We start from the raw sequence: 60948 nt of genomic DNA on the forward strand, positions 1-60948 counted from the left end.
GATGATGTCTATAGTAATTGTTCAAGAATAAAAGTATGTAGACATGAATTGAATTAGATTATAGTATATATGATGGATCATGACTCGTAAGGCATGAAGTTGAACCTTTATGATGATTTATGACTAGAATCACTGAATAATTAAGCATGTGATTAGAATGCCTTGAAGTCTAGATATTTATGATGATTGTAAGAAGTAAAAGCTTGAGAGTAGGGATTGTAATCATGAATGTTGACTTCTAGGGTTTTGAAGGTACAAATAATAAGGTGAATTATGTATGTTAAGACTTTGAGAGTAAAGTCTATATGAGAATAGAAGATTAATGGATAGAATTATGGTGGAAAGCCTTTACCTACCTAACCTACCTTATGAATGATAGATTATATGAAGTGATAGAATCACTTGAGCTATGATAGTATCCATGTATAGTGTATTAATACTATATGTGTTGATTTGATATGATCCTTGACCCTTGAAAGGGCAAGACATGATTTTATGCATGTTTTATGAAAGCTATGTACATGTCTTATGAACACTTTGAGAGTGAAGTGTGTATGATTATGATATGTCGTTGTGATTTGAAAGGCCATTCACACACACACACTTATGTATGAATATGATATGATATGAAAGTTTATCTTACATAGAATGATTCTAGGTTGAAAGGTTTGCTCACCTAAAATGAATCTAAGTCCACTATGAAATGTGATGAGGCTTGTGGTGATTCTCCCAAAGACCTTTGTATGAGAGAGATGTGAGGTGACTTCCCTCATCCCTAAGTAGATAATCATGAGAATATTACCCATAATATGATAAGTGTGTGGTGACTACCCTTAAAATATAACTTCTATAGTAATGCAAGAGATGAATACCCATTAGCCTTTATGTTGATCACGGAGGCGAATACCTATGATCCTCATGTAATGATGTGGAGGTGAATACCTATGATCCTCATGTAATGATGTGGAGGCGAATACCTATATCATATAATGGTGGGGCATGGAGGATAATACCTATGTTTCCCTCAAATCGTTATGGAGGCGAATACCTATGACTATACATGTAAAGTAAGAGGTGAATACCCATTTGGCCTATATGATAGATATAGAGAGGTGAATACCCATTGGCCCTTATGATAAGACATAGAGAGGTAAGTTCCCATGTCTTAAGAATAAGTAAAGAGTAATATGCACAATGACATGTATGGATTGTAGCTCTATAGGCCTTCCATGATATGTATGACTTGAGGTGATTCCCCCTGTCCTTTATGATTCCATGATATGTATGACTTGAGGTGATTCCCCTTGTCCTTTATGATGTGCTAAATATGAGATCAAAGAGATGATCAATATGCATGAAAGTCTAAAGTGGTACTTAGTATGGGTAGGATTATGGGGTCTTCTCCATGCATTGCACAAGTATGACTTGAAGTTAATTATGAAGTGTTTTCTTATATGATGTATGCTTAGTTTGGATTGTTGCTATAGTTGCCTTTCTTGATATGTTGACTAAAGGTGAAGATTACCTTGTCTATGAAGAACTAAGCTAAGGATGAGACCATAGGATGGTAAGTATGATTATGATCACCAAAGGGGATACTTAGCATGTATGGGATTATGGGATCCTATCCATGCATTGCACAAGTATACTTGGAGGTTACTTATGAAGTGGTTTTCTTATGATATGAAGGTCTAAGTATTGACTATGTATATTGACTATGCTTTGTGATGACTAACACTTACATTATGTCTATGTTGGAAATTATGCTTATGAGTATGTTATTATCTCTTATACTTGTGGCTTGTGCCTTATGTTGACTAACCCATATTGTGACATCTCGCAATTTGAAATAACTAGGAAGAAGCTAATAATTGGAAATAGTCATTTTTGGAAAGAATGAAAATTTGGAAATTTGTTTGAGTTAGGAAAAGTTGAGTTTTGGTCAACTTCAGGATGATTTAGGTGTACTTCCAAATACGGTTGGAAATCTCTTGGAATTATCTTTCCAACACCGCCAAGTTTGCGCGAATCCGAATTCGTATGAGTATGTTATATCCTTTGGAAGTTGGGCTGTTGGATTAAGGAAAGTCTAATCCGGATTTTGGAAGGGTAAATTAGTTTTTTCCTTACCTAATTATTCTAATTCGTTTTAAGGAGTTTAATTGGGATAAATTCAGATTTGATTCAGTTTTAGAAAAGTGAATTTCACTCTAGGGCTTGGAGAAGAGGAGAAAAGAGGAGAAAGGAGAAGAACGTTCAAGATTCGTCAACTTCGTCAAGGATAGCTTGTGGATTTCGTCTGGGGTGATCCCTAAAAGGTATGTGAGATCACATAGCGTTGGGTTAGTTCACCCACATGCCAACCATGATTTAATTCAGTGAATTTTAGTCTTTGAATGTTTAGAAATTGAGTTCTTGATGAACATTGTTGAAGGTTTCGTTTGAATTCTTGTGTTGTGTTGTTGAAGTTTTCTTGCCATTTGATTCATGTTTCCGGGTGTAATTTCGGTTTGAATCTATCATATATTGAGGGTATAAATGATTCTAAGCATTAGGGGAAAGAACCATTGAAGTTTAGAGGGTTTAGAGTTGAAAATCGAAGAAGAAAAGTTATCAAACACCTGGGGAATGGGGTGGGGCGTCGCACCAGCCAACGAGCCCCAAAGAAGCCTCTGAATGTGGGGCTCTAGGGCGACATGCCAGCCAGAGTGCCCCAACTTGCCCTTTGAATTTTGAGGGCTGGCGCCCCGCGCCCCTCAAAGCGCCAAGTATGCCAGATCTCCCCATTCCTCCCCTATCTTTTCGTACTAGTTCCTTTGTGATATACCTATGTTTTCTAGTTGATTCCAACACTCTAAGGTGCATCTAAACATCATGAAATCATCCATAAACATTTGATCATGAACCTTGAATCCATAATTCAATTCAAGGAAATTTAGGATCAAAGTCAAGAGAAGTTAAGAGTCAAGTCAAGAGTCAAGTTAAGAGAAGTTCATAAAGTTTTACAAAAGTCTTTTACAAATGTTTTAACTTTGTTTTAAGACTTGAGTTTTGAGTTGAGTAAAGAGTAAAGTCTGAAGTGCATTTCTTCAAAAGAGTATATCGGGACTATGTAGTCCCAAAGAGTAAATGTTTTCACATTTATACAAGAAAGGAAACTGAGATTTCCAAATGAGCCTTTGAGCTAGTATTCAATAAAAGAGTAAGAGTAAAGTTCATTCTTCAAAGATTATACGGGAACTAAGTATTCCCAAGAGTTAAAATGTTTTTCACATTTGAGCAAGAAAGGAAACTGAGATTTCCAAGAGAGCTTTTAAGCTATGTTTTTGAGTAATTATGTCAAACTAAAGAAAGAGTTTTGTTTTTACGAACATATGAGCTAAAGTATATTTTTGGAGTATTATTGAGCACCGATATGGGAACGAGCTTGAGTTCAGATAACTCACGTCTCCATAAACGATGTAGCCATCATGGGTAGTAAAGGATCATACTTTTTAGATGACTCCTTAAGATTCTTTTAGCATAAGCTAGTGGATCCACTAAGTTAAGCATTTTATATGACGACAAAGTATAGGACAGTTCTGGCAGCGTGGGCAAGAGGTTGTATCACCACTTAGGCTCATAGTGGTGGTTGTCAGTTAGAGAAATCCCCACAGAAACTGTATTACTTTATTATATGAGTAAAGTTGAGTTTGTTATTGCATTTTCTTTAACGAACTAAGTTGCTTTTACTGTTTTACCAAGCTTTTTATATATTGCATTGTTTCATTGCTTTATTTTGAGTTACGTATTCATGAGTTGAGAAGAGCCAAGGTAAGTGTTTCTTTCAGATTCCTTTCAAGCTTAAGTTGTGTTTAGCATTCCAACTCGCATACTCGTACATTCAATGTCATTATGCCAGTTGGCCTGCATCATCTTATGATGTAGACATAGGTAACCAAGATCAGCATCCAGTGCCTCGTTGATCAGGTTCAGCACTCAGAGTCAGTTGGTGAGCTTCATTGCTTTCGAGGGGCTCCTTTTTACAATGTTTTTCTAGTTATCAGTTGTTAGGATGATCGGGGGTCCTATCCCGACATCACTCCTTGTTTTAGAGGCTTCATAGACATTTAGTAGTTTAGTTGTCTTTACTTTATCATTCAGATGTTGTTTAAAGACTTCAGTTGCCGTTTTGGCTAAGTGTTATATCTCTTTAAAGTTATGTTTTGAGATTATTTTGTTAAGTAAGTCTTCCGCTGAGTTAAATGAACTAGGACAAGGGTTTGCTTGGGGCCAGCAATGGTTCTTGAGTGCCAGCCACATCCAGGGTGTAGGCTCGGCACGTGACACATATGTTATGGTCTTATGATCTTATGCTAGCTATCATATTTAGTACATTTTGTAATAACGCATACTCTTACCTACATTCATATCAAATGTAGGGTTCAGTGATATTGAGTTCCATCTTTGAGGCTAGGTTCTTAGTAGGAGAAAGGAGTTGAAGATTGATGAGTCCTCATAACATTGAGGATAAAGTCAAGGGGGAGATATTGTAACACCCCGTAGTCTGGTAGGCCACCTAGGGCTAAGTGAGGGTGCACCAAGTCTAGACTAGAGGGAAAGAGCCAAGGAATAGGGGCAAGGCCCAAGCCAAGGGCCAAGACTACCCCAACCTTGGCAAGAACTGCCTCATCTTCACGACCACCACCACAACCAGTGGTGAGGACCACGGCTTGTAAAGTGGTCCGTGGAGCTTGGCCAGTAGCTGTCTAAAGGCTGCCTAAAGTTGGCACATCACGACGAGCCATGGGAAGGCTCGTGGTCATGCCTTAGACTTGTGGAGGCCAAGTCCTTGTGTCCTAGTTACTGGACCATGAACCACGAGCAGGACCACGGCCAATGGTGTAGACCACGGCTCGTGATCCCTGTTGTGGTGCCTGGCACCATGCTGCCTAAGTAAGGCCAAATTAGGAAATTCCTTTTTTAGTTAGTGTTAAGTGGGGTCGTTTTGTATAGACTTTATACACCTATATAAACTATTTTAAGCCTTTAACCACCCCAATTAAGTCATTATTTCCAAAACCCCAAAAGATCCCAAAGTTCATCTTCTAGAAAATTCTCTCTAGAAAACTCAAGAAAGAAGAAGAGAATCAAGCTAGGTCAAATTCCTCCAATCTTACAAGCTTTGTGAGGGCTTTGTATCCAATGTATGATAGCTTATTCATCCATGTATTCTTCCATCGATGGAGTCCCCTAGAATTCCCCCAATTGTCAAGATGAATCCCCAATTCAAGTTAGGATTCCTTCCAATATTGTGGGTTAAGTTGAGTATATTCCAATTGAGTGGATAGTACTTTTTTATGATTGATTTAGTATTGAACCATGCTATTAAGATGATATTATATGTTTTCCATGGCTGACCCTAGTTTAATTGATAAAGTTGCCTCCTCTAGTTCATCATGATATCCTCCATAATGATGTTGCCAGTAGAGCAAATTTAATTGCCTACTAAACTGATAATTCTCACATGTCATTCCCAAATGCAAGCATTTACAATTGACACAGAAAAGTCTCCAACATTCAGGACATGCCCTAATCGAATATTCCCTTAGATCATTAACCAGTGTACCCATACAATCTATAAAACGACAATCAATAACTATTGGTGAAGCTAGAACTTTCATTAGTCGAATAACAAATCTTACTCGCATAAGGAAATAAACCGACATTATTGAATTGATATCTAAAATTCCATTGCATCAGAAGCAGGGCACTTCATAGAAATCACCTCATGGATATCCTTTTTATTTGTTTTCCCTATATAATTTTGTATGCATTCTTCACAATAAAGATGATTGCAATTGGTGCCCCGCATCATTTTGTTTGGCAGAGAAAACACATTTTTACAAATTTCACAAAAAGTACATGAAGATTCCCCCATTTTAGAAGTACTTTTGTTTAGGTTAAGTGAATTTGGAATAATAGAATACTCAATTTCTACAGGTTTTTTTACCAACACCGTGATTAGAGCTTGACTCCAAGTTCATACCTAAATGAACTAAGCTGAGTAGAAGAGAATTTGTTGCAACTCGATATCATTATCTCCGCTCTCGTAACCATTTTTATTTTCGGTGATAGCGATGACAATAGAATTCAACAAGGTGGGATCAATTTCGATTTCGCTGGAGTGCAAGATTTGCAAATTTGTTAATTCCATTTCAACTTGATTCTATTTTCAATGGACCCTATAGTTCTTTCCCAATATATGCATATATGTTGTATATAAATACTATTTTTTTCCAGGTTCTTGTATTTATTTTACTTTTTAGGGTTTAGAATTAATTTGGATTATACCAAATTTGAAATAAATTAATGCAATATGCGCAATTTGGTATGACGTGTCGAAAGATGTGTCAGCCAAGTGAAACAGTCAATAAGACCATGCCACGCATTGAAAGTGATACAATGTGTCTAATCAAATCAAACACGTATGAAAACACGCTTCGGGTACACTATTGTGTTTGAACCATTAAAAGATATAAACTAAAATTTGATTGGTCAAAACAAATCACCCTATTCATAGTACTTCCCACTCAATAGAACTAACATGTTCAGACCAATAAAATATCATCATCCCAACTTCAGCCTAATTGATCAAAAAAATGGTCCTAGGGCAACGGGAGTGTGGATCGGGATCACAACCCAACCAAACCTTCTGCGATGAAACTAATTTCCAAATATAACAAACATTAGAAGCAATAATGAGCTAAAATGTTATTAGACAAATCATCGACGATGAATTCTTTTAATTATGCTACATTGAAGAGTTGTAGTAAATGGTTCAAGGTGAAATGTGTATCCCCTGGTTGTGCATGGATTTTGCGATTGAGGAAGTATGAATGCTCGATAAATTTTGCATTTATAAAGATGTTGGCGATCACACTTGCAACGCTGAACATGCCACGCACAACCATAAGGAAATGTCAACCAAAGTCATTGCATTTCTTTGTGTGAATAGCAATGACAAGGGTCCAGACACTAAAGACATTCAGAGGATTGCTTTCAAAAAAATTCATTATAGTCCAAAGCTCCACAAAAAGAACACATTCCTTTAACATATAAATAATCTCTTTTATATAGTGAATATAGTTGAAGACTTAGAATATTTTCTTTGTCTCAACTCTCTCTTTCACTACTACACACTACAATATTATTTCACACTCATTTTTTTTTTCTGGGATACTTCACAAAGGAAGAAACAACATTATTTATAGATGAAGAAGTCTTCCATATAATCAATGGGTAAAATGAGGGGTAATAATGTGGGTAGATGAATGTTATAGATGTTACATAAGTTACAAGAAACTAATGGTCATATGAGTTACAAGAAAGTAATGACCATGAGTTACAAGAACAATTGGTCATATAAGTTACAAAAACCAATAGTCATCTTCTACCACAATTTATACCCACTAACATATACCTTTAATATTTTATTTTACTAATAAAATGTATATATACACAAAAAAATTAGTACACTTTATGTATTTATATCATTGTAATCTTTGAGCAATACACATGTTCAGAATTATTCTCTTCTAAAGCTCTCTATAGTATAAGCTATCTAGGTATTGATACAGATGATCGTAATTCCCAATTCCCGAAGTACTAATACATTATAATCTTTAACTCTGGCTTCACTGTTCCGAGAATTTCTGGAAATTTCTGTAAGCTAGAACAAAAAGATAGTTCCAGAGATTCAAGAGATTCTCCGCTAAAACATGGAAACCTTCCTAGGTTCTTAGAACCGTGCAAACATAGCTCAATTATTTTTTTGGAACATCCTAGAAAATGGTGAATCAAATTAGTTCTACTCTGCATAATATAAGAAAATCTCCCGTTGTTAAACTTTTTTGAGTGAAATGAGGCGAAAATACTCTACCAATTACATGAGCCTCATCCCCTTGGTTGCTATCCATGTATGTAAATGTACCTTTTCTGTAAGCGAGCCTCATTACTTAGATCTAATAGCCTCTAATAAACACTAATAGCATTAGCGGCATTGATATGGGATACTGAGTTGTCAAAGATCGCTTTGTTTATCAGCATAACGCCAATGTATTATATCACACAACTCCAGTTCTGATATATGAAATAGGCAATACACTACTACCTCTACTACGTCTTTGATTTGATTAGACACGTTGTATCACTTTCAATGCATAGCTTCGTCTTATTGATCGTTTCACATGGCCGACATGTCTTTCGACACATCATACCAAATTGCGCATATTGCATTAATTTATTGCAAATTTGGTATAATCCAAATTAGTTCTAAACCCTAAAAAGTAAAATAAGTACAAATACAACATGTATGCATATATTGGGAAAGAAATATAGGGTCCCATTGACGGCCGAATCAAGTTGAAATGGAATCAACAGATTTACAAATCTTGGGCTCCAGCGAAATCGAAGTTGATCCCACCTTGCTGAATTCTGATGTCATCGCTATCACCGAAAATAAAAATGGTTACGAGAGTGGAGATAATGATGTCGAGCTGCAACAAAACTCTCTTCTACTCAGCTTAGTTTCATTCAGGTAAGAACTTGTAATCAAGCTCTAATCATGGTGTTGGTAAAAAACTGTAGAAATCAAGTATTCTATTATTCCATGTTCACTCAACCTAAAGAAAGTACTTCAAAATGGGGAAATCTTCATGTACTTTTTGTCAAATTTGTAAAAAAATGTGTCTCCGCTGCCAAACATAATGATGCGGGGCACTAATTGCATTCATCGTTATTGTGAAGAATGTATACAAAATTATATAGAAAAAAAATTAATAAGGATATCTATGAGATGATTTCTATGAAGTGCCCTGCTTCTGATTGCAATGGAATTTTAGATATCGATTCAATAATGTCGGTTGATTTCCTTATGCGAGTAAGAGGTGCCATTCGACTAACGGCAGGTCTGGCTTCGCCAATAGTTAATGATTGCCCTTTTATGGATTGTATGGGTACACTGGATGATGATCTAAGGGAATATCCTATTAGAGCATGTCCTGAGTGTTGGAGACTTTTCTGTATCAATTGTAAATTCTTGCATTTGGGAATGACATGTGAGAATTATCAGTTTAGTAGGCAATTAAATTTGCTCTATTGGCAGCATCATTATGGATGATATCATGATGAACTAGAGGAGGAAGAGGAGAAAGAAGAAGATGATGATGATGGTGAAGGAGAAGAAGAAGATGAATTAAGAAGATGAAGAAAGAGGAGGAAAAGGGGAGGAAACTCCATGATCAGAAACTTCAATGAATGTGAAAAAGTTCAAGTTTTGTTTCCTTGCAAACAAAATAGCAATTTGAGTTCTTATTTACTTTATATGTTGTCTATTGTTGGTTAAAAAACAGTATGCAGAGTCTTTTATTTGATTTCAATTGTAGTTTTTTAGTTGGTGAAAAAACAATATGTAGGGTCTTTATGTTTGAATTAGTTATTGAGTTTGATTTGGATGTGCTATAGCGGTGGAGGCCTATTGTCCAACGTAAGTCTATACCAAAATGCACAAATCTTCTATTTTGCAGATAAGTTGTTCTATTTTATATAGAGTCCAGGTTTGTAGGAGCAACTATCAGGCCCATATTTGTTTTATTTTGAGTCACTTGTTCAATTTATTTTTTACTGCATCACTTATTAGATCAAAGTATGAAAGAATTCATCTCACACTTGGTTTTTAAAGTAAAAAATGATATAATTTGCTTTGAAAAATTAGGAGAGAGGTTGTATGTGGTACACCCTAACTTAGGATAAGAAGTAACATGCAAGCAAAACACATGAGAGAGTCTTTCCCCGTGTACTTTAATGATGCCTTTAAAAGTTGTGCAGGTCTATGCCCAGATAGAACAATATCACTAGTGGGTTAGGCAATTATAGATGGTATTAGAGTAACTTTGTGTTAACTATGTCGATGCAAGCTAAAGTTAACCTAAGTTTAGCCAAATTCCGATAAGGTGAGGCAAACATCTTTGCTAGGTCTTAACAAATCTCAAGTGGTAGGGTAAATCACAATGGTGGGGCAAACCTTAGCAAGGACGTTGAGTCCATAAGAGAGGGTGTTTGTGACATATCTCCTTAGGATAAGAACTCCACATCGACAAAAACACATGATAAGTAAGCAAATCTTACACTTTAGTTGCGCGTTTTAAAGTTGGGTGGGTCTAGGGCAAACGAAAAATATCACTAGCGGGACGAACCGTTGTTTGGTTTGAAAAGGCAACATAGAATTTATATATATATATTACAAGAGGTGGTTTATATCACATCCCAGCTTAGTATAAGAACTCCACGTCGACAAAACACATGAGTGTTATTAGGTATAAAAGTTAGCAGACCACATGACACTAATCTAGTGATGTTTTTAAAGCCTTGCGGGTCTAGAGCAAAAACAAATGATATCACTAACAAGTTGTATAGTGGAATAAAGGTGGTGCAAATAATAATTGAAGGGATAGAAGAATTATATTGTTGGATTTAATTGAATCAATTTCGGGCATGATTTAGTTGTTGGCTTTTCTGGTTTTCATTTCATTTTCTCCTATGTTGGTGAAAATTCAACTTGAAAGGAAAAAGTACATTATCACAGGTGAAGATGGCAGGTGCTTGTTTCTTAATTAATTTGATTTTCTATTCCATATCTTGTGTTTTGATTCTATTTTCATCTATGATTAAACTAAACAATTGAACCTAATTGATAACAATCCAACCGATAACTAATCCATAAATACTCTATGACTATGAGCTCTTTTTGTACACTTGAGTTGTTCTATTCTAACTTTTATCTCAATTTGTATTTGTGCTATATCAGTACATGAATCTCCTAGAATTCATTTGTGGTATATTTGTGATTCATAGATTGTTGTTGCCAACTCCTTTATAAACAACCTTTAGTGTCTGCTTGCAAGTCAGTAGAGTGTCTATGAAATTCCCATCTGAAGCTTATGGTTGTTAGTACCGAAATAAGCAGGTGTCATGCAAAAGCTAGTAAAGCAAACCTTGAAAGACCATGAGTAAGAAGACAAATGATAAATATGAGACAAATGACAATTTTTGTGACTAAAATATGAGATTAATTGTTCAACCATTCAGTTTCAAATGAGTTTATTAATATTTTCAAACAAATTTAGACTGGCAAATCAGTTATATAAGTATTAAAACTCTCCCTGCAACATAAAAGAAGCCCAATCAAATTAACAAGTAAACAAAAAATGAAATATATGATTAGAAGTATGTTAAATACAACTAGCAAGAATAACAAAATTAATATGAGATCAACTGTTTTTTTTTGTACATATGAGATAATTGTTTAATCATTCAGTTTCACACAAAATTTTCTACTTGACTAAAGTCAATTTGGTGGTTATCAAATGAGTCAGTTCATGTTCTCAAACACTTTAGCCATAAAATCAATTTAGCCATAAAATTTCACTTTCTCCGGGAGTTCAAATCCAGTCTAAACACTTTTGGCCATAAATTCCCCAAAATCTACCAGCAATTCCAAAAAATAACTGGTTTTAAACTTTTTTTCACTACAAATTTCTCTCAAAGATTCAAAAACCCACATGCAAGATAATAGAAGATGTAAACTAGAATCTAAAGAGCAAAATCAAACAAATTAGGAAGATAAATACCTTAAATGAGTAGATCCACGTTCCAAAACTTGATGAAATCAAAATTACCAGAAAGATACGAGATGAAGAGTTGTGTTTCTCTCAAAAAATTGTATGCCAAAACCTAAATCTCAATGAATGGGTCAAGAGTGAGAGACTGAGAAGAGAGAGCTACGAGAGTGAGATAGAAGAACTTTTACCAAGAGGGAAAATTTGAGCTTAGAGGGTGAGAGAGAAATGTTGATGTCACACCCCGAGCCTACACCCTGGGAGGGACTGGCACTCGAAGACCATTGCTGGCCCAAGAGAATCCTTGGCCTGGCTTACTTACTCAACGGAAGACTTAAAACACCAGAATAGTCTAAATAAAGAACTTGTGAAATAAACTTAGAATGTCTCAGAAGGAACATTCAACTTGCCAAAATGGCTACTCAAGTCTCATAGCAAAACATTTTAAATATAAAGCTAAAAGACTTATAACTAACTGTCTGACTATCTATGAAGCCTCTAAAACAACTGAGATGGATGTTGGGACAAACCCCACAACATCCTAATGATCTAAAACTAAAACTAAAACTAAAAGCAATAAAAGGAGTCCTCCGGAATGCAATAAGGCTCACCAACAGACTCTGAACTGCTCATTAGATTAATGGTGCCCTGGGTGCCGATCCTAGTTACCTGCGTTTGCATCATAAGATGATGCAGGCCAACTGGCATCAATACATTAAATGTACGAGTATGCGAGTTGGAATGCTAAACACAACAAAGGCTTGAAAAAGAATCTGAAGAACTTACCTGGCTCAACTGAACTCAATATAACTTGACTCATTTCAATATAAAGCAATTTAAAAGTAAGAGCAATATAAGGAAAAGTTGTTCAAAAACATGATGTCAACTCTGTGTATTTAGAAATACAATAACAACTATGTATGTATGCAAAGATACAATATGAACTCTGCTTGTATATGAAAAATACAAATATATTTGATGTATATAAAGATACAAAATAATGTTGTGGGAGTTTCTCTAACCGACAACCATCACAAAAGAGCTATTGTGATGACACAATGATTTCCCTCACGCTGCCAGCGCATCCTATACCTTGCCCAAGGTATAGGACCCGAATTACTAAGTGGATCCACTAGTCTATGCGGAAAGGATTCATCTAAAAAGTATGACCTTTTCTACCCATGATGGCTACATGGTTTATAGGGGCTGATAGTTGTATGAACTCTTCCCCATATCGATGTTCAATACTACACCCAAAATATACTAGCTCTTTATGTTTAAAACATACTTCTTTCTGTGATTTGAGATAATTGCTCAAAACTTAGCTCAAAGGCTATCTTGGAAATCAAAGTTTCCCCTCTTGCTTAATTATGAAAGCTTTTACTCTTTTCTGAAAACTAGCTCAAATGCTCTTTGGAAATCAAGGTTTTCCTTTCTTGTTTAAATGTGACAACATTTTAAAGCCTTTGGATATACATAGACCCAATATACTTTTGAAGAAATGAACTTCAAGTTTTACTCTTTACTCTTTACTCAACTTGAACTTTAAGTCTTAAAACAAAGTTAAACATTTGGAAAAAAAGAGACTTTTCAAAACCTTTTAAGAACTTATCTTAACTTGACTCTTGACTTCTCTTGACTTTGATCTTAACTTTCCTTGAATTGGATTATGGATTAAAGGTTCATTATCTCATGTTTATGGATGATTTCATGATGTTTAGATGTACCTTAGAGTGTTGGAATCAACTAGAAAACATAGGTACATTGCTAAGGAACAAGTACGAAAGGATGGGGGAAGAATGGGAATAGCTGGCGTCCCTGGCGCTCTGAGAGGTGCGAGCGCCAGCCCTTGAGATTCAGGGACCAAGTTGGGGTGCTCTGAATGGCACATCACCCCAGAGCCCCACATTTAGGAACTGCTTTGGGGCGCGCTGGCTGGCGCGATGCCTCACCCCCTTCCTCAGGTGTTAGATGACTTTTCTTCTCCGTTTTTCAACTCTAAACCCTCTTAACTTCAACGGTTCTTTCCCCAAATACTTAGGATCATTTATAACCTCAATATATGGTATATGCAAACCAAAATTACACCCGGAAACATAAATCAAATCGCAAGAAAATTCAACAGAACAACCTACAAGAATTCAAACGAATTTCATCAAGAACTCAAAGGATTTACTTTCAAATCACACATATTTTGCTGAATTGAATCATGATTGGCGCGTGGGTGAACTAACCCAATGCTATGTGATCTCACATACCTTTTAGGGATCACCCCCGATGAAATCCACAAATTACCCTTGATGAAATCGACGAATCTTCGACGTTCTTCTCCTTTCTCCTCTTTTCTCTTCTTCTCCAAGCCCTAGCATAAAATTAACTTTTCTAAAACTGACTAAAATCTGACTTTACCCCAATTAAACTCCTAAAAACCAATTAGAATAATTAGGTAAGGAAAAGACTAAATTACCCTTCCAAAATCCGGATTAGACTTTCATTAATCGAACAACCCAACTTCCAAAGGACACAGCTTACTCATGCAAACTCAGAATCGCGCAAACTCAGCGGTGTTAGAAAAGATCATTCCAAGAGATTCCTAACCATGTCTGGAAGTACACGTAACTCATCCTGAGCTAGAAGTTATGACCGTTTGAAGTTGACCAAAACTCAACTTTTCCTAACTTAAACAAATTTCCAGATTTTCATTCTTTCCAAAAATGACTATTTCCAATTATTAGCTTCTTCCTAGTTATTTCAAATTTCGAGATGTTACAGTTGATCTTAGAGAGTACTGAGGGAGAAATGGGTGCTAGAGTAAGCTTACAGAGAGAGAAACAGTATGCGCCTTTTTTACAATAAAAAATAGAAAATCAGCACTTAGGACAGCTGCACCTTAATAATAAAAATTTGTAGAGGTTAAAATAACCCCCACATTAAATATTATTTGGGGGGGGGGGGGGTTATAGTAATCCCCTCAATTAAACCTTCCCAAATCTAGTTTTTTTTTGTAGTGCTTGTAGTTCTTGAAAGCTTGTTGTTTTCTTGAGAAAGACAAAATACAGTTTTTTCTTGAGTACCTTGGATGTTGGACTAGGTAGTTTCTTATCAACAAAGGTATATTATCCTCTGATCGAAACAACCTAATGTGATCCCATTGGTTGAGGGCTATGTCCTCTTTTCCCTTCCTCACCAACCATAAGAGTGTTGGCAGCTTTACAGTTGTTCCCCATTTGTCCAGGAACATACGCTACTCATGGGACTAGGTCCCATTGTTTGTTAGGATCATCAAAACAATGGAGTTACAACGGCATTGATATGGGATACTGTATTTTCAAAGATCAGTTTGTTTCTTAGCGTAACACCATTGTATAATGTCACACAACTCCAGTTCTTAAATATATATATATATACTAGTTTTTGGTAATGTGCATTGCATGTTTGTTCTTTATTATTATGGTAATAAATTTTTATCTATAATAGTTTTGAGTTATAAAATGGAAATATTGGTGAGTAAGAAGTGAATTTTTATTTTTTTTTGAGAATTGGTAACATGTCAGGAGTGAAATTTTTTAGCCACTAACTAATAATCTCTTTTACTGCTTATATATTATTTTCAAATTCAATTTCTATTATATGTTTTTCTCTTTAAGATTTGATTCCTCTTTCATATTTAGAAAGATAAATTTTAAGGTTGTTCATATTTGACTTTTAAGTACTCCTTTATATTAAATTAAATTACCTCATTTGTTAGAATGTCTTCTTCAGAAATTTTCTCGATTTCTTTTGCTCGATGTTGTTGAGGGAGAAGCATTAGTTGTCTTTTTTACCTCGAAAGCTAGGAGACTAAAGCAAAATATAATTTCAATAATTTCTTGTCAAACTAAAGCTATCAAAGAGGCTCTACTTTGTAAATACACGTGCATTAAGTTATTAAAATTTAATTAAAATAAAATAATCAAATGTTAATAAAATTTATTAAAAATTACTCATGCAAAAATTTGCAAAAAATGTTGGAGAGACATGCCGCATACCTCATTTGTATTGGCACAAGTTCTACTAAAAGTTCTATTGAACGGTCTGCAAAAGCATCACCTCTTGTTTATACCTGAGATTAAAAAATTACATCATAAGTTCATAAAACAAAATTTTAGCAGTATATTTTCATGTGAGAGATCAAACACTTAAACATCAATTTAAGAATATAATTTGAATGATAGCAAAAAAATGAAGAAACTAAATGTAAAGTAATGCTTGAAAGAACATATGATAAGAGTTTTATGCTCTCTAAACCAAATTCAAATGTACCGTATTGTCACTACAAGAAAACGTGTAAGAGAAAATATGCATCTATGGAATAAAAAAATTATGGATTGTTGGAAATATATGTCAGTTTCTTTTAAAAGATTATTATTAATGAATAATTGTGTTTTCATTTGCTTTCATATTTAGAGTCATAATTTATTGTGAAAATTATGTTGCTAAAAAGAGTATAATGGTGATAGTAATTGAAAAGACATGTAGGTTATAGTTTTTGTACAATAACTTATAGGTATTACTGAATTTGTGAAGAGTTAAAGTCATTCAATTTAATGGTGATTTCTTTAAGAGTTAAAAAGTCATTCAACTTTAATGGCTTCACACTTATAGAATAACTAGTTTTGACACATGTGCATTGCACGTGAAAATTAAATTATGTACCACACTATTTTTAAAAATAATATGAATATTGCTAAATAAAAAATTAGTCACTCTTAAAATCTCTTAGTTACACCTCTTAAATAAATTTTCTACTCCCTTCCCCATAGTGCACTTCTTTGTTATTATTGTTTTGTAGGTGTTTTTACTTTTAATATAATATAATATAAATAAATATTGATATAAAATATAGAAGATATGCTAAATTGGATATTTTACCTAGAGTATTAGATTAATTTAACATTCATATTATGGAGTGTTCTAATTTTACTAAACTTTGAGATTGTCAACGTTTGTAAATCAAACTCAAGGTTTTAAGAAGAGAAGAATAGAAAATATAAAAAACCGTAGTTTAAAAATGTGAGAAAATCCCTCCATTTATAGTTTAAAATGTGTAGTCTTAGTATGTGCATATTGTTTCTTATCACAGAAATATAGAAGATATACTAAATTGAGTATTTTAAGAAAAATAATAATAATAATAATATTTTTTTTTAAATGTAGTTTAAAACTTTGATGAAGCCCCTCTTTTTACAGCCAACAAAGGGTAGTGAACGAAAAGCTGCTTGTGGTGCCTTATAAAAAAAAGTCACAACCCTTCAGAAAGGTCAAAACTCATCAGAAAAGTCATAACTCTTCGGAAAAGTCGCAACCCTTCGAAAAAGTCACAACTCTTCGAAGTTGCAACCCTTCGGAAAAGTCATAACTCTTCGGAAAAGTCGCAACCCTATAGAAAAGTCACAACCCTTCAAAAAGGTCACAACTCATCAGAAAAGTTATAACTCTTCGAAAATGTCACAACCCTTCAATGTGAAAAGTTTTCGGACTATAATATAATATAATACACATAAATAAATATAATATAATATAAAATATAGAAGATATACTACATTTGGTGTTTTAAGTTGAGGGTATTATAATAATTTAACATTTAAGTTATTAGTTTATTCTTTTAAGGTAGTATAGATAAAAATAGATAGATATAGATTTGTCTAATTTTAATTTAATATGAAATTTTAAAAAATAAAGAAGACTTTTAATTTAAGAATCATATGTAGAATATATAAAAATATCTTTTAACTTTGAGGTCTTAAAGATGCGTCCTCACCCCCAAGAAAAAAGAACATTCTATATTATACTGAATAAAAATAAAAGTACAACAAATAAATTGAAAATGAAAGAGTACTTATTAAATGTAGTTTGGATTCTTCAAACAAGTTTTTGATCAAATACTTTTTCTCCAATAGTTTGAGACTTTTCAGATTCTAAACACGAAGTAGTTTGTGCAACCTAAAATCATTAAACTTCTTGTCAAGTAAGAGTTGCTGCAAAAATATATCTTATGGCTATGAAAATGAGTGCATATTAATTATCACGATACTCTTCTAGTTTGAAGTTGAGTTATTTCATTCTCCTTGTTGAATCAATATTTATTGATCTATCTAATTTACCCACAAAAAATATTGTAATTGCATAATCAAACAACTCTCACAATCTTCCTTGTTATAAGTAGAAGAATAGAAAACTTACAAAATTAGTAGATTAAAAATGTGAGAAACCCCTTCTATTTATAGACAACAAAGGATAGTATGAAAATATGTTTATCGTGTGTTTTCAGATAAGTCGCAACCCTTCAGAAAAATCACAACTTTTCGGAAATGTGATAACTCATCGAAAAAGTCACATCTCTATTAAAAAAAGTCATAACCTTTCAGAAAAGTCACTACCCATCAATGTGAAAAGGTGTATGTTTTTAATATAATATAGTGTATATAAATATAATATTAAATATAAAATATATAATAAATTGGGTGTTTTAAGTTGGGGGTATTATAGTAATTCAACATTCAATTTAGGGAGTTCATGCTTTTAAGGTAGTATAGATATAGATAGATAGTAGTAATTAATAATAATAATAGGGAAAAAGGACAAATATACCCCCGTAACTATCATAAATGGTATATAGATACTCTATGTCATACTTTTGGGACATTGGTACCCTTGCCATCCAAATTTTGGAGGGTATATACCCTTTCTACTGACGTCGAGACAGGTATCTCAATCTAAAACATCTAGCCAAAATTTATTAAATTTCAACCCATAATTTAAAGGTCCACCCAAATTAATTTTAAAACTCACCCAAATAACATAATATCCGCCCCATATTATAACCCAAAACTCCTTCTTCATCTTATCAAGTTATGCTGACTTCTCCAATCTTTTCAATAACTTTTGCCCAAGTTCTTAATTTTTCAAGCCATTGTACATAGAAAATGATCATGCCGAACCCAAACGAGTTCAACCCACCATATGAAAGTAATTTAAAGCTTCAATTTCCTTCCCCACCACAACCTTAGAACTCCTCATTCGCATTCCCAAGCTCCACCATCGCCGAACAACTTTCATTCATCCTCTTGCCATTGTCAAAGTACTGGAGAATGTACTCTAGCTCAGAGATCAAATCTCCAACTTAACCCTCGCCGACGCTCAGAAACTCATCGAGTATCTTCAGGATAAGTTTGGAGTTTTAGTCGCGTCTTTCGCTCCCAATGTGGTCATCACTGCCCTGGTGGAGCAGCAGTACATGCTCCAGCTGTGGATGAGGAGAGACGGTATTTGATGTAGTAGTCAAAGAATTTTTGATTAACACTAAATATGTAATAAAAAGTGCAAATATCGAGGAGATGAGATATGGCACCTGTGAGAGAAGCCATTGAAGAAGAAGTGAGGAAAAGATAAAAGAGGCAAGGGTTGCGCTCCTTTTTTTCATTTGGGCCAAGGTGCTTGTGGGTTATAACTTGGGCCAGGTTTTTAAGTTATCCGGGTCAAGAATATTTTAATTTTGGGTAAATATTAATTCATTTTGAGTGGGCCGTTGAGATGATGCCATATGTCTTGTCATCTATCATAAGGGTATATATGTTCTAAAATTTGGACGGCAGGGACACCAATGACCCAAAAGTATGACAGACGGTATCTGTATACCATTTATAATAATTTGGGGGTATATTTATCCCTTTTCCCATAATAATAATATGATAATGTGTAACGAGTTGATTTCCATCATTATGGAAAAGCCAATGGGGAAAGAATTTGGGGTAGGAAAACTTTTTCATAGTAATTGGATTTTCCTAACCTAGTCCAGATTTGGATGAAATCAGAGTCTTTAAGGTGTAGGGAAATCTGGTAACAACCAGGTGAATTAATTATGATTTTGATTACATTAGTAGTTTGATAACTCGTTAAAGAACCCGTACGATTTTACAGAATTGAATTCGGGCGAGTAGAATTCCCGGAATTGATCTTAGCATAAATGGTATTTTTTATCGTCGTTGGTTAGATGTGTGTTGTGAAATGGGGGTCTTGGAATTCTTTAAATAGCTCACTGGTTCATTGCAAGCCGCATTCGCGGGATTGGTGTCGCGATGGCGGGACCGCTGCAGCAGGGTGAGGGCCGTTGTGGCGGATTCGACGCGACTTAAAGTCGTAAATAAACCCCTAAACGACCTTATTTGGCACTTTTTGATTTTTACAGCTAAGGAATGAACCACAGGCGACTCCTACCTGTTTTTCACCAGTCTTGAGTCTAAAAGTAAGCTTTTCACTCCCCAAATCCCTTTTTCGATCTGTAGAACGTAATAGAATGGGTGAATGTTGATGGGGGCGGGTTTTGTTATAGATTTAATGGTGGAAAAAGCCCTAACTTGGGTATTGGGATCTTAGGTTGACCTAGGGTTGATAATGTTGATTATAATTTGGGTAATTACGCCCCGTTTATTGATCCTAGCATTAATTGTATGTTTTTAGACCAAGAACAAGCGAGAAGAATCTAGAAAGGGAAGATTCAAGTGCCTTAGAGGATTCAAGCGTGGATTCGAGGTAGGTGATGGTTGTGATTCTATGATTGTGTGATGTATGTTTGTTCTTGTTTCATTATGATACATATATGTATATGAATGTTGCATTATTGATCACACTTGTTGTAAATTAGATAGATGAATGATGGTTACCATGAAATCATGACTTAAATGTATGATCATGAGGATATACTTGTGATTGTGATTGTGGTGTGTTGAATGGATCGGTTGCCACGTTCCGGCATAACTAACTTGGATCGGTTGACACGTTCCGGCATAACTAACTTGGATCGGTTGCCACGTTCCGACATAATTATGGTATCGGTTGCCACGTTCCGGCATAATCATTGGATTGGGTACCACGTTACGGTAAGCTAACTATTTGGTGTGGGTTCCATGAGAGGACTATTGAATTGGGTTCCGTGAGTGGACCATTGAATTGTGTTGTGTATCTACTTGTGATGAGTTCGTTCATATCTAATGACGATTGATATTAGAAGACGGTATGTTGCTCTAAATTGATAGAACTGTGATATGTGAGAATCGTGAAGTTGTTCATTGTTCGTATATGTTGATGATATTGTATATGTTCAATATGTGCATGTGATTATATTGTTGTATTGAGTAATGTATGTTACACTTATTGGGATAGCAGCGTGATCCTACCAGTATATTGTGGTTGTGTACTGATACTGCACTTCATTGTTCTTGGTTAAGTGCAAGGCATCTTCAGGCGGCTATTGATAGACCTCAGCTAGGTGACTATTGAGCATGACCGGATTCAAGGGTGAGCCATTTCTTTCAGGCTGCCATGGGTCTTTCTTGTTTAAGTCCACCCTGTTCGGACTATGACTATTTGTTTAAGGTGTTTGTTTAGTTTCAGGGTTGTACCCCTTGTTCTTAGACTTGTCGTTAGTAGATTTTTGGTACATTGACTTTCAGGTTCTACGGGTTGAATTTCCGCATTAGTTTGGTTAGTTAATTGTTTAAACATTTGGAGTTTATGGGGACTCCATTTTTATTGTCATTTAAACATGCTTCCGTATCTTTAAATACATAGTTTTTGGTTAAGTTGTTTAGTCTGGGTTGTAGTAATGGTTCTCCCACCGGAGGGTTAGTGTGGTGCCAATCACTATGGTCTGGGTCGTGACATAATTGTAATTCAAAAGTTGAAGGGCATTTTCGTTATCCAACTTTAGACTAAGCACCTTCCCACTTATAATATAACTAGTTTCTGAACACGTGTGTCCCATGTTAATAAGTGACTAAATTTAGGAAATGCTAATTGTTTGTAGTTATAAACAATCAATTGAATTGGTATAACATTTTTCTTATGTAGTTCTCATATATCTTATACTCATTGTGGCACTTTCTTTATTTTTTTAATATTTCAATAACATATAGTTTATAGGTAAGTAACGTTGATTATGTTTGTAAATGTTTCATATCTTAATGTTTGTGTCTTATTTTTAAGAAACTATAATCTCCTCCTTCTTATATCCTCATACATATCAAGATGTTGTTTCCGAATAAAAATTGTATTTCATAATGTAGAAATATTGATTAACATATGTCTTATTTAAGATGGATAATGTATCGTTGTCAATTTCACGGGATACACTTGAAAAAATCATATTTATTTGTATTAGATAATTGCATGTACAACTTTCTTTGTTTGATTCAAGATTATGAATCTTTCATGTGTAAATTTTATACGAGAATATTAACTAAATTATTTAAATATAATAGTATTACAAAATATAACATAGTAAATCCATATTCACAAACAAGCTAGAACTTAATACAAATGGTTGAAATAATCCAACTGATTTGGCAGCATCAAGGATGCAACTGACTAAAGTGGAGCAATTTTCTAAAGACAATTGCACAATTCCTGTTTATGATTATGCATATGCTATGTATATATGTGATGACCGTCCAAAGTCCAATTTGAGATTACTTGATCCAAACACGTAAGTTCAGATCATGTTGTTTGGTCAACATTAAGCTTTACTTTGTTTTCTAGTGAAAGCTTCTGCTATCATTTGGTCAAACCCTATAGCATGTAACAATATAGTATAGATGACAAAACTCATAATGTTTGTATATCAGTTTGTTAGCAGTTACTTATCGGCAACAACGATCCATCTACTTCTATTACTCTTTTTAATCCAGTAACAACCATACCTCAATTACATGCTTTTTAGAGTTGGCATATGCATTTTCACTATTCATTTCACTCTATTTGGACCCATTTCATTCTAGTACTAATTTATGGATCTCAAACAATACAAGTTCTCTATATTTCCTAATGAGACACATCTTAACAAACTAAAAATATTCCTAGTGAATTGGCCTAATAAATGTTTACCTTCTTCATGACTAAGCATAATTCCAATGATATGACTATCATATCTATTATGTACCTGATGATGCGATGGAGAAGGGAAGAATTCACAATTGCAAGATAAGATCTGAAGCAAAGAAAAAAATAAAAAAAAAATAATTAGCAAACACAAAGGCTAAGCAAATACAAGAGAAAACTATAAAAAGGATTAGAAGTAAAATATGATAATTAATTTACAACATATATATAGAAAACGAAAATAACAATTCATATTCCAAAACTGAAGAGTTTATGCATTAGTTATACCATTCAATTAGTTAAATGATTAGAAATATGAAAATAATTATTCATATTCCAAAACTGAAGAGTCTATGCATTAGTTATACCATTCAATTAATTAAATGATTAGAAAACTAAAAATATTTAATTTAATAGGGAAAACTAACTAAATGATGCTTTGAAAACAAAAAATATTTAATTTAATACGGAAAAATAACTAAATTCCTTGAAAACAGAAAATAATATACGATTTAAATAGTTGAAGTTGTATGGTTGCTGAAAAATGGGATTGAGCCATTGAAGAGACATAACTCATAATTGTTAAATAAAAAATTAACTTTTGAATTGGATTAATTATTAAAAATTAATTAATATATATAATTTATAATATTTTTATAAAGTGTAGGAGTAAAATGGTAATCCAACTTTGCACTTTGGAGGTTTCTACTTTTAGTAATACTAGTACTAGTTATGGAAACATGTGTTGCACTTGTATTCCTATCAAGTATTTCAAACTTTCTAAAGTGACATGAATATTAGTACAACATACATGTGTAAGTGTTTCCTTCAAGTAGAATATTGAATATTTTTTGCTGATTTATATTAGTAAAATCTAAAACTAATGAAGCTTAATTACTTCAGTCTTATAATATTACAATCAAAATGTCAAAAAGTAAAATTGTCAGCACACCAATCATTTGAGTTGAACACTACAGAAAACTACCATCAATATAGATTGCTCATATTTAAGAAAATTATAAGGCTTAATGTTACACAAATATAAATGGAACTCTCATTTATTTTGAAAATTACGTTGTTAATATCATTCATACAAATCGTAGAAAAACTAAAAATAAAACAACAAGGGTAAAAATGAACAATACATGTATGTGTTCGCAATAATATATTAGATAGACGATAAAGTAACACAATTAAAATCTTTCATTCAAAATAACATTTGTTAGCAATCTTTATTTAAATTAATGGTGGACATTGATGAAAGAGAACCCATGGCAGCCCGGAAGAATCGGCTCACCCTTGAATTCAAACGAGATCACTGCTCTTCTAGACGAGGTATGTCAATAGCCGCCTGAAGATGCCCTGTACTCAACAAAAACAAGAGCAAGTGCAGTATCAGTACACAACTACAGTGTACTGGTAATATCACACGGCTATCCCACTAAGAGTAACATAAGCAAGTCAATATAACATTATAAACATACAAAATACCGAACATATACAATATCAATTATCACATGCTCAACAATATACATTTATAACAAGTCATTGGTCCTCTCATGGAACCCAAACCCAAACTGTTAGCAAACCGGAACGTGGTACCCGATCCAATGTTTATGCTGGAACGTGGCAACCGATCCTAATTAGTATACCGGAATGCGGTATCCGATCCAATCAACACACCACAATCACAATCACAAGTACATTCTCAATAATCATATCAAAAAGTGATTCATGGCATATAGTTATTCATCTATCTCATTTACAACAAGTGCGATCAATAATGCAACATTCACATACATACATGTATCATAATAAAGCAAGAACAAACATACATCACACAATCATAGAATCACAACCATCACCTACCTCGAAACGAAACCCTAAGAAACTTGATCCTTCCCTTTTTGGATTCGTTCCACTTGTTCTTGGTCTACAAACAATCAATATAATACAGTAATCAATAAACAATCACTAATTACCCGAATTACTAACAATTCTAACAAACCCTAGATCAACCCTTGATCCCAACCATCCAATTTAGGGTTGTTTCCACCATACATTATAAATCAAAACCCTCCCCCATCAATATTTACCCAATAGATTACGTTCTACAGATCGAAAAATAGATTCGGGGAAATAAAATCTTACCTTTAGCCTCAAGAATGGTGGAAAACTGTCAAGAATCGCCTGGTGTTCATTCCTTAGCTCTAAAAACCGAAAAGTGCAGAATAAGGTCGTTTAGGGGTTTATTTATAACTTTAAGTCATGTCTGGTCTGCCACAGCAACCCTCACCTCGCTACCGCAACACCGCTAGAGCGACCAAACCCACCGCCAAATTGGCTTGCACAAAACAGTGAGCTATTTTAATAAATCCAACACCCCCATTTCACAACACACCTTTTACTAACGACGCTTAGAAAATAACGTTCACTCTAAGATCAATTCCGAGAGTTCTACTCACCCGAATTAAATTTCGTAAAGTAGTACGGATTACTTAATCACTTATTTAACTACTCATGTAATCAAAATCATATTTAAATCACCCAATTGCTACCTGATTTCCCTAGACCTCACAGACTCCGATTTCGTCCAAATCTGGACTAGGTTGGGAAATCTCAAGTTACTATGAAAAAGTTTTCCGACCTAAAAAATTTTGCCGTTGGCTTTTCTGTAACGACGAAAACCGGTCGTTACAGTAAATACCAATTTACCCATCACTCGTCCCCGAGTGACAACTTAGGAAAAACAATCTAAGGAAAGAATGAAGTAGTACCTGAATCGACGAACAACTGGGCATACTTGTCTCGCATGTCCCTCTCAGATTCCCAAGTAGCTTCCTCAAGTGGACGATGCTTCAATTGAACCTTCACGGAGTTAATCTCCTTGGTCCTCAACTTACGCACATCACGATCAAGAATTGCAAATGGTTCCTCTTCATATTGGAGGTCTTTGTCTAACACAATTGAGTCCCACTTAATAATGTATTCACCATCACCATGATATCTCTTCAACATGGACACATGAAATACCGGATGAACTTCCAATAGGTTAGGAGGTAAAACCAATCTATACGCTACCGGTCCTACACATTCAAGATCCTTAAAAGGACCAATGTATCGCAGACTTAACTTGCCCTTCTTGCCAAATCTCATCACCCCTTTCATGGGTGATACCTTTATAAGAGCATTCTCACTGGTTTGAAACGCCATATCCCTTACCTTATGGTCCTCATACTTCTTCTGTCTACTTTGGGCAGCTAAAAGCTTAGCTTGAATACTCATCACCTTATCTTAAGCATCCTTCTCTAAATCAACCTCCAATGGTTTCACATCTCCTGCCTAAAACTATCATATAGGTGATCTATATCCCCTCCCATAGAGTGCCTCAAATGCTGTCATATCTATGCTGGAGTGATAACTATTATTATAGGAGGACTCACACAAAGGTATGAATTTATCCCAATGCCCTCCAAAATCAATCACACGGGCCCTCAACATGTCTTCTAACACTTGAATAATCCTCTCTTACTGGCCGTCTATCTGTGGATGGTAGGTTGTAATAAAAGTGAGTTGTGTGCCCAATTCATCATGCAATTTCCTCCAAAACTTGGATGTAAATTGGTTACCACGGTCTGAGATGATATAAAGGGGCGCCCCATGCAACCTCACTATCTCTTTCACATAAACTTTAGTCAATTGTTCAACATTATAATCTATTCTTACCAGAATAAAATGGGCTAACTTAGTCAATCTATCAACCACTACCCAGATGGAATCAAACTTCCCCAAAGTCTTGGGAAGACCAACCACAAAATCCATGACTATTATTTCCCACTTCCATTTCGGAATTGGCATTTTTTCAAGTAAACCGGTAGGCCTTTAGTGTTCATATTTCACTTGTTGACAATTTTGAAACTTAGCCACAAACTCCGCTATATTCTTCTTCATGCTTGGCCACCAATAAATTTGCATCTCGATACATCTTAGTCACACCAGGATGAATAAAATATCGCGAACCATGAGATTCTGCCAACAATTTCTGAATCAAGTCATTTACTCTAGGAACACAAATCCTCCCTTTAAAATTGAGCACACCTTCCGCATCAAGAGTGATCTCTTGTTCCTTACCAATTGCAATCTTCTTCTTAAGTTCATTCAAATTCTAATCCTCAAATTGCTTGGCCTTGATCTCTTCAATGAACGTTGCCCTAACTTCAATACTAGCTAACACCCCACCTCTTTCTGAGATGCTCAACTGCATGAACTTAGAATCCCAGGTCTGAATTTCCTTAGCCAAAGGTCTATTGGTTACACTCAAGCAAGCTAGACTACCCATAATCACCGTTTATCGACTCAAAGCATCTGCCACAACATTAGCCTTACCCGGATGGTATTGAATGGTCACATATAATCCTTGAGTAACTCCATCCACCTTCGTTGTCTTAAATTCAGATCTTTTTGAGTGAATACATGCTGCAAACTACGATGATCAGTAAATAGCTCACACTTAACACCATAGAGATAATGCCGCCAGATCTTAAGAGCAAACACTACTACTGCCAACTCCAAATCACGTGTTTGATAATTCCTCTCATGCACCTTCAATTGACACGATGCATAAGCTATAACATTCTTATCCTGCATCAACACAGCACCCAAACCAGAATGTGAAGCATCACAATAAATAATAAAATTATTACCTTCCACCGGTAATGCTAGAATAGGTGCGGTGGTCAAAAGAGTTTTGAACTTTTGAAAGCTATCCTCACATTTTTCAGTCCATTCAAATGGTATCTCCTCTTTGGTCAAATTTTTCAAGTGAGTGGCAATAGAAGAAAAGTTCTTCACAAATCTACGATAGTAGCTAGCGAGCCCCACAAAACTCCTAACTTCCGTCATAGAGCTAGGCCGAACCTAATTTTTAACCGCCTCAATCTTTTGAGGATCTACCATTACCTCTTCTTACGAAACTACATGCCCCAAAAATGCAACAGAAGTCAACAAAAATTCACACTTCGAAAATTTAGCATATACAACCTTTGTTTCCCAAGAACACCCAGAACAATACGAAGATGGTCGACATGCTCTTCCTCACTTTTTGAATAGACCAAAATATCATCAATAAAGACTATGACGAAAGAATCAAGAAATGGCTTGAACACCACATTCATTAATCTCATGAAACCTGCAAGCATGTTAGTCAAGCCAAAGGACATAACTAGAAACTCGTAGTGCCCATAGCGGGTTCTAAACGCCGTCTTAGGCACATCCTCAAGGCTAATTTTTAATTGATGGTAGCCAGACCTTAGATCAATCTTGGAGAAAACTAATACACCTTGCAATTGGTCAAAAAGATCATCTATTCGAGGCAAAGGATACTTGTTTCGAATAGTGACCCTATTCAATTATCGGTAATCTATACACATTCTCATACTACTAACAAACAAAACTGGGGCACCCCATAGGGAAGCACTAGGTCGAATAAATCCCTTATCAAGAAGCTCTTGGATTTGAGCCTTAAGCTCTCTTAATTCCGCCGGAGCCATACGATATGGAGGAATAGAAATGGGGCGCGTACCAGGCTCCAAATTAATGCAGAAATCTATATCTCTATCCGGAGGCATACCAGACAAATCAGTAGGAAACACTTCCCTAAATTTCGACACCACAGGAATAGACTCAATACATGGAATCTCAACCTCAACATCCCTAATATGAGCCAAATAAGCTAAACAACCCTGCTCTACCAGTTTCCTAGCCCAAATGGAGGATATGATCTTAGCTTGCTTAGACTTGTACACCCCTTCCCACTCTAATTTTTCCCTTCCCAGAATTTCTAGATTTACAAACTTAGTATTACAATTTAACACAGCATAATAGTGAGACAACTGAAGTCATGCCTAAGATAATATCAAAGTCAGTCATATCCAATATCACCAAATCAGCCCAATTCTGGAAACCCATAAACAAAATAGGACAAGCACGATAGACATGGGTGACTCTGGCTGACTCTCTAACTAGGGTAGAAACATGAATAGGGTCATCAATTATATCACAAATCATATCAAACTCTAAGGCAAATCGCACAAATACATAAGAATAAGTACAACCCAGATCAAATAATACATTAGTCATCCGGTCACAAACAAGAATAGTACCTGTGATCATCGCGTTAGATGCCTCTGCCTCATTCTTCCCCGAAAAGGCATAACACTAAGCCCTATCATCTTGACAAGCCACTTCCCTACCTGGTTGTACGTTACCCCTGCCTGCATTACCATTTTCTCTACCTCCACGACCTTGCTAATTACCTCCTCGCCCACCTTGTGGACACCCTCGACCATTATTATTATTCCCCGTGGGTACCACTGCTCTAGACTGCTATTGTGCGGACTCAAACACACGTGGGTGAGGACATTCTCTCCTCATATTCCGAGGTTCTCCACAATTGTACGATCAGAAGACCGTCTGCTCCCTGCTGAAGGTGCAACTCCCTGGCTATCCTGAATCAAATTATGAGGTGGAGTTCCTGAGTAATTACCTATAGAGGTAGGCATAACGGACTGAATTGGCTTGGTTGCAAGCGTTGGCCTTCCGGACCCCTAGAGTAAGAATCCTGAAAGTTACCCGAGTTCTTGGCCCTTTTAGCCAATGCCTTGGCCTTACCGTCTCGCCTCCACTTTCTTTACATAGTTTGTCACCTCATTAAAGCTCCTCCCTACAGAAGTCATTTGGATAGATAATACTTGCAACTCAGAATTTAGTTCCCTAATAAATAATTGGATCCTTTCCTCCTCAGTAGTCACCAATTGAGTAGCATATTTGGATAAGGTATGGAACTTGGCCTCATAAGTAGCCAAAGACATACCACCTTGCTCCAAAGCCAGGAACTCATCCTTCTTGAGATCCCTCAAGGTCCTAGGCAAATACTTCTCTAAAAACAAAGCATGACATTGGGTCCAAGCAAGTGGGGGTAAAGTAGTACATCTGCATTCTATATAAGCTCTCCACCACTGTTTAGCCTCACCTAGAAGCTTAAAAGTCACGAACTCAACCCCATGTTGATGGACAATTCCCAATTTATGAAGCATCTCATAGCAGTCTAAGATAAACTCATAAGAATCCTCATTCTCAGAACCAAGAAACATGAGGCTTTAGCTTCAAAAACTTAGTCAGCATTTCATGCTTATTACCAGTCATAACAGAACCCAACAAATGATGGAAGAAACCATCATTACCTCCCGTTCCACCCGTCTTGGGCGCAGTGCTGGCAACAGGGGGATTAGGGGGAGCTTGATTTGCTTGAACAGAAAGAAGCACTCCAGGACCAACCAATCCCTTCAAGAAAGACATAATTTGTTGAGCTAGCAGTTGGTCTAAGGGAGGAATACATATAGTCTCAGCCTGCACCTCTTCCTCTTAGCCCATATCCTCAACATTCTCAACATCAACATTCTCTTCTATCTCTTCATGATGTGCATGAAGGTGTTCTCATTCATAGGAGCATTCTCAACAGGACCTCTATTCCAAGCACGGTCCTTTCGAACCTTAATCTTAAGAAATTCCTGAAAGCAGGCGCTACTCTCCCACGGCCTCTACCTCTAGATCTTCCTCTACCCCTGCTTCGATTGCGACCTCTCGCTACAGATTCCTCAACTGGAGCATTTACGGAAGCTACGGGCCTGACGCCGTTGAACCTAGTATTAACCATCTGTGGACAGAAGAGTAAAGGAGGTTAGATACCAATTTGAATCAAGTTATAGCACCAAAAGAGACGAGAAAACAAAGAGATTTTCCTAAAGTTCTATAGGCCCTCGAAGAAAAGTAAAGGCGTCCCTGTACCATTCCGCGAGACTCTACTAGAATCATTTTGGTACATCGAGATCAACGAACCTAGGCTCTGATAACAACTTTGTCACGACCCAGACCGTTGTGATTGGCACCCACACTAACCCTCCGATGGGAGAACCACTACTACAACCCAAACCAAGCAACTAAACTAAAAACTAATGCATTTAAGGATACGAAAACATGAATAATAGCTAAAACCGAAGTTATCATAATCTTCCAAAATATCTAACAACTAACAATGCAGAAAAATGCACAAAATGCACCTAGAATCTCAAAGTCAATGTACCAAAACATCTAAAGTTCAACAAGTCTAAACAAGAAGGGATACAACCCCAAACTAATGAGCTAATAACTACCTAGAAAAGTCTAAGTCTGAAATGGTGGACATTGACGAAAGAGAACCCATGGTAGCCCGAAAGAATCGGCCCACCCTTGAATTCGAACAAGATCACTGATTTTCTGGACGAGGTCTGTCAATAGTTGCATGAAGATGCCCCTGTACTCAACAAAAATAAGAGCAAATGCAATATCAGTACACAACTACAGTGTACTGGTTGGATCACGCGACTATCCCACTAAGTGTAACATAAGCAAGTCAATACAGCATTATAAACATGCAAAATACCGAAAATATACAATATCGATTATCACATGCTCAACAATATACATTTATAATAAGTCATTGGTCCTCTCATTGAACCCAAACTCAAACTGTTGGTATACCAGAACGTGGTACCCGATCCAATGTTTATGCCGAAACGTGGAAACCGATCCCATAATTATGTCGGAACATGGCAATCGATTCCAATTAGTATACCGAAAGGGGGTATCCGATCCAATCAACACACCACAATCACAAGTACATTCGCAATAATCATACAATCAAGAAGTAATTCATGGCATATAGTTATTCATCTATCTCATTTACAACAAGTGTGATCAATAATGCAACATTCACATACATACATGTATCATAATGAAGCAAAAACAAACATACATCACACAATCATAGAATCACAACCATCACCTATCTCGAAACAAGCTTGAAACCCTAAGAAATTTGATCCTTCCTTTTCCGGATTCGTTCTGCTTGTTCTTGATCTACAAACAATTAATATAATACTGGAATCAATAAACAATCACTAACTACCTGGATTAGTAACAATTCTAACAAACCCTAGATAAACCCATGATCCCAACCATCCAATTTAGGGTTGTTTCCATCTTAGATTCTAGATCGAAACCCTCCCCTATTGATATTTACCAATTAGATTACATTCTATGGATCGAAAAATGGATTCGGAGAGTTAAAATCTTACCTTTAGCCTGAAGAATGGTGGAAAACTATCAAGAATTGCACTACAAGAAAAAGTATCACTAGGGACCAACGATTTGGGATGAGTACAAATTTTGGTCCTTAACTGTATATATTTAGGGACTGGATTTTTTTCTAGTCTTTAATTTTCGTATCTCGTTTCTAATTTAGGGAAGAGAAAATATCTAGTCTCTAAAATAGTAAAGAACTGGTCCTAATCGTGTAAAATGAGCGATGAAAGTAAAATATATTTCAACATACCCCACCCCAACCCTAACCCCGTCCCACTTCTCTCTTTCCAAATTAAACATTTTCTCTGTGAAAATTGGTTCTTCAAATCCCCAAACCCTCTACAAAATTCTTAATCTTAAATTTTATGGTACAAACTGCTACTAACCTATATGTATATCCTCTTGTTTCGAAAATGATAGCCTGTGAAACCTAGTAATCGAACTCCATTTGTTCAGTGGCAGAGGATTTAGGCATGAAAACTACAAAAGAGATGTAAGTCCCCCATCTTTTTCTTATTTTTCTTGTGAAAAAGGGACAAGGGCTTGTTGGTTCTGAATTTGTGTGAAAACGGGTTGAATCACTTTTGAGAAAGTATATTTTATCTGAACATAGGGAATATCAAAATAAAATATCTAAGTTTCAAATTTAGTTTTATATTTTGGGAGGCGGTGAACTCAACCTTCATTATATTTTGGGACAGTTGCGTTTCTTTTACTCTCCCTGCAACTATGTTGTTAAGATTCTAAACTTTTTGGGTCCAAGATTTCATTGGGCCAAAGTTAGATGATGAGGATTTGGAGTTTCTTATTGTTCTATGTCATTTTGGTTGAGCTTCTGGGGAAGTGTGGTCTTTTAGTACTATTTAGGGTTTCACCAATTAGTTAAAATATGTTCATCCTTTCCTGAATCTTTGAGAAATATATCATGATGATTCTAATGGAGGTTTCATAGTTTAGTATGATAGTCATTGTTTGGGTTAAGCTTGAGATTCATTGTTATTTATTTACTCTAGTCTAATTGTGCAGATAGATTATTTATTTTAATTCTGATATGCCTAGTTTGCACTTTACCTTGTTGTTTCAACGACAATTGCTTTGGTAGGTTCGCATGGTAGAAATAATCTCTTTATATTAGAAATAATTTGATACTTGATATAATTTGGGGTAGTCGTACTACTAATCTGTCATCTTATTTTGTGTTTGTGGCTCAAGGGGAGTGGAGGAAGAAAGGTGTTGGTAGCAAAAGTTCCAAAAAATTGCTCTATCTTTACTTAATAGTTATTTAAAGTGCGGATGACTTAGCTAACAATTTGATTAATATTGCTAACATTAAAATATTTGTTTAAGGTTTAATTGGGTTCCCTTGGTGTTATCATCTTTTTACTATTATGTTGTCTAGTTATAATATGATTATTAAAAAGTGTCTATGTCTATATTGTCACTGCCTTGTCCTTCAGTTTTGATAGGTCAAATCTACTCATTTTGGGTTAATTACCATTTCTACTTCTTGCTACATACTTTCTTAAGTTTACCATTAAGTTAGCCATAGAGAGCCTTGTTAATTTGATAGATGCGAAATTTGTTATACGACCTAAAAATGCTTTAACAATACAACGTCCTTATAAATAATCATTTTTGGTTTTTATGCAATTAACCTTTTTTACCTATTATAATATAACTATATTTTCTTTTGAATTTCATGTGAGTTTGTTTGGGTGCCCGTGAGCATTAGAGCTCTATTGACCATCGGTTTGTTATATAACTTTCTCCTTCTTTCAAGGCATTGGGTGCATGATAGACATAAGTGATGGGAAACTTCATTGTTGTACTTATGTAAAAGTACTAGTGTATAATTTTTTATCCTTGCACATTCATGTCAATCAATATATAATTTGTCAAATGTACTGAATATTTTAGGTTATGAAATCTTCTAGCCTTGCCCTGCATATTTCTTTTTTTCATAGGTAAACTCATTCTAAACACCAATTTTTAGGTTCTTAATCAAGAAAAAAAATTGAACTAGCCAAAACCACTGCCTTTGGAGAATGAACATGTAAGCTTATTGAATAGGAGACACACTTCTTAATTCTTGATTTGATTTTTTATTCCTTGTTTTAATGTTTCAGTAAGCTTTAACTCTTTTTGAATTATATGTATTCTATTGATGTTTCAGAAGTCATAATTTGTTGTGAATTAAAATAATGTGATCTCCTAAATATATTAGTGTTATAATAGCTATGTGAAATCATGGTTAAGGATGGGCTTGAGCTTGGCAAGAACTTTGACGGAAAGACATCTAAACTTGTGGAGTCCTGCGAGAAGTCTATTGTGCAAAGCTGCTCATCACTTGCCTGGTATCATTTTGTACGATAGCTTTTATCTTACATAATTTCAAATAATGAAATACAACCATGTTAAACTTATGTTTCATCATCTCTAGTGTTTAACAAATGTATAATGTTTTTATCATTTTTTGTGACCAATTCTCCTTCTCCCTTTTGCTAAAGATGGCAATTGCAGAAAGGTTGAGGAAAAATGTTAAGGAAAGGTGAAATTTTTATTTTTTGTCTTGTTATGTTTTATATGAAATTTCATTTCTAAAAAACTGAAGCTAAAAAGTTAATTATAAGTGAGGTTGCTATAATTGTTACTTAAGATGTTGAGATAATTTATTGGCATCCAGATAGAACAAGCAACGAAGTAGAGGACCTGTGTCTGTTATCAGAATTACAATTACAGAGCTTCCCTTCAAAAACATCTCTTCTTAAAGGACTGTGAACAAGTTAAATTTACTTCTTGTATGATCAGGTATTTATAGTTAAGGTGATGATGTTACAAAACAATAGACTCTCAACATATTGCAGCTTAACATAGATAGCTCCCTGCAATCTCCCTCATATTTCAGGTAATATTTTTTCATAAAAGAAAGTTATATGAATTTTATGCTATTGTCATATGATATCTCATATATGTAGGAATCAATTATGATGATTAACTTGATCGAGAAACATAATGAGAAGTTCTCTTTTTGAACAAATTGCTTTAGATAGCAAGTATATTAGCTACTGGGGTAATTATTAATTTCAAATGTTATTTTAAAAGTTATGCATGCACTAATTTTGAATAGACATCAATGTCCTGTAGATTTTTGTTCTACCAATTGTATTATGACCGTGTCATTTGATCTCGGTGTGTTTTGTGAGGAGATATTTACACTACAACTTGATTGATTGAAAGAACTTTGTGTCACCTTTCAATGGAGCTATAGTTAAATTATATGATGAACGAGAATGACTAAGTGAAAATATTTCTCTTGTGTATGTTAGATGACTTAAGTATATCATAATATTCAGAGGCCACATACAACTGTTGAAGAGGAAACTTGTCCACTAATTAAAAAAAGAAGAGAAAGTTGTAGCTAGAAAATTAGGGGAATCATTTGATGATGACTAATGTAAAATGTAATTGGAATAAACTATATTTTGTTTCTTGGTGGACAGATAATTTTTCTAACCATCTTGAAGGCTCTATTGATTATTGCTTATGATTATTTGTCACTGTCTTGAATTGTAAAACGTAATTGGCATAAATTTTTGTTGTTTATGCTAAGTTCTGTCTTGAAAACTCCTTCATTACATACACACTCTTTCTCTATCTCATCCATACACTAATTCATTATTATTTGTATTCTTGCGGCCTCTTTTACACTGATGTGTTACTTTGAAGTGTGTGGTTGTACATGTAGAGATTTTTCAGAAAAATTATACTTGAAGAATTTGAGGTTCTTTGCTCAAGTGAGTAAAAATTTATTCAAGTAATATTTTTATCGATTTTCATATTTCTCTATGGGTTAATGTTGTGTTACTTTTTTCAGGTTTTGACTTTTGAAGATATAGGTTTTGAAGACCCACGTACAGGCTATACAAAGCTGATTATCGTCTTTGCTAAGATTTTTGGGAAAAACATTACAACACATACTAGGGATGTTAGGTTTGGGATTGTATAAACAGTGTTATGGATATGCTATGTGTATATGATAGTTGGTATGCAACATTTCTTCGTTAGATATACAATAGTTCTTTTTATATTTTACATCCAATTCATTCTCTATATTGTAAATTTATAGCATTTTTAGAAATTGGACAAAGAAAATTATGTATTTAGTTTGGGATCATAATTTATGGGCCATAAAACAAATTTAGGGACCATATATCTTTTGAGGACTAAAAGAATGATCGCTAAAAGTCTGTATGGACTAAAGGAGCATGCTAGTAATCATTAATTAGGGACCAGAAAAATGGTCGCCATATCTAGTTTTGGAGACCATGGTTTTCCGGTCGCTAACCATTTTTAGGGACAGGTAGGAAATGCTCGTCGCAGTTGACTCTTAGCGACGAAGCCTATAAGGACGGTCGGCGACCAGATTATTTTGGTCGCTATTGACTTTTAAGGACCAGAAATAGAGTTTTAAGGACCAGATTTCCCTTCGTTAATAGCCATTTTTCTTGTAGTGTTGTCTGGGGTTCGTTCCTTAGCTCTAAAAACCGAAAAGTGCAGAATAAGGTCGTTTAGGGGTTTATTTACGACTTTAAGTCGTGTCTGGCCCGCCACAACGGCCCTCACCCTGCTACAGCGGCACCGCCAGAGCGACCAACACCACCGCTAAAGTGGATTGCACGAAACAATGCGCTATTTTAATAAGTTCAAGACCCCCATTTCACAACACACCTTTTACCAACGACGCTCGAAAAATACCGTTCACGCTAAGATCAATTTTGGGAGTTCTACTCATCTGAATTCAATTCCGTAAAGTCGTACGGATTCCTTAACGACTTATCTAACTACTCATGTAATCAAAAGCATATTTAAATCACTCATTTGCTACCAGAGTTCCCTAGACCTCACAGACTTCGATTTCGTCCAAATCTGAACTAGGTTGGGAAATCTCAAGTTACTACAACAAAGTTTTCCGACCAAATTTTTTTTCCCGTTGGCTTTTCTATAACAACGGAAGCTGGTCGTTATATTAAAATATTACTCCCTCCGTCCAATTTTATGTGGCACCCTTTCCTTTTTAGTCTGTCCCAAAAAGAATGTCACCTTACCATAATTAGAAATAATTTAACTTTAGAATACCCTTTTTACCCTTAATGAAATGATTTTCAACCACACAAATATCTAAGAATTATTTTAGACCACAAATTTCAAAAAGTCTTCCTTTTTTTCTTTAATACCGTGCCAAGTCAAATGGTGCCACATAAAATGGGACGGAGGGAGTAATATTTAACAAATTAATTAACCATATTTTGATTTAGTGCAGGGTCTTGTGTGACCCAATTTTATTGACCACCAAATTTTAAAAATTACATAAATATTAGTATTAAGATAAATGTAACTTTCCTATTTATTTGAAAAATTAATTGTTAAATCTCATATTGTATAAATTGTAGAAAAATAAAAAACGAAACAAAAGGGGTGAAAATGAACAATATATGTATGTGTTTGCAACAATATGTTAGATAGACGACAAAGTAACACAATTAAAATCTTTCATTCAAAGTAATAATGTTTTAGCAATCTTTATTTAAATTACTTGTATTTAAACAAAAGCATATTGCATAAACTATTCAAGTATTATCAAACTCATCATGTATTAATAGAAGTTTTGTCAATTAAATAACACTCAAGAGAATAATAACACAAAAACAAAGAAATAAATTTCATAACAATGCAAAATGATACAGAATTACATAAAATATGAGTTGCGTACCAAATATATATTGGACAACCATACCTTAACTCCAAAATGGAAAGAAAAACTTAAAATCATAAGTTAACATAAAAAAAACCTAAAGGAATATATAGGTCATATCTTATACTTCTAAGCTCAACACTTGAACTATATTGTATGAAAGCTTCTCTTTTTAATTTCATAATGAAGTTATTTGTTCTTTTCCTCAGTTAGATTCTTGATGAAATGTATCTATGTCATTATCTAGGAAGAAGAAAAGAGAACAGTAGATGATAGAAAAGAAAAGAATATGATGATCTAAGAAGCAATAATAATATTTAGTTGTCTTTTCACCTACCAAATTAATGTGACATATTATATCATGATACATAAATTTTATTTTGGTTTCAAAATTCAAACAGTCACTAAATTGGAAGAGCCATTTATTATTAAAGTGTAGTTGTTGGATTTCATATTCCCATTATGTAATTAAAATATTAGTATTTAATAAATTAATTAATTTTATTTTAATTTAGTGGAGGGGCAAAATGGTAATCCAACTTTGAATGTTGGAGCTTCCCACTTATAATAATATATATGATATGATATGATAATAATAATAATAATATGATATGGTATGATATATATATATATATATATATATATATATATATGAAACAGACTATACTCTACTACCCCTAGTACGTCTTTGATATATGAATTACCATTTTAAGTACTTAATTCATATTCACAATGTAACTTTGATAGTAGATGTCAATGGAGACTACGCTTCTCAAGTAGGGGAGAAATTATTTGAGCTCGATCTTTGGAGCTACATTAGATTCCTGGAAATATTCCTTCAGTCTGTTTGCATTGTGATGTGAGGAAACTTACTAATAGTTCTTAGGCTTCTTTCATCCACCCATTTTGGCCAAGTTATGATATGCAATCTGTTTTTTGTTCCAGCTACTTGTCAGCAAATGGAAAATGTGATTATATTTCGAACTGAAATTTAAAAATAAGGAATTAATTATTGCATACCAAAGTTCTTCCGCAAATCTCTAGTCAGGCAGAGGAAATATGTGCCCTTCATAGGCAGTGTGTCACTGGTTCAGTTCTCAAAGTATCATCTTCCTCTTCTCAGTTTGCACTGCAAAATTAATCCAAAACTTGTTAGACCCACTTATAAGTAATCGTAATCCAAAAAGGAGCGACCACAACATCAGATTTAATCATTAATTAGTGCAAACAGTCTTGAGAGCAAGGAGCTGCTAAGTAACTTTTTTCGCTTAACTATGAAGCATTCAATGTCTTTTTGCAAGAATTTTGACAGATGATAAGCCCTTAACACTACCACAAATAGTATTCTGTTATTTACTTTTGAAATTTTCCCTAAAAATCTAAGCTTAAAAGAAATAGATCACGAAGGAGAACGAACCTCAACTTCACCTGCCTCGTACTCCAGCTTCCTCAACTGTCTTACACTGCACTGCATCTTCAATTGTTTCATCTTTACCATGACCTCTGATGTATTCAGAAGTTTTGGGAATGATAACTCGGTTAAAATAATACAACAAAATCAAAATATGTATATTATTGGTTTGGAGTAAATGAACAAAAATATAATACAGGATCGTGACAAAAGAAATGTATTGGTTTTGAAAGAAGACTCTGCATATAATAGAAGGCGAGAGTTACATATATAAATAGAGACAACACAAATATTAGAATATTACCTATATTTATTTAAGCTAAATTCCTCGGTTTGCAGCTGAAGAGACCGGTGACTCTCCCAAGAATATATATAGAATGTTTCATAGAAGAGGATATCTGTGGTCAAGCTCAGGATCATCTTTATACAACAAACGTAATCCATACTTCTTCATTTCTCCAGAGAAACATAACGTAATAAGCCCATAGTCATTTGGCGTTTTCCCTTTTGCCTTAGATGTATCCCATAAGCCAACAAAAGGTACCAGGAAAAATAAATCTTAGGATAACCGTATGAATGGTTGGATAAGGAAAGTGTTTGGGTGATACCCGACATTCCATCATCACATAAGGGAATCAAGTGAGCTGTGATATCAATTAATTCGGCACAGTAACATACAACAAATCCCAAGAAGTTATCATGTACGTACCAATTTTCAGGCAAATTGACTGATACACTTTTATCAAATCCCCGATGGTGGAACCAACTTGGGATATTCTTCCCCCAACTCAGAAGCGCTCTTAGTGACAAGGAATCTGAAGCAGAGATGTCATGCTGATGCAATGATGAGATATTCTGAAACAACGAATTACAGATCAAATCATTGCTCCAATCTGCAGACATTGTATCTAACTGCTCTAAAAATTCTGGCAGCTGTGTAGGTACAAGGTTTTAAGAGCAACAAGTAGGGCTATGCTTCCAGGCAAATGCTCAAAATTATTTCCACTGAGATGCAACTCTTTCAAAGACGATAAGCATCCAACGTCTTCCGGAAGTCCCTCATCTATTAGATTGCAGAAACTGAGATCCAGAATTTGCAATGAGCGTAACCCTCCATCCACCTGAGGGAACACAAAGTACACTCCATCCTCTAAACATTGTCTTTCAAAACTCAAGAATATAAGCTTGTTCAACTGGACGATGGAATACGAAGGTTGTGAAATTTGAGTATAGCTAGCTTTAAGTTTCACCAAGTTATCCAAATCACCTATCTCTTCAGGTAGGCTTTCAAGTTTTGAGCACCACGACACATCTAGCTTCACCAAGTTTCCTAAATCGCCTATATCTCCTGGCAAAGTTTCAAGTTTTGAGCAGAACGACACATTTGGGTTCACCAAACCTTTCAACATGCCAATGCTGCTTGGAAGAGCTACAAGTTTTGAGCAGTGTGACACATTTAGCTGTTATCTCCTGTATTCAGATTAGTAAACCAGAAATAATAAAAGATGAAAAGAAAAACACAAAGAACTATCCGAGTCCACAGAACCCACTGTGTGTCCTTAAGAAATTTAATCCCCTCAAGTACCTGAGGTTGCAGATTAATTCCTTCCAAGATAAAATAGATTAACTATTAAAGAAGTAGCGGTACCTCAAACTTCGATAATTTCAACGAACTCAAAATGACAGCAACGAATCTCACACAGACACGATCGATCGATTTTGTTTTGTAAGAAATGTATGCAAAAGAAGGGAAGAATTCGATGCAGAAAAATGAGAGAAAACTTCTCTATTTATAGCCAACAAAGGGTAAAGGTCACAACCCTTTGAAAGGAAGACAACCTTTCACAAAGGTCACAACACTTTGGAAAAGGAACAACCTTTCAAATGGTCACAACCCTTTAGAAAGGACACAACCTTTCATAAAGGTCACAACCCTTCAGGAGAGTCACAACTCTTCATTTCCTGTTCACACCTTTAAAACCCAACAATCCCCCACATGAATAGGGAATGGCTATTGTTAAAACATATGCATGAAAAACTGTGTGCTTCGTAAGTAAGGATTGATTGCATCTGGATAAGTGGGTTTCCCTTTAAACTTTCCATAGTGAACATATATCGGATATACTCGGTCAATCGGTAGATTTGATATCTTTGAACCGTCGAGCTTTGGTGTATACCTAGACAACATAAGTCACACAATCAACCCTTGAACTGTTTTTGGTTCTCATTGTTTTGTTCATTTCAGCCATGAACACGTCTTAGTTTATAAGTGCGTAAAGAACTGGCCTTACCGTATTCTCCTTGAAGCGGCTTACACTTCACACTTACATAGGTGATTTCTAAATGTGTTATCTCGTAGATACACCATTTGATATACCCTGTATCAAACTTAGAAACCATTAAAAAGTCTTGATGCCTTTATCCTTATTACTGAACATTGTCTTATCATGAGAATGGACCATAAAAAATATTTTGACAATGTTGAACCGTCATCAATGACTTTGTTTGATCTCCTTGAACCTAGATCTTGGGATCTCCAGTCTTCTAGGTAGAGTTACCACCACAATGACTTGTTCTCGGCCATAGTCCCATTCCCTTTGATAATCTATCAACTACCTCTCTAGTTAGGCCTTTTATAAGTGGATCCGACACATTATCCTTTGACTTTACATAGTCAATTATGATACTTCCACTAGAGAGTAGTTCTCTAACGATATTATGTTTACGTCATATATGATGAGACTTTCCGTTATACATCATGCTCCATGCCCTACCTATTGCAAATTAACTCTCACAGTGTATGCATACTGGAGCTAAAAGGTTTGGGCCAAAAATCTTTCAATAAATTTTGGAGTCATTCAACTTCTTCACTGGTCTTATCTAGAGTGATAAACTCAGATTTCATAATAGAGCGAGCGATACATTTTTGTTTGGCAGATTTCCAAGAGACTGCTCCTCCACCAAGAGTAAATACAAATCCACTTGTGGATTTTACTTCATTTGACCTGGTGATTCAATTTGCATCACTATATTCTTCCAATACTGTTGAATATTAATTATAATGCAAAGCAATAGTTTTTAAGTATGTTTTAAATACTCCAAAACTCTTTTCATTGTCATCCAATGAGTTTAATTGAGATTACTTGTGAACCGACTCAGTTTACTAATAGCACATGCTATATCCGATCACATATACTTTATGATATATATCATACTTCTCAATACTCTAGCATAATCCAATTGTGAGTTGCTTTTGCCTTCATGCTTTTGAAGTACAAAACTCATATTTATTGGAGTCTTGACAATATTGAAATTCAAATACTTGAACTTGTCAAGTACCTTCTCAATCACATCAGTAACTTTAATGTCTTTCATATCGAAGTTACTTTCTAGCATATGCTTAGTAGCATTTACATCATAAATGTCTCTTTTGATGATCAACATGTCATCAACATAAAAACAAACAATGACCTTGTGATTTGGAGTGTCTTTAATGTAAAAACATTTATCACATTCATTAATCTTGAATTCATTTGCATACATAGTTTGGTCAAACTTCGCATGTCATTATTTGGGCGCTTGTTTTTAGTACACAGAGTGACTTAACAAGTTTACAGACTTTCTTTTCTTTACCAGAACCACAAAGCCCTTGGGTTGTTAAAAAAAATGTTTTCACATTCATTTGACGAATTTGAAGGCCATATTTCGCAACTAGCGCAATTAACATCTGAATTGATGTAATCCTAGTTAGTGCTATTATCTGTCAAACAAGGTTTTCTTATTGTCTAAAGCCTATGACAACAAGTCTGTCTTTGTATTTGTCAATAGTTTCATCAACTTTCTTTTCCTTTTGTAGATCCACTTTGAATCCAAAAGTTTATTTCCTCGAGGAAGATCAGCCAACTCTCAAGTATGGTTGCTCAAGACTGAATCTATATTACTATTGACAAACTTTTCTCAAAGAGAATGAGTCCTCAAAGGACACAACTTTTAGAATATATGAGACTCATTTCAAGAAGAAATGTTACAAAATCAAACTCGTAGGAAGTAATTTGTCCATTGACATTTACTGCGCCTCCGAATCTCTTTATTAAGTACATTCTCCTTTGGTTCTTTCCAAGGTCGTTTAGACCCTTCACTTGACTATCCGACAGTTCGGACTTATGAACCATAAATCGACATGCTTTAGTATTTGTAGCATATCCAATGAACATACAATCCAAAGTCTTAGGTCCTATTTTGACCCGTTTGGGAATAGTTCCCTCATTTCAATTTCTCATATGAAATAGACTGTATTGGAAATTGTTTGATCACTATCTTTCAAGAGTTATTGCTTGTATAAACTTTAAGGGACAACAAACGATTCTCTATCAGGATACAACAAAGCCTTAACAAACACAACTTTCTGTTGCTCCCTTTCTTAACAAACAAAAGTTTTTTTAAAAAAAAATTTGTTACTCTCTTTACTAACAAACAAAACTTTTTGTTTCTCTCTTTCTGAACAAACAAATTTTTTTTTTTGTTCTCTTTTGCTATAATGATAGCACCACCCACAAATTTTGTGGTAAACCTGAACTTATAAATAGGACATTCAACATTTCCTTCAAAGTTCGGTTTTTTTCCTATCAACAATTTCATTAGATTGAGGTGAGAATGTGCAGTAATTTGATGGATGATTCCATTTTCCAAATATATTTCTGCAAAAGAAGATTCATATTCTCCACATCTACCACTTCTAATCATGACAATATTTTTTATCCAATTGATTTTCAACTTCAGTTTTATATTGCCAATATGTTTCTATTGCTTCATCCTTACTATTCAGCAAATAAACATAACAATATCTAGTGCAATTGTCAATAAAATTTATGAAACACTTTTTCCCACCACGAGATGGTGTTGACTTCATATCACAAATGTCAGTGTAAATCAATTCTAAGGTATTAAAATTCCTTTCAATAACACATACTTGACATTTTGATTTATTGCACTAGAAATTATACAAAACTTCTAAGTTGATCAGGTTTTGCAAGGTTTTGTAATTGACATGTCCCAAGCATTTATGTCACAAACAATTTGATTCAAGCAAGTAAGAACAAACATAACTACTAAGTTTGAAAAGACCTTCTGTGAGGTAACCTTTTCCCACATATATTTTGTTCTTTACTTTTTTTTATAACTTTCTCAAATACAGACATTGTTTTAGAGTCAATACCTTGTCATTTGTCCTTTTCAGAAGGACCTTTCCATAACATTCAATTTGTTATAGAATTGCCCATGATCATAGTCTCATCGGTCCAATAAGGGCAATATAACCCAAATGTTTGTTTTACAACACAAACAGAACATATCACTTTTCACCAATGTTCATGTCTATAAAAAAAAATTAATAGACATATATTTTCATGAAAAATCACAATATTTTAAAAGTGAAACTTTTTCATCAAAGAATACAATTCTTTTCAATGAGTAATATAATTTTGTGGTTTCATACTAGTCATGACCACAAAATCAAATATACTCCAAGAATTTTGTGGGTCTAACATAATACAAGATTGTCATTAAATTTCATAGCTTGTACTTTCTAATTTAAATTAGATAGTAAGTCTAATTTTGTCTTTATCACAAGTAAAGAACCCCCCACATTTTAAATATGTTCTCAAAAATATTTTTCAAGTATTTGAAATTATTTTCCACATATTTTTTCTCATGCTTACACATTGGCAACACGAAGCCTTCTTTTGGAGATTTAATCCATATAAACACCCATTGCAGGCACAAAAACCACTAATTTTATGTCATTAGTGTTTTTTTTTTTCCCTTTTTGTCACAACTAGACAAACCACTTAGTATTTAGAATACTAACAATAAAGATTCAATCTTTATACAACTTGTTTCTAGTTTAACGATGAAGTTTTTATATTCTTCTAATCGTTAACCGAATGAACCTTGAATTCTGATGAAGTTTTAATATTCTTCGAATTAGTTTCACATTCAGACAGAGTAGTAAACCAAAAAGGTTTTAATCTCTAGAAACCTCAAATACAATACTATTTCGAGCTAATGATGAATATATATATTTTTTCAATCATTTAGCCTTAATATTCCTGACGAAGATTTTGTACTCTTCAAATCAAAATATTCATTCAAACAGAGTATTTAACAAATTATTGAAGTTTCTATATTCTTTAAATCAATGCACAATCTGATTTGTTCGTGAAGTTCTTATATTCTTCAAATCAAAGGAGAAAAAAAAATCTCCAAAAGTCAAACACAATCAAATTTCACATGGAGTAGAAAACTACAAAAGTTTTATTTTTCCTCCTCTAAACAGAATACATATTAATAATAATAAAGATATATTCTGAGATCATCACATAATGATCATCTATCCTAACATTTATGAAATAAATTTCATAACTTATAAAGGATAGAAAAAGAAAATAATAATCAAGGAAAATAAAGATAGAACCTGATTTTTACTCTCATTGAATCATATTCTATATGTCAGCAATAATTCCATGCAAGTCACTTTTCTTGCTAATTTTTTTTTTTGTTTTCTTAGTTTCCATCATATTCCTATTTTCCTCAAGAAGACATTTAATTTCAACAAGAAACTAAACTCATGTTCAAATATTGTTAGGAGACAACATTTATTCATTTACTTCTTCTCATAGTTATATAAAACCAAGAATATAGGGAAAAAATTAAAGTGCTCTCTTAGCCTTTATGCACAAAAACTTTTCTCATTGAAAAGAAAATTGAAGAGGTGCAATGCTTGAATGCACTTGGGAAGAAAATAAAAATAATCTTACCCATTCAAGGAAAACTTTCTACAAAAAATATACTCGAACATATTAGAGTAGTACTAATTCATCCCAAATCTCTTTTATCATATGATAAAATAATTCTCTTTTTCTTTCCCCATAAAAAGAACACAGAAAATAGAAGTAATTTCCTTACCACAGAAAATACAAACAATAAATTTCTTAAGCTTGTTATCTCCTGTATTCAAATTAGTAAACCAGAAATAATAAAAGATGAAAAGAAAAACACAAAGAACTATCCGAGTCCACAGAACCCACTGTGTGTCCTTAAGAAATTTAATCCCCTCAAGTACCCGAGGTTGCAGATTAATTCCTCCCAAGATAAAACGGATTAACTATTAAAGAAGTAGCGGTACCTCAAACTTCGATAATTTCAACGAACTCAAAATGACAGCAACGAATCTCACACACAAACACGATCGGTCGATTTTGTTTTGTAAGAAATGTATGCAAAAGAAGGGAAGAATTCGATGCAGAAAAATGAGAGAAAACTTCTCTATTTATAGCCAACAAAGGGTAAAGGTCACAACCCTTTGAAAGGAAGACAACCTTTCACAAAGGTCACAACACTTTGGAAAAGGAACAACCTTTCAAATGGTCACAACCCTTTAGAAAGGACACAACCTTTCATAAAGGTCACAACCCTTCAGGAGAGTCACAACTCTTCATTTCCTGTTCACACCTTTAAAACCCAACATTAGCTTCACCAATCCTTTCAGCATGCCAATGTTGCTTGGAAGAGCTACAAGTTTTGAACAGTGTGACACATTTAGCTTCACCAATCCTTTCAACATGCAAATGCAGCCTGGAAGAGCTACAAGGTTTGACATAGAACTCAATTCTAGAAATGTAAGATGAGTTTGGTGCTGAATAATAGATGATGGTATTTCCCTTATCCCAGTGCCTCTCACCATAATCTCTAACGCTGGCGTCATTCTTCCAAGGATATCTGGAAACTTCTCCAAACTGTGGCAAAACTCTAGATTTAGATATTGAAGAGACTCCACATTAACACATGGAAAACTCTCGAGGCTTCTACAATGATGCAAACTTAAATAAATGAGTTTTTTTTGCAATATCCCAAGGAAGAGGGAAGCTTTTTAAGATTCCCACATTTCTTCAGATTCAAATGCTCTAAATTCGGCATCTCCATGAAATCCGGTATCCGCAGAAGCCTTGTAGAGAAGCTGAGATCTAGCCATCGTAGAGATGGCAAAAACACCTACTCATAACATAGAAAGAAATTGTTAATTTTCATTTTTATGCATGTTCCTAAACTAAATAAACATAATATTATCATTATCATTATAAGAAAATGTAGAATATCTATAACTCCGTAAACTTGACAAGTGGCTGAAATTCCAGTATGTTTATCCGACTAAAAAAGATTTAGCTAAGGTAGTGGAGTTCCAAATGTGTTTATTTTTGTTATTTCCTATTTAGATGCAATGACATCTACCAGTTAATTTCTAAACATAGCCATAGTTTAAACTAATTATAAGATTTATTGCCGGAAAGAAGTATCTTATGTTATTAATATGTATGTACATTTATACAAGAGACCAAGCTACAAATAAGGAAAGAATCAACTACTAAAGGATTTTGATCTTCACCTAATCATAATAGAAACTAAATCACTAATGAGATACTAAGATATGGAAGATCAATCAAGAGATATCCTAATATCAATAAAGATGGTAGATCGGTCTGATATACCAATCTTGGACCTTTGTGCTTCGAATGGAGCTTTTGGAAGCGGCTTCGTAAGAAGATTAGCCAGCTGATCTCGAGATGAAACATTGAGAAACACCCTGTAAGCCTTGTTGGAAGAGATTTCGAACAAAATGACAGTCAATCTCGATGTGCTTCATTTTGGAGTGAAAAAATGGTTTAACACACACATAGGTAGCGCCAAGAATATCACAATAGATAACTAGAGGTTCCTTGAGAAAAATAGACAACTCCTAAAGAAAATTACCGACCCAACAAATTTCAGTTGATGCTGAAGCAATAGCACGATATTCAACTTCTTTAGACGAGCGAGCAACAACTCTTTGCTTCTTAGAACTCCATGAGATCCGATTGGAGCCTAAAAACACAATGTATGTTGTAGTAGAAGAGCGATCATCACGATTACCTGCCCACTGAGTCAGAGATGGCGTGCAGATTAAGTGACTTGCCTTTGCAAAGAAAAAGACCATTAGCAGATGTCCCACGTGGAGCTCAGGGGGTTTAGGTTGAAAAATTACACTATATATATAAGGTCAGTTTCAAATTTTATGAGTACATATATTAAAAATGAACCCCCTTAAACAAAAGAAAAGCACGACTCAGTGGCTAAGGGGTTCATTTTTGACCAAAATGGTTTGAGTTTGATTCCTGCATGCAACACTTTTCCACTTGTTTCTTTTGCTTTGAAAGGATGAATGAGCTCTGGTTTTGGGCTCAAATCCCAACTCAATGAAGTGATGGGTTCAATGTAAAGCTTTATTATTTTTGTTATCTTAATTTTTCTCTCTATGCTATTTCTTTTTCTCAATTTATCTTTGTTTAAATTTATTAGACATATTTTTGATATTTTTATCTTTTCTTCTTCTTATTTATATTGCTCATTTTATTCTACATAAGTCTCTTTCCATGTAATAACTCAAAACTATTTTTAAAAAATGATGAATATTATTAAATTTGAAATTGAGTTACAAAAATTATTATATAAAATAAATTAAATTAAAGTTAATAGAATGAAGAAATTTAAAAGTTGTGAATACTCTTTTGATAAAATCTAATAATTGATTTTCCCCCTTAATTGTATAGTATTTCTTTCTTAATTTTTTCAGCTTGATTTTAAAAAGATGAAAACTCACCTAAACTTATTTGATTTATTCATTATTTGTCTTTTTCACAAATGACAAACCTAGTAAAATGAAATAAATGAACTAAAAAATTGAGGATGTCAATTATTTATCTTATGGATAGACATTATAATATTAGAAATTCAATTTTTGCGACTTTTTTAAAAAGAAAAAAATAGAGTAGAATATTGCAATATAAAAGAGAAAAAAAGTACAAGAAATATTTTTAAAAAAAAACACTTGATGAAATAGGTTAAAAGTAGAAAAAAACTAAACGTGGCATGACAAGGCAAGTTAAACTTAGCGGATTCAGATTACTAGTTTCCTTCTATCTCACTCAGTTTGTCAATCTTGTAATTTTTACATGTTTATTTCTTTATACTTTGAACCCCCTTCACAGAAATCCTAGCTCCACCAATGGTTGGAGCACTTGTAAACTGAGGCAATTTGCTTATAACAAAGGCAACATCTGGGCTGGTAAGATGAAGATACTGTAGAATTCCAACTATTCTATGATATTCTTTAGGATCCCCAAGTAAAGAGTCATCACTACTCATGGGACAAGAACCGCTTGCCATTGGAGTACGCATGGGATTAGCTTCAACCATGGCTTTAGAAAATTCCAGAAGTTGAGCGAATAACTTGAACACCCAAGAAGAAATTCAAATCACCAAGATCTTTAATAGGAAAATGATTAGCAAGACACCTAATAAAATCTTCCACCAAATTTTGATGATTACCCATGATAATTAGATCATCAACATGGACAATGAGATAGAGCATAACTGTATATTTAGCATTTATAAACAAGCAATGATCTGACAAAGAGTGGAAAAGTTCATAGAAATAAGATAGGATTTGAGTTCCTCATACCATGCTCATGGAGCTTATTTATGTTCATAAATTGCTTTGTGAAGCCGACAAACATGAGTAAGATACGTCTCATTCACAAACCCATGAGGTTGAGACATATAAACTTCTTCGGTTAGAGTACCGTGCAAGAAGGTGTGTATCAGATATGTTCATTCTGTGTTTCTCAACTATTCTCTTATGTATCTGATACAATTTTTTAAAGAGTAAAAGACATAAAGACACAATCAAAGTTGTCCCGTATTTGCATAAAGACACCTTAACTTTCCAAGTGTCCTATCATCCCACAAAACTATTTAATATCGTTGTAAATGAGCCATTTTGACCCATTCCCTCGTCTATGTAGTGGCGCGTGTTGCTCACTTCCTGTGATAGAATTCGACCCGACCCGACCCTATTCTTTGAAGAAAAGTCGTCTTCTCCTTTTCTTTTCTTTTCTTATTTCTCAACTTTCCATAAAATCTGAAGAAATAGAAAAGTTTTCTCGCCGTGTTGGTGTTGATAATCTCGTTGTTGATGTGTCTTAGTGAATATTCTTGGAGGGACAAAGAATTGAAGGTTTAACAGGTTAGGGTAGATCATATGATAAATATCTTCTTTTTATTCGATTATTATAATTTTAGGGATTATTATAGTGTAAAAGTGTTGAAATCGACCTACTATAGTTGCCATTGTTAGGATTTTATAGTTTTTCGTTGTGTTTTTGAGTAATTGCTACTGTAGGGTTATGGAAAAAACCATAAAATCAAAAAATTAGGGCTATCAATGGCTATTTTGGGTTTAAATTTGGGGAAGATGATATAAAGTGATTAAATAATTAATAATAAAGAAAGAAAATGACACGTGGCACTTTTAAACTGGTCCATGGCAGTGAAAACGCTGCATGACGCGCCTCATGTGCCTGGTAACAACCCAGACGAGGAAATGGGTCAAAATGGCCCATTTACAAAGATATTAAATAGTTTTGTGGGGTGATAGGACACTTTGAAAGTTAAGGTGTCTCTATGCAAATACGGGACAACTTTAATGGGGTCTTTATGTCTTTTCTCTTTTTTAAATGTATATGATATAGCCTTAATGATTAGATATAATCTCATTTGTTCATTATATGCATTTGAATTGTTTTTCTATGTATATAATATAGTTTCTTTTATGTATATGATATGTATTTAATGATTAGATGTATTTGAATTGTTCATATTATGTATCTGAACAATTTTTCTATGAATCGAATATAGTTTCTTTCATGTATTTGGTATGGTATTTATTGAATGATTAGATGTATCTGATATGTTCATTCTATGTATCTAAACTTTTTTTCATGTATATGATATAATTTATTTTATGTATCTGATAAAACTCACCTCAAAGTTGATGAACACGAAGAAGGAACAATGTTTGAAGGAGAAAAGAAATAAATTTAGATTTTTAAGTATTAATAAATTGATTTAGGGCCCGTTTGGCCATGCGATATGGTATCATGATATGGTATTATGATATGGAATCATGACATGAAATTAAATGTTTGTTTGAACATGCGATATGGAATTTTTGTGTTGTATAATTTCTTATAAACAAAAAAATCCCATAAGTTGTAAAACTATTAAAATAGTCCCAATTTTTTATTCAATCCTACAAATAAATAAAAAATTATAAAATCGCATAATAAATTACTACAAAGTTATTTGTTCTCCACTTAAGTAATTGTTTTATCTAACTTTAATTTAATAAAAAAAATTAAACATAAATTGTAGTGTACTAGTCTTTAATATAATCCTCCCACATAGTACAAACAATTTCCTCGCGTTGAACTTGCATTTCTCGATCATGTGACCGAGAAGACGAACCAACATTGTTACTTTGAGCCATTTGTTGGTCAATATCCTCTGCAACTATATCTTCATGTTCATAGACCATAAATATTTCATCACTACTTTGGCATTTTTGCAAATAATTATGTAACACTGCATAAGCTATGCCAATTTTCACTTGTGTATCAATATCATAATGGTTCATGCCTTGTTTCAGTATTCTAAATCTATTTTTCCAAGCTCCAAAAGTCCGTTCAATCACATTGCGCAGAGATGAATGCCTATAATTAAATAGCTCTTTGGCATTTTGAGGCTCTCTTTCACTTCCTCGATAATCTTGCAAATGATAGCGTAGTCCTTTGTATGGAACTAAAAATCCTTTTGTGTTTCGGAAACCAGCATCAACACCATAATATTTATCTACCAAAAAACATTTTATTAAGAATTACTAAAAGCATATGTGACGTAAATGAGACAGTTTTGTGTAAATAAATAATATTTATTCTAAGGATGTAATTTAAAGTTACCATGTGGTGGAAATATGTAACTAAATATTAATAACTTACAGATAAAATATAAATGTGCACTTATTAAGGCCATAAAATAAATTTATTAATGTGATTGAAATTTTACCTTAAACCAAGGCCAAAATTGAGTATTATGTCGAATTTTGGAATGTACACCAGTCATATTTTTTGGTTGTATAAATGTTGGTGCTATCTTACTAATTGCCTCGGCAACTATTTTAACATGCCGGTTAATTGTTTCAAGTGAATGTTGAAAAGTTTCACAATCGTGAGGTGTGAGTTAAAGTGACTATATGTTGGTGAGAATAATAAATTTTATGTCGGTGAGAATAATAAATTTTAAAAAGTAATGATGTGATTATAAATTTTATTTACATATGAAACAAATGGTTAGTAGATATAAATGTGGGGTTGTTTTAACAAAATATAAACTAATGGATCAATTATTGTATTAAAATATCTCAAATCATGATATGGAATCACCATGTAATTCCATATCATGGTTTTTGGAGAATATGGCATCACCTCTCATGATATGGAATCATGAGATGGAATCAGCGTAAAATCACATGTCCAAACGCTGATTCCATCTCACCATACCATATCGTGATATGGTATCGCATGGCCAAACGCCTACTTAGATTTTCGCACCGATGCAACCAAAGTTATGGTCATTGGGGAGATTTGAAAGTATAATTGTAACAACCTGATTCGGGTGTTATGACTAAGCCAATGGGGAAATAAATCACGTCATAAAACTTTCTAGATAGTGACTTCAAATTTTAGGCCAAGTCATCCTTAGACGGAAATTTGGATAGGTGAGATCTAGCGCCATCCAGGGATGGGTGGGGTGTAATGTTTATGCTTGGTTGATATTTTATTATATCCAAGACATTAAGGAACCCGTAGGGCTTCACAGAGTCAATTCGGGTAAGTAGAACTCTCGAAATCGATCTTGGTTTGAAGGGGATAATTTGGGAATATGCCAAGGGAAGAAGGTATGCTGTGAAAAATCTACTTTTCAGAGCTTTTCGAGTATCAGTACTTCGTGCAATCCGCTATAGCGGGTTGTTTCCGCTATAACAAGCATATGCAAGCACTATACCGGGGGCATTATAGCGGGTCGGATCGCTATAGCGGGGTAAGTCAGAATTTTATACAGAAAAAGTTCCAAAACCTCCTATTTTTTGTATTATTGTTCTTGGAATCATGTGGGACATGCATCTAGGTATTGGTTCATTTGATGATATTGTGACTGAAGTCTATGTATTGGTGATTATTAATGTTATATGTGTTGGACTATGTTTATTGTATTGTGGTTAGTTGTTTACATTCAAAGCGTGAACTAGTTGTGTGATCATAGCAGTACACTGTGATTTGTCTAGTGATACTACACTTGCTCTTTCCTTGTTGAGTAATGGACATATTCAGGCTGCTGATGTGAGACCTCAGTTGAAATAAGCTTGACCTTATCGAATCAAAGGGTGTGCTACTTTTCTAGGCTACTATGAATTCCTCTTTCTTTTCTTGTCCATCTTTTTGGGCAAAGACATTTAGACTATTACTTATGTTTTCTAAGTTTTTGGGGTTTCATCCCATTATTGAACATTGATTAAATTAGAGTTTTGGTCCCACGACTTTCAGTTTTAGGAATTTATTTCTGCATAAATGTTTCGATTATTAAGTTGAGCGAGCTTAAGGGGACTCAATTCTTTAGTTATTCTAAACTATTTTCTTAGTTTTATATGATGAACTACTTCTAGTAATGATGTGTTGGATTAATAGTTGGTTCTCCTACCAAGTGGTTTAGTGTGGGTGCTACTCACAAAGATTTGGATCGTGACAATAATGATGGAGCTGGGTTTTTATAAGTACTAATAAATTATTAACAAATTAATATGAATTTCTAAATCAATTCTGACCCAAATAGATGGCCATCTTACATCAAGCAATTTCCCGCTCTCTCCCACATAGGGAAACCACCTATAACAAGCATCTCTGAATACATACTAGCAACAGAGAAGATAATGTGGATGAAAGAATAGGAGCTATGTTCGTTGGAGAGGATTATATTTCTCTAACTATTAATAAATTGATTTAGATTCTCCATCGATAAAATTGAAGTTATGGTCATTCGCGAGCTTTGTAAGTGCAATAACGGAGGTAGGATTAACATAAGAAGATTGTGTAAGGGAGAAAGAGGAGAAAGAATGGTGACGAAATGTGGGAGGGGAAAATTAGGAGAGAGAGGGGGTTGATTTGGAGTATAGACATAAATTATGTAGAGAATTAAGTGGGTATATAGTTAAGGTCTCCATTTTAGGGAAATAAGGTACAAAATTATTAAATAGTGGGACAATATGAAAGTATATGTTAGATTAGTATATATGGTATGTATGTATGTATGTATGTCAATTAAGTAGCTTTTTCTTTTGTAAAATGAAAAAGTTTAGCCCAAGTAATGTAGTTCCAAAATCTGCAGAAGCGAAACTAGAATTCAAAGTTTATGAGTTCGAAATTTTATTCCATTTGAATTATTGGGTTCTAAATTAATAATTATGAATATTCAACATATTTCTTGAAAAAAATACAAAATTTTAATTAAAGTTATTGAGTCGACCAAATTTATAATTTATATTCTACCTCCCCCCTATCAAACATGTATTTAAGAAAGATGTGACTCTCTACCTAAGACTCACAAGGAGGAATGTAGCCCAAGAGAAAATATTTTCAATTTTTTTTTAAAAAAGTAGTGTAATATAAAACAAGAAAAACGAAACGACCTCCTAATTTCTAGTTTTCTACCTTTAGGTTAAGGGTTTCTGGCGGCTCCTACAAAGGCAGCAGCTGCGCAGCTATCATGGCTGCTACGGCCACTGGACGACCTCCTTTCGAGGCTGTCCAGCCCGCACCACCACCCCAAACCACCACATACGCCACCCTTTTCAATTCCAATACTATAAATCCTAAACAATCTGCCCTAATTAACTAAAAAACAATCGTAAAATCAATCGAAATAATTCATGGAGAACCTACTATCACGTTTTCAATGGAGGAAAGGCAAGACTTTATGATCGAAGAGGGATTACATCAAGCAGTGGTGTTTAAATTATCCCATGGTGTGCCAGATTTGAAGGTATTAAAGTCAATTTTACCGAAACATCTTGGTACCAAGCGCAATTGTTTAATTGACTTACTTGCTCCAAGACAAATTTTGTTGAGGTTTAATCAATATGAAGATTATGTACTAGCTTTATCTCGCTCAGTTAATTATCTTCTCTACAATGGAGAAGAACACCAATGTAGGGTTTTTCCATGGTCCATTGGATATAACCCTAAAGAGGAAACAACGTTAGCTGTGGTTTGGATTTTTTTACCGAACTTATCTCCAGATTTGTTTGCAAAGAAGTCTCTGTTGTCTATAGCATCAGCAGTTGGAAAACCAATAGCTATAGATAAAGCTACTCAAATCAAGTCAAGACCTAGCACGACTAGGGTCAAGGTTATACTTGATCTAATGGAAAAGCTTCCAATTCGTATAAGGTTGCAGTTTGTGGATGGAAAATCTGTTAAGTTAATCGAGGTTTTTCAAGAGATTGTATATGATAATATACCTTTGTATTGCAATTATTGTAAGCACCAAGGTCATGATGAAGATAGTTGTTGTTTGATCCCTAAAAGAAATCAAAATAACAAACAAATTGATGATACCATTGAAGTTGCTTTAAAAGGTACTACTGATAGTGAAAAGTATCAAAGCGATGCGAGAGAAATATTAAATGAAAACGAAAGACTGTAGATGTCGATCAAAGTAAAGCTGCTTCTTTAGATCGACAATTGGTTGCTTCCACTTCTGAGAAAAATCGTGTAGACTCAATGGATGTTGATACAAGTAATATTGGTGTTCAAACAACTATTGAAAACATAGGTGATTGCAATAACCAACAGGCTGCTACTAATGAGATGCAATCAAAAGAAGTTAGGCTGAATTTGATGTCTAATGCAACTAAAAACGCAGAGGGAACACCAAGAGTTGGGGTTGATGCACCGCAAGTTGGTTCAGGGCAAAAATTAATGGATTCAGGACAAAAACTAATGGATACATCTGATGTTGAAGATGCTAAAAATTCTGTGCAGCATGTTTTGCAAGTTGAAAATGAGAATCCAACTAAAAAATGGACACTGGTACCACACAAAAAATCAACTAGTAGTCGGATCCTTTCCCTGACTAGTCAAAATAATTCTTCATGTAGTGAAAAGGGTCCGATTGGTAATTTTCATGACAGTGAGAAGAGGCAAGATACTAGTAATGCCTCAAGAGACCTATTATGTTCGAATAGCTTTGCTGCTTTATTAAAGACTACTTGAAAGCAAGGTTAACAGAGAATGACAACGATTTGATCCAAGAAAAACAAGTCTCAACACCTGCTTTGAATAGCAACTTAAGTCCAGAAGCTCCCGTATTTGTGCCTAAATATGTGCTTGCAAAGAAGAATGTGTCAAGGGCCTTAGTGTCAAATACAATTGATTCGGGTGAGGATTCTCTGGATGAAGATGAGGAAGACAATATGCTGGACATATGTTTTGATAGAGTGGTTAGGGAATGGGATATATCACCTAGGCAACAAAGAAGTGGAAGCAATAAAAGTAAAAAGAAGACACATGGAAGACAACGTAGTTGGGATGATAAAATGACTGAGGAGTTTGTTCCAAGGCACCTACCGATGCGATAGGCAAAGCAAAACCATTTGATAGTATCAATAGGTTCAACTAGATCCAATAAATCCATAAAGAAGGTATGAATCACCAAGTGTTGTTCGATAGGTTTAATTTGAAGAAGAAGATAAGATAAATATACTTCAAGTTACTTGTGATGGGCAATCAATCTTTTTTAATTCATGCTTTTGTAATAGAAAGTTTGAGGCTGGTAACTCAACTTTCTTCTTGATTGATATATTTTTACATTATTTAAGCATCCTCATTTGTAATAACATCATGTAGTGTATTAAAAACTCTGTGATGATTAGAAAATACTTAGTTATCTCTAGCTCTTATTTTCTTCTTGATTGTTAGGTAGCAGAAGTTAGGTACTTCATTAGGATTAGTAAGGTAAGGCTTTCTTGTACTTCTCCCTATTGATATTTTTTATGTTTAATAAAATACTGCTAGACACTGTCTAGTGGTAAATTTGCCTAAAATAAAGTGTTAAATTTAGAAGCAATGTGCGAAACTTATATATTTGAATAAGGTTAGCGCTAAAATGGTATTTCAATTTACATTTAGAACCATTTTCTTGAATAATGGTTTAAAATATCTAATACATAAGTTAACTATTAATTAATTAAAATGTTTTCACAACCTTTTTACTTCCTAACTTAACTGCAAGCTAACGAGTCATAAAGTGATGATATTCATTCGTAAGTTACAAAGTTGACCAGTTAATAACATATTATTAATAAATAAAAAAACATTTGAAGATGAATATGGTCAATTTATTGGTTAACTTTTAAATAAAATCATTTTATTGCAAGCTGAATTTTTTCTTTAACACATTGCTTGCCAGCATGCATTCAGTTTGCACTATTAATAAGAATGATATATTGATTAATAACATGCAAGAACTTTTCACATTTATGATGAATATAAGCAATTTAAAGATTAATCATAGTTATGTAACTTAATAAAATCCCATTAAATATTAATTAACTGTTAGATGTTGCCAAACTTTTTATGTTTCATCATTTAGTATCAATTAACACTAACAATGAATTTATATTGAATTTTACTCATTAAACATCTTTTAGATATATATATATATATATCAAGAATGTGTCTAACTTTAATTCGAGTTTATGGAACTAATATCTTATGTCGCTTAAACACAAACATCATAATTCTAGGAAAAGTCAAAATAGCAAGTATTTCAAATAAAACGGTACCTTTCTTTTTGTCCATAAATCATCCAACAAACTCCGTCTGAGATTGAGATGAACAAGCCTTTGAGGTTTAAAATTTTCTAATAATGACTCCCAAGGATAGTTCTTCCAGAAAACCCACCGCAAGTTATTGGACAAGCACTCAATGGAGCCGTTGGGAATGTGTTTCGAATCAATATCAGAGGGGGGTGAGGCCAAGCGGTGCGGCCTACCATCATCTAGGTATAATATTCTAAGCTTTTTCATATTTTCCACTGCCTCTTTGTTTAAGTATATTTGTTCAAAATAAGTAAACCAGATTACTTCCATTGCCATGGTCCCCTGGTAAAAAGATTATAAGTCAACAAGAATACTATGAAGCAAGAGGAACAATTAATTGGAATTGACTTCCCTATAAGTCTTGGAATACGAAAATAAGAAATTGAATATCATTGCATTGTTTATCCTACTTACGTATTGTTGACCATCACTTCGTTGAAATCTTTAGCATTCCATAGTCTACTTGGTTCACCCGAATCTTTTTGCAATTTTACCACATATCTACCCATATCTTGCATCAAGTCATGCATTTCTATCATATCAGTTTCAGAGATGAACACAGGAGATTTGTCAATTAGGACATCCAATCCGTATTCAGCTTCAAAATCACAGCTCTCAAGGATTTGCATGACTCTATTTTTTCTATATCCTCGGAAGAAACATGACATATCTAGAAATATGTTTTGCTCTTCGGGATCCAGCCCATCATAACTTATTTTGAGCTTTTCAACTATTTGTAAATTAGAGTTTTTTTTAATTTTGACTACAATTCTTTCCCACCGACTTAGGTCTTTGTTATACAATAAAGAACCCCACACCTTGAGGGCTAAAGGAAGTCTTTAGCATGATTTACCACCTCCAAGGAGAGATTCATAAAAAGTTCATTTGGAGCTTCTTTTTTGAAAGCATATTGATAGAACAATTGCATAGCTTCATGATGAGGTAGCGTAGACACATCATATATTGCATTATCATTCTTTATTAGATCTCTATTTCTAGTTGTTACAATAACTCTGGTGCCATTACCAAACCAACAAACATCACCTGCTAAATACTCCAAATGATCACTATGATCTATGTCATCAAGAACAATTAGGACTTTCTTAGAACAAAGTCTGCTTGGAATCATGACTTTCCCCACATGCTTACTCTTGACGTAATTATCTTCTTCTCCTAATAGTTAAGAAAAAAGGATATTTTGTAAAAAACATAATCCATTCTTTTTTGCATTTTCTTTAACATCATCAACAATACAAGCAGCCTCAAATTGACCAGATGGATTATATATATGAAAGATGGTTGTTGCTATTGTCGTTTTGCCGATTCCGCCCATTCCCCATATCCCAACAATCCGAACATCATCCATTTCTTTCTCAAGTAAGGACTCTACTTTCTCTAAATGAGTATATATTCCCACAGCTTGCGAAGAAAATAAAAAATAAGCACTCTTGTATAATTTGGAGATCTGGTCGACGATCTACTGAATATTCTCTGATTCAATCCTACATAAATATAAAAAGATTAATTGTGGGAAATTTGAGAAAGTATTTCACATTGTTAATATTCAGGAGAGTATTAAATAGGAAATATTAATTTAAGTATGATAGGACTATGCCTTCTTACTGATAGAAACATATATAATCTACAATCACTCTCTTTTCCGGAAAAAATATATAAAAACATTTCTTACGTCTATATGATAATCAATGAAATTAGATTGTTTATGCAGTTTCATTCTTTTTTCATTAAAAGTAATTATGTGTTTTTAACTCACCCGTCAAAAATATCATGTCCTTTTAGATTTGAGGCTACAGTTAAGGCAGTCCTCCATCCTTGCACCTTCTGCATCCCCTCACAATCATCATTATAGTTCATTTCGTGTTGGGCAAATGTTTCTGCAAAGCTCTCCCTTTGGTTTCGAACATGTGATGGATCCACATCATAGAAGATCGGTATGACTGTTTGTCCCTTTTTGTCCTTGCATTCCATGATCTTCACTAGTTCATCTAAGCACCACCTCGATGTAGCATAATTCTTTGAGAATACAACAAGGGCAACTTTAGATTCTTTGATAGCTTTCATGAGTTCTTTTGGGATTGAATCGCCATACTCTAGCCTTTTATCATATTGAAAAGTGAATATTCCCTGTTATTCAAACCTTTAAACAAGTGACTCATAAATTTTTTACGAGTATCTTCACCTCTAAAACTTACAAACACAACATACTTCCATTGAGGAGAGTAGTGTGAAGAACTCATAGAAGAAGATGCCATGAATTCAGTTAATTTGTTGAAAATTGAGAAGTAATTAGATAAAAAGTGTGTGAATAGATAGTGGTTGTAACTTTAAATAAGAGGTGTTCCTACAAATGAATTATTGAACTGGTATATGTTGTAACATTAAATGTGGTAGCTAGGTTTTCATTCATTGGATACAAGTAGTTGAAAATTTATGAAAAGAGATACCCAAGTAAAAATATCAATAAAATAATCAGAAAAATATAGAGATATTTTGTTGGAAGAAGACTTCTTCCTTTGGCAGAAAAGAGATGAACATGGGTGTTTGGAATAATTCTATATAGAGCCCATCATCATAGAAACCTTCACAACCGTCACAACCATATTTCAAATTAAGCCTCCACCAAATCTTCCATATGTATAAATATCAGCCCCCTTTGAACTTACTTAAGCAATTGATCGCCAGATAGAAATACTAGGTCAAACTTAAAGTTTAACCAAGTGGTACCAGAATGAAATATTGGGTCAAACTATGTGAGTTAGTTGGCTCAGATGTATATATAACAATTATACCTTGAAAATTTTCTTTTTAATTTTGGAATTGTGAATTCTTTTCCTTTAATCCTATGTATACTTGCATTGTTGCATGCATTAGTCTACCGTTTCTCCATAATCTTACTTTACCTTTGGTGATTTGAGTTAATCATTTTTTTAATCTAGGGGAGGTACAATATAGATTGAAGGTCAATGCCATTTATTAGAGCTTTGAATTGATTTATTAAGTGTCATTGTTGGATTTTAAAACGTGTGAATGAAATATGAAGAGTAGAGACTTTCATGAAAAATTGTGACTTTTATGAAAAGTTGCAACCTTCATGAAAAGTTGTGACTTTTATGAAAAGTTGCGACTTTTATGAAGAGTTGTGACTTTTATC

At 34.1% G+C, this 60948-nt stretch overlaps 3 pseudogenes; 1 reads left to right on the forward strand and 2 right to left on the reverse strand.

The window, feature by feature from the left end:
* LOC125811368 (uncharacterized) overlaps positions 1–7994 on the reverse strand; it is a 9067-nt pseudogene extending 1073 nt beyond the window's left edge.
* A 396-nt stretch (positions 7995–8390) lies between these two features.
* On the forward strand, positions 8391–9229 carry LOC125811369 (uncharacterized; annotated as a pseudogene).
* A 30067-nt stretch (positions 9230–39296) lies between these two features.
* On the reverse strand, positions 39297–60049 carry LOC125811370 (TMV resistance protein N-like; annotated as a pseudogene).
* Positions 60050–60948: the final 899 nt, after the last annotated feature.

This window comes from Solanum verrucosum, unplaced genomic scaffold (genome assembly GCF_900185275.1).
Source record: "Solanum verrucosum unplaced genomic scaffold, falcon-dt-bn FXZP01000293.1, whole genome shotgun sequence".
Taxonomy (NCBI): domain Eukaryota; kingdom Viridiplantae; phylum Streptophyta; class Magnoliopsida; order Solanales; family Solanaceae; genus Solanum; species Solanum verrucosum.